The sequence below is a fragment of the Leptosomus discolor genome, chromosome 2 (genome assembly GCF_034619465.1).
Source record: "Leptosomus discolor isolate bLepDis1 chromosome 2, bLepDis1.hap2, whole genome shotgun sequence".
NCBI classification, from domain to species: domain Eukaryota; kingdom Metazoa; phylum Chordata; class Aves; order Leptosomiformes; family Leptosomidae; genus Leptosomus; species Leptosomus discolor.
In genome coordinates, this window is record NC_141392.1 from 83,355,238 (window position 1) to 83,427,326 (window position 72,089).

The 72,089-nt window shown below is 38.8% G+C and overlaps 2 protein-coding genes across 2 annotated transcripts; both read right to left on the reverse strand.

Moving 5' to 3' along the window:
- Positions 1-4,174: 4,174 nt before the first annotated feature.
- On the reverse strand, positions 4,175-12,822 carry FHL5 (four and a half LIM domains 5). The gene is made up of 5 exons (XM_009947588.2): positions 12,664-12,822; positions 10,237-10,411; positions 7,803-7,972; positions 5,517-5,703; positions 4,175-4,326 (listed from the first exon to the last, which is right to left on the reverse strand). The coding sequence occupies exons 1-5, from the start codon at positions 12,820-12,822 to the stop codon at positions 4,175-4,177; spliced, it is 843 nt and encodes a 280-aa protein (XP_009945890.2).
- A 23,255-nt stretch (positions 12,823-36,077) lies between these two features.
- On the reverse strand, positions 36,078-58,078 carry UFL1 (UFM1 specific ligase 1). Its single transcript, XM_086461365.1, has 19 exons — positions 58,002-58,078; positions 57,046-57,191; positions 55,945-55,973; positions 55,083-55,180; positions 54,156-54,270; positions 52,829-52,959; positions 52,125-52,183; positions 48,685-48,831; positions 47,286-47,461; positions 46,381-46,560; positions 45,673-45,793; positions 42,900-43,022; positions 41,084-41,204; positions 39,962-40,125; positions 38,627-38,757; positions 38,404-38,484; positions 37,583-37,668; positions 36,973-37,153; positions 36,078-36,290 (listed from the first exon to the last, which is right to left on the reverse strand). Exons 1-19 carry the CDS (start codon positions 58,076-58,078, stop codon positions 36,078-36,080), a joined length of 2,379 nt encoding a protein of 792 aa, XP_086317491.1.
- Positions 58,079-72,089: the final 14,011 nt, after the last annotated feature.

Genomic DNA, 72,089 nt, shown 5'->3' on the forward strand with positions numbered 1-72,089 from the left:
TATAAAACACAAGGCAAGGAAAAAACAAACAACCCACTGGTTTACACTGACAGAGTCAGAAATACAACCTGACACCCTATTAGGGTGGCAGTAGCAGTCCGATAAGATGCTGGCTGCAGTCCTCCTGAAGCGATGGATGTAGCTCTGTGGAAGCAGCGATCAGGTAAAAGAGTCTGGTCTTCCTCCGAAGGTCCAGTGGTAGGTAGGTAGCTCTTGTCCTCTGGAACTCCAGTGGGGGGAAAAGCTCCTCTGGGAATCCAGTGGAAGAAGGCTGCTAGGGTGTTCGAAATCTCAGTTTTTATTCGGCGTGGACTGCTTGGCTCCTTCCCCCCGGGCGGAGCATCTCACAATGGGATGGGGAGTCGAGTCGTGAGGCAGTTCCTTGATGGGCCATTAACAGGAGATAGCCCAGGAGGGAGTTATCGATGGGTCAGGCGACAAGGCATTGCTGTGCCCATCAACAGAAGATAGTCCAGAGGGGGGAGGCAGGGAGCACCGCCCCACCTGGTCTCAACAGCTCCTGAAGATGGTAATAGAATGCTTTTTTTCCTTTTGGCACATTTTACACTGTAACCTAGGACAGGGACTGAAACATCTGAACCCCCAAAACCTTACTCAGTTGTTTCTTGATTTTGCTAGGTAGTTTTCTGCTTGAATTTGTTCCTCAAATGCTTGAGGCCATGCTCCTTTTCTTGCTCTGTAACTGATCTTGTCTGAGTATTTTGGTGGTCACCTTCATATCTGTGCCCAGGCTACAGGCAGGAACCAAGTGTTTCTTTAATGTGATTAGTTCTCAAAGCCTCACACAGACGACACATGAAAGGGACTTGTGGCTCCCGTTTTTCAGCGGTGTTGTGGTAGTGCAGTATGCAGTAACTTAGTAATTCACTCAGTGCTAAAAACAATCTGCAGTGAATCAGGTGAGCAGATACCCACCTGCAGTCCGTAGATGACCCCACGCTGGAGCAGGTGAATGCCTGAAGGAGACTGTGACTCCATGGGAAGCCCATGCTGGAGCAGGGTCCTGGCAGAACCTGTGACCCCGTGGAGGCAGAGAAGCCCACACTGGACCAGGTTTGCTGACAGGACTTGTGACCCTGGAGGGGAACCACACTGGAGCAGTCTCTTCCTGAAGGACTGCACGCCGTGGAAGGGAGCCAAGCTGGAGCAGTTTGTGAAGGACCGCAGCTCATGGGAAGGACTCACGCTGAAGAAGTTCATGGAGGACTGACTCCCATGGGAGGGACCCCACATTAGATCAGGGGAAGAGTGTGAGGAGTCCTCCCCCTGGGGAGGAAGGAGTGGCAGAAACAACATGTGATGAACTGACCACAACCCCCATTCCCCATCCTATTGTGCTGCTCAGTGTTGGGAAGGAGGGAGAGAATTCATGACTGAAGTTAAGCCCAGAAAGAAGTGAGGGGTGGGAAAAAGGTGGTTTAAGATTTAGTTTTTATTTCACACTACCCTACTCTGATTTGATTGGTAGTAAATGAAACTAATTTCCTCAAGTTGAGTCTGTTTTGCCTGTGACAGTAATTGCTGAGTGATCTCCCTGTCCTTATCTCGGCCCATGAGCATGTTGTTATATTTTCTCTCCCCTGTCCAGCTGAGGAGGTGAGTGATAGAGCAGCTTTGGTGGGCACCTGGTGTACAGCCTGGCTCAACCTACCACAAGAGTGTTACTGTATTTATGTTTAGGCACTGACAGCAGGTGATAGAGGCTAGGAAATATCAATCTGACATCTAATACAACTTTTATTCAAACTATTTATAGCAATCACATTTATTTCTTGTTACTCTGAAGTGAAAATGCTCAGTTTCAGATTTGACTGTAGAGTATTTACTACAAGAGAAATAAATAATTCACTTGGTATTTCTAAAAATATAATTAGTTGATGAGTCAGATAAGAATTTCATTTTCCTAAATGTTAAGGCTGGAAGACTGGGATTATCGTGATCAGCGTGTCTGACCTGTGACTCTGTCATGTCTTAGGATTCTGCCTGGTAATTCTTGCGTCAGTTTGTAATTAAGCTGAAAGATTGTTCAGACAAGACTGAATAAAGGGCCCAAACCACATTCTTGCAATTTGCTGAACGTTATTTCACACACTACAAACATAAGGTACACCACACAGACAAGCCTCCATCTGGTGATTCATCATTTTAATTTAAAAATTTAAGACAATTAACATTTATTAATGGAATAATTTCTGATAACTCAGTGCATATTTTTAGAAAATCCTACATAACTATGAACCACTATATGTGTGTATATGTATATATTTTTAAGGCACTGAAACTTATTTCTATTTATGTGAATCCAAGTCTTACCAAGAACCTGTATCAGCTATGTGAAATGTGAAAATAGAACAGGAAGCAGCTGTGATAAAATGAAAAGACATAAACTAATCAAACTCTAGATTGCAGTAAAAGCTGCCATGAAAGAAGAAACAGAAAAACAAAAATTAACACCATGTAGAGCTAAAGATCAATATTTTATTGACTGGAAAACAGACCGTTATGTACTTGTTGGTCAGTCATTATCTATATAGATTTTATGCCACGGCAGTTCAGCTCTGGCTTAGCTATGCACACATATTCTTTTTTTTTTTTTTTTTTTTTTTTTTCTTTATTTTCACTTTTCTACTTTAAGTAATGTCTGTCTTCAGTATGAATAAAACCCACTCAAGTCAGCCAAATAACCCTATGCACTTAGAGTCAGAATCTAAAGGACTATGTATGACCTAAAGACGTGTGAGATGAGGACTAAAACAGTGCTGAGCAATGCAGAATCTGTCATTCCTAATATCACTGCACCGTTCACAACAGGCCAACGCAGGCACTGTAACATGAATCAGGCCACTGTGACACACAGTATGCAAGAAGGAAGAAGAGACCTGCTTGTAACTCAGCTCTATATGACCTTTAATAATAGACATTTGAGTGCTGAAGCTCAGCAAGCAGATATAACCTTCTCAAAGACCGATACCTTGAAGCTAATACCTTGTACTACAAGCAAGGACTGCCTAGCTTGCAATGACACATTACCAATTCTTGACATAATATTGGCAAATGTATGTGGCACATGGCAAAATGGATACGTATTGGTTCTGAAGAGCTTATAGCCTGCTGTAGACAAGCAGGCATTTACAAGAAAAGGGGTAGACTGTGAATCAAAGACCTAGCAGAGTAGAAATTGTAAGGCCATTAACAGCGATTTGATCGCTGGCAAATGGGTTTTAAGGGGAGGAAAAGTACAAGGTTAAAGGGACAAACATGGGTTAACTATTGTGTCTACTAATAAAATATATATATTATGTGTGTATTTGAAGGTCTAGTGAAAACAATGGTGGCAGAGTCTTAAGGCATGTTAGCTATTGGGAAGTTTAGATCAGCATTATCCAATCTCGGACAACCCTCACATCTTGCAGTAGCTCAAAATATGGGTTTATTTATGTTCTAAAGCAGTTATGCCTGAAAAATTAAGTACAGTGAACCAATTTTGGGAAAGGACCTGTCACTCACCTTTTTGGATGACTAAAGACTGTGTTTCTGAGGAGCCATCTCAGTAAGGAGAGGAAAATGACCTTTTTTTCCCTTTATCTGGCCCTGGGATGGGCCTCTCCAAGTCTGTGGCCCTCTGTGTAAAAATATCCCCTCCTCCCACTTTCTGCCTCCATTGTCAGCAGCTTTTTTGCCTGAAGTATGGAGTAAGTTGATATTTACAAGTTTTTCTCATCAATGTTATGATCCAATAGAAAAATGTACAGGCTGAACTTTCCACACCCAGGTCTGCATCTGTGAAGCAGTGCTAATGCCTATGATTAGTCATATGCCATACAGGCTTTTCATAATCCTCCTTGGTTCATGGGAGATGAAATGTAAATTTTTAAGCTTCTAACAGCAGAGTGCAGTGTGTTATAAGGAGAAACATACTGTAGTTAGATTGAAATTATGCACATATCATTTCTGCATTATTTTCTTAACCAGTATGGGGCTGTTTAAATTTTTTTATAAGCAGTTGAGAACTATGATAGAATTAAATTGCTGTTGGAAAGTTACTTGAATGACTAAATAACTGTTATACCTTTTATATGGTTTTCTTACTGCAGAGTAATGAAGTACATCATTACAGAGTGAGAATAATACAGCTGTACAGCTCTCCACAGAACTATGAAGCAGAGCCGCATTCATGACAAAGGACATCATTCTGCCGAGTGAGGAATCCCTGGCCCACCAGCGAGACAGAGCATTTTGCACAGTTAAAGCATTCTCCATGCCACTGGCGCTCTTCAAATGAGATAAATTTGGCACCTCCAAGAGCTGAAAGAGATTATGAGAAAGAAGATGTGAATCCAGTATTTCTGGACATGCTTCAGAAATGCAACAGATTTTAGATTGTTTTCTGATGTGTGATCTGGTTGTCACTCATATAGCAAAGAAACATATGAACAAAAATCCGTAGTCTGAAATATCCTTTGTTGGCTGAATTGAAAAAAACTTTAGAATTAAAAACAGTGAGAAGTATTTTAAGCAAAGCTGCAAGTCACTTGCTTGTTTTCATATCCCATTATGAACTCTGAGCAGAATGGGTTTATCAGAATATTCATTCAGATTTGCTGATCTTCCCAACACACTCCCATGAAAATTATTTGCAATGTGTTGATATATATAGTTTCTGTACAACACCAAGTGAATTTTATTTATTTCTACCCAAGTTTCTTCAAGATGGAGTCCTTCGGAAATTACCAGATCATGGAGTTCCTAGCAGGAGTATCTGAAATAAAATATTGGGGGTTTGGGGGCTTTGGAGGGTTTCAGGTTTGGGGATTTTTTTTTGGTAAAATCATGCCCATTTGATCGGGTATTCATCATTTTCTTTGTCCACTTACACATGCAGCATACACCTGTAACAATCAGGCAGTATTTTTCAACAGCTGAGTCTACACACAATAGAATTACGATGCAAAACACCAGCAAAGGCTTTCAGAAAACTTCAGCTATCATAGACTAGTGACATATATGTCTAATTATAAATCATCTAAACACACAAATATGCATGCAGTAGAGCTTGGCTGCATTTGGCAAACTTTCTAATTTAACAGGTGTGCCTTCCCAGCAGGCAGTTAATTTGTGTCCAGTTTGATCAAAATTGCATTTAAAAACAAAGTTGAAGAAATTATAGACACAAAGGACTTGTGTTTACTGTCCTGGAAAGAGCCAAAAAGTGCCTTTTCTCATATTCTTATGGACGAATTTTCATGCAGCAGGCTCTGAAACAAACAATTGAGGAACTCCTTTTGGCACATAAAAGAACGGCTCAGCAGTTAGGGAACAGGTGTGATCAGTATGTCCTAGCAAGATACCTTACACTTGATGGAGAGAGTGTCTCTCTAGTAGTTAACTCCTTCAGTCTTTCATTATGACGGGACTATTTTTAACGCTGTTTTCTAAAGTAAAAGTCTGCTTTGAGATTCATCAGTGTCTAGTCCCCTCTAGAAGATGAGACTCACCTGTAATAGGTTTCTTGCAAGCAGCACACTTCTTAGCATACAGTCTGCTGAAACAGTCTACACAGTATGGATACTCATCTTTGGAAATAAACCCTTGTCCAGACAGCTGGGTTTTACATCCAGCACACACAAAGCATTCTTCATGCCAAGGCTGGTCATGGTAGGTCACTCCCCCAGAAGTTATTACCTAATGTATTGACAAACAAGGACAGAGCAATGAAACAAAGGTGTGAATCATGCAGGATTATCCAGTCCTGCATAAACCCTTCCACTTGTTTTCTCTCTTCCCATATGCGCAAGAGAGTGTGGTCACATCAACAGTTATTCATCTGGAATATCAATTTGACTAACTGCAGTTGAGCTGAACATGCCCCTGGTTTGTTATCCTTGATTTTCTATGGGATAACCTTACGGTTTGTAATAAACAGGTTAGCTTCTTATGAAATGTTTCTATTATACATGTGGATAAAGGCACAACCTCAGGTGTGGTCTCAGAAGAGCAATTCTCAGTGATGGACAGTGGATGAGAGGACCGATGCTGAGATTACAGTTAATCTGCAACTGGAACTGGTATTTTGCTATCTCACAACTGAAACAATATTTTAAGTAGGAAGAAAGACAGTAAAGAAGCAGAAGTGAGACAGAAAGGAGGTCTACACTGTCAGAAGAAGAAAAAAAGGTGTTTATTGGTGTCATCAAACTTCTCACGCCCTGCAACTCACTCACAGCTTTCCACTGGTTATTTCTGAAGAGGAAATCTTCCTGTTGCTCTATGGCTTCCATATGCGTGGTAAAGAGCTGGTTTCACAGAAGCTGTGAGAGACTGTACAGAGAAATTTCTGTAGCGATAAAGATGAGCTGTGAGATAGTGTTTCTACTATCAAGTCACATGCACAACAATGAATAGGTGAATGAACGAATATAGTTGGAACAGGAGGAGAAAAAGTTGGAGAAACTAATTAAGTAAAGATAGCGGCACCATCAAATTTCCCTGGGGAACAGAGTTTCAGGGAAACAAAGAATAATACTGGGTGATAGCAGGCAATAAAAAAATTTAAATAGTTCCCGATCCCCTGTAAGTAGCAGTATTGGGCTACTTAGAACTCTCATTTGCTTTTCCATTAAAATCTCAAAATCTCTGGCACAAAATTCAAGACTCCAGTTTGGCAATTTAATCTCTTTGGGCTCAATTCTTGTTTAATGGGAACTGATGCAAGTTTAAGTAGTAAAATTGTTTTAGTTATTATGTAGCAGGACTCTTTGCATTCCTAGAAGCAGTTCCTGACTATTTCATATAAGTGCTGCTAACCTCAATGCCTCTAATAAACATAGAGAGGAATTACTATATTTGCCATGTGATCATTTAATGCAGATTAAAGGCTAGATGTAGAAACATGGCAATATATAAAAGTATTTTCTAAAGTTTAACTACTGAAGAAAAAAAACAGGCAGCAGATTTTTCTTAAATTAAAAGCTTTCGTTAAAGGTAGAGGTTTACAGATAAATGTTAAATAACTATAGAAATATTTTTTTGATGAAGTGAAAATAAAAATATCATTTTTGCTTCCAGAATGATACAGGTACTAAATAATAAGTTAAACACTGTCATAAAAAGCAGCTTAAAATATTTCCCTAGAGAACAATATCACACTAGAATAGTGTGATAGTTTGAATGTTTTCATTAACCAAAGATGATTTTAAAACATGAGAAACTGAGAGAGAGATGAATTGATTTATTTGTATTATTTGGGGGAAAAAACCCAATTCATTTGAAATCCACAGGGGAAGCATCATGTGTTGAAACGGTGGGACTCTTGACCAGTATTATCACAATTTAATATTACTTAATCTGATTATTGTCTGACACATTTCAAGAAAAAAACAGGTGAATGCTTTGCTCAGCTTAGGTGGCTTATTATGCATGTGAATATACCTAAAAAATGTTGGAAAGGAAGGCACGTTTATCAAGGCAAAGTCAGATATTATCAGGAAAGAAGAGTTTTACATAACTTTCAGTGAAAAATTCAACCTTTGTTAAAAATCTCAATTAATTACAAGAATCCCAAAGTACTTGTTTCGGTCAATAAGTCTATTTCAAATATAATCAGGCTTAGATTAATACTGACTAGAGGGGACAGCAAAACACTGTCACAGCTGGCTTTCAGTGTCTGCTGTCAAAAGGAAGACTGTGCTCTTACTCTTAGTTCACCACACATTTTGCATGATCCAGGCCCTTCCCCCATGAGCAATATTGCCTCATTAGGGCAAAGTTTCCATTGTAATTACCTTTTTGCAAGAGTAGCAATGGTGAGCAAATTGCTTCTCAAAACAGGGCACGCAGTAATTCTCATTGTCTTTGGTGATCAACGGTTTTGTTCCCAATGGCTGCCGGCAATACTGGCAAACAAAACAGGATTCATGCCAGGAACTTCCCTTAAATTCCATTTTACGAGAACCTGCAAAAACCCAAAGTGAAAAATCCCTGCAGGTATAGCCTCATAACATAAGTTTTAAATGTTGGGAATATTTTTGTTTTTAATCTTCTATCTCAGTATTGGATTACCCAAGAAAGCTTATCCTCAATTTAATAGAGTTTGTAAGTATGTACTTGAAATTTCAAGAACAAAATCAGTGCCATATGATCACCTGGTAAAAGACGTGCTAAATTGCCTAAGCTGTGCATTTTAGAGTCTGTCCCTATATGAATCATTCAGAGTTACTTCTCTGTGATACGCTTCAGTTGCTCAGTTTCTCTCAGGCCAGCCAACTCAGTGATAATATTCAGGTACACAGATTTTTTATAAATTTAAGATTAATTTGTTGGATGTTTAGTGCATCTATTAATGTCCTGTCTTTTGTCTTCCTTAAACTAAGGCTCCTTCACTTCTAAATGCATTATCTATCTTACTCAGCTTAAGCTGGCATGTTTTTAAAAGTAAATATCTTTTCTGTGATAAAGCACGCTGCATTGCCTCTTCTTATAGCTCATCATTTCCGTCCTGGATCAACAGTTCTTTTTATCATGTTTAAGTAGGTGCTTTTGATACAGTGCAAGGAGAGAAAGTCACTCAGTTAAATGTCTGCCAGAGGAGTTTCAGAGCTCTTAGTTCTGTGTACAGGTGACCTGTACACCTTAATGTAGATATATAAGTGTAATATACACACATATGTCTGAGAACGATTTTTCCAGTGGCTCTCCACCCTAACTTCCTCCCCTGCTGGCAGCATCAGGCTGCACAGAGAGGTGCCAGGTGCTTTACCATCCTTTCCACACGAAGAAGAGAGTTGCTCATATAATGGATTAATCCCACAATATCTGTTTCCCGGACTGTGGGATTAGTGGAGAGAGAAACTACTGGTTTGCAGCTTCCTCCCAGAGATCAGAAGGTTGACTTCACTGTCTTTGCCTACTGAGTCTTTTCAACACAGAGCTAGCAAGCTGATTATGAAGAACTCAATGATTTAGAAACTGGTTGGTATTCCCATGCCATGTCAGTTCTTTGTTTGCACTGTTACTCCTACCCTCAGCACTTGCAAGGTTTTAGTCTCCTAAACTCTGGGGCAAAATCTGCGAGGTGGATATACACCAGAGGATAACAATGCAAACCCAAGTATATTCTGGTTCTATTCTCGTCACATCTAGTAAGGTGTGCCCTATTAGACAACATTTTTTCAAACTATATAAAGTTTAAGCAGTATATCATCCTTAAACTGAACACAACTATATTGCTACAACATTTATTTCCACTAATACAGCATTTATCTGTAATGAAAAGACTGTAATTTTTCACAGCCCAGACCTTATTGTTTGGCATTAAGATCTACTGAAAAGTAAAATTCCTATGTCACTGCCAAATTTAGTGGTGTCTTTGGCCAAAGGTTCCCAAAGTAGTAGTCATGAGGCCACGGAAGATAGTTTGCAGCTGGTATTTGAAGTTATACATGTGATCTGTAAAAAAGTTCAAGCATTGTTAGGGACTTGCTGTCCTAAGCAAGCTGCTTCATTTTGCCACATACGGAGCTGTGGCTTCTCTTAGATGCCTCTGGCGAGGCAGCTTTTAGGCAATTTCTCTGCTGTATGAGCTTTACTGTTGTGGTGGTAACGAAAGGCCTAGAGGATGTCCCGAACAGATACTATCAAATGCTGAGAAGCAGTTTAGTGGAAAGTTCAGAATTTTCAAGGTGGCTAATGGCAGGAAGTAAACCTATTGTAAACACAAATATATTCTTTTTAGAAGAAACGATGCTAGTGATTTGAACACAGAATGTCATGTTTTGACAATATAAACAAAAAATATTTCTGAGTGAAAGAAATGATATAAAGCACATGAGCTCAAGGTCTGGTCAATGTAACAGTCAAAAATGCAGATGTCTTGTCTAGTCTGGCACTTCAGCTAACGATAGCTCTATTTGTCTACCTACAGTCCCAGCAGGATACGTTTCCTAAGAACTGCCACAGAAACAATGACTCAACATGAACATATTTTACCCTATCTTGAACTCTAGAATTCTTTATAAGGATCCATAAGCCCTGTCAGTGCTAGTCCAGAGATATCTGCCTGATCTGTCTTCACTGCCTGGAGGGCACTAAACACAAAGGAGAAGTAGTCACCTAAAAGCTGTTCTGAAAGTCAAGGACCTCATAGCTTGGATATTCAAGGCTGTGGTTATAATTAAAAATGCAATTCCATTTTTCACTGAAGGGTTCCTGTTGTCTTACCAGGCATAATGGTTTTCTGGCAGTGGAAACACTTAGATGAATACTCATCAGAGTAGCATTCAGTACACAGCAACACCTCGTCCTTGGCAGCAAATGGTTTCTCCACCAGCGAGCGACTGCATTTGGCACACTTGAAGCACCTCTCATGCCAGTGGCGGCCTTTGTAAGCCAGATCCTTGGAGAAAGTAAGCCCAGGTTAATGAAGACATTTCTTTACAGTGTTTTTATCCCTCAGCTCCTCCCAGAAATAAAATGAAAAATGGAGAGCATTGCAATGGTGACTTGAAAAGATGACGTGCATCTGGTGGGAGGTGTGCTCAGAGATGATCTGAGTACTCAATGTCACTGTTGGTATATTTTGTAGGTCTCCTGCAGAGGCCATTAGGAGCTGCTTTGGCACAGGCATCTGTCCTTCCTTATGTAACATCAGAGATATGTTTTTATTGGAAGAATTGTTTTATACTTTACAGTTGGCCTTCAAGGGGAAACAAGCGATCAACGTTTTTAATGTGTGTAGGCCACCTGACAAGAAGTGCATACTCTACAGACTTTGAAATGAACCTCATGTATTTTTTAACTTTACTACTTTTTCTTCCAGCTGACACTACATAACACTAAAGAAAGATCATATTATTGCATAAAACAAGCAATTAAAATCTCATTGAGTACATAATGATTCTTAGAAAGATTATTAAAAAATCATTGCTTTTGTTTACACCTAATATAACTCCTCCTAAAAACTTGGCAGGAAAATGTTTGTTTAAGACACAGCAGGCTTAGGGGATGAAAAAGCTAATGGCATATGTATGAGACCTTGACTAAAAATTCAAAAAAAGATCTAACAGCAGATTTTATTTTTCCAAGGTTAAGAAAAAAGGGGAAAAATGAACCTCCAGAAAAAAAACCCCACGAACCTTAAAAAATAAGCCAGACCCTTCCAGGTCTCCTTTATAAGTAAGATGCACAAAAGGGCACAAATCCAATCTAATTTTTCTCCTTCCGATCCCCACCCTTTAAAGTGTAAAAATGAAATAAATACCGTGCCTTATTTCAGGAGGTGCTGAGCTCTTACCACTTTCATTTCCTTTAGTTAGCACTCTGAATCTTGTAGTAAGTAGGGTATTGCCCCAAAGCAGTCTGAGACAAAGGCTGGGTAAGAAGGAGAGGAAGATAAACGAGCTCCAGCACCTTGACAGAGGTAGGACCACCAGCTGTAAATGTCTGTGGGCCGCTTTTCTAGCTGACTCCAGCCTGTTGAACTCCTTTCTTCTTACTCTTGCTTTTTTCTTCCAATTTCTCCTTCCTCTCAGTCCAAAGACATGACTTTTTGTTAATGGTCATTGACATCAGTAGTCTTGCCACTTAATTTTCAATTTTAAAAGTGAAATTAGTAAGCTCAAAGTACATGTTCTCTGGGTGACCCTGACTACGTGTTTGCTGTTGTAAAATGCTGATGAGAGTTTGAGAAGTGTTTTTATCCAAATCAGCATTTTCCTTGGATGATTCCTTTACAGTACTGAGCTGTATTCAGACAATGTGCTTTGAAAACCTTGAAGTGCTTTAGCTGGAGAGGCCTCCCAAGAGGCTTATTTTAATGACTTTCTGACCTTTTGTTTCAAAAGAATGTAGGCAAAGTGAGCATGGGGAGAAGGTGAGCACTACATACTGAACTTGGCAAAACAAAGGCTTCATCTGAACTTAAAATTCAAAGTCAAATGTACAGGCTTTAAATTGAAGTACAGGGTACTGGAAACCCTGTCAAAGACCACAGAAGAACTCGTATTATTAAATAGTATTCTAAAAAAGGGGAGAGGTGAAAGGACAGCCAAGCTCAGAAACACTGCCACTTGCATGCCATCTGTGAGATAAGCAAGGTGAGCATGGAATTAAGTTTAAATTAAAATATACTTCATTTCCAAAAAAGAGAGGGAATAATATACAAATTATAAACATGATTTCCTTTCATCTTGGCATCTGCATGTCAACACCTACAGTAAAAGTAACTTATCCAATACTCAAAATATTTTTTTCCATTGACATCTCTCAGAAATTCCAAAGGTTAATTCAACCTGATCCACTAAATTACACCAGCTCCCTACTGTCTCTCAAACACTGTGCAGTCTCTGCAGACAGTGAGTGACTGGAGGTGAAGGATGGAGTCTAGTTGTGATTCACACATACACCACAACATCAGTGTACGTTTCAGGTACATGTATGTGCAGATTTCCTAATCTTTGGCCCCAGCGTTTTCCTGTTCTGGGAAAATAGCACTGTTTCTCTCTGCTGTGCGTGAATGTACAACGACTATGCTTGGGTCTCTTCACCAGTTCAGGGCTATGCAGAGCGTTGGGTATAGAATCTGCCATTAAAGAAATAGGATTTGTGTAAAATTTAGCAAAGAACAAGAAACGAAAGGTAAATCTTTACCTTGGAATCGCACTCAATAAGCTGCTTGCACTCTTCACAGGAGTTGGCAAACAGGCTGTCATAACATGTAACACAATAAGCATTTTCTTCTCTTAATGCATACTTCCTTCCACGAAGAGACTGTAGGCAGTAGCGACAGTCTGTATGATTGCTAGTCATTCTGGTGGGTTACTCCACGTGATCTGGAAAGATGGAAAAATCATATAATTAAGTGGATGACCATTTGCTTGCTCAAATAATAAGTAACGTGCTTTACATGTGAAAGTCAGGACAGGTGTTTCTTGGTCATTTGCAATGCCCTGGATTTCTAGTGCTGGGCTGTTCTATAATAAAATGTCAGTCTTTAACAACACATACTCTGCATTGTGTTACCTGCATAATGGGGAGCAAGAAGATTGCTTCAGATTAATCTGATGGTACTTACATTGATAGGTCAGATACCTGAAAATGAAGCCATCTTCACATTCTCTATGTACAATTACTGGCATTATGAGCATTATGGATTGGATTGTGAGGCATGGCTTATCCAGAAATCTGGGAATAGCGATAGAAGCAGTAGTTAAAAAATTATACCATCTATGGAGTTAAAAGGCTGAAGAGAAGTGGTAAGCACTTTGTAGTGTGTTCCTGGCTTTCTCTTGCCATTCTTGTCTTTCTGCTTGCCCTTCCTTATCAAAATACCGCTAACTTTACCTGACCAAACAGAAGGAAGACAAGGGACTCCAAGGCTGTCTTTTTTTGCATAATCCCAGCTGTGCTGCTAACATTTAGTAGCAATGTAAGGTGACACAAATACCCCCGGACAGTCAAAGAGCAAAATATAAAGAGAAATAAAATAAAATGTAACTCAAACAAAATCATGACCCAAATAATGTTTCCCTTGTTGTTATTGGAAAAGATTGTCTTTTCTTACATATTTCTTTGTTGCCAGGTTCCATGCTGGCAGTGCCAAAATACTGTGAGATAGATTATGTTTCCATGCCAGACAAGTGCAGGAAATACCACAAATCTAATGAGAGCTGATTGTATGAGTTTCCCATCCTTCGGCTTTCCAGTCTAAAGAGGTTTGGGTAAGCATCCAAACATCAGCTGCTTATAGATCTTCAATGCTGAATGTTTTAAGGATTGTGGAGATGAAGACCTATTTCAGTTTTCTTGTTGCTGGTTGGTTCATCAGCACTTTGCTAAAATTGGGTCTTGATTTCTGGGAATGAAGGAAGAAGAATACAGAAAGTTCCCAGTGAAGCAAACCCAGAAACATCTGCTGCACTCATTGGATTGCACTCTTCATTAAACTCTTTGAGTGTAGCTGCAGCCAGGGCCAGCAATCGTAAATGCTAGAGGACTTGAGAAGAACCATGGAAGGTCTCCTAAAATATTTACATGTCAGCGACTTTGGGCAGCTGAAATCTGTGCACTTTGACTAACAGTGCAAATTGGTTTATCTTAGCCACTTGCAAAGTATGAGAGTAAGGAAGAGAAGCGTATGAAGAACAAGATCTGAAGGAGGGCTTAACCACCACAGAGCTTATATCTAGTCCATTTAGAGCTACTCCCTCATACTTGTTTTTATACACTCACTGTCTGGTGAGTTTTTATACACTCATGGTTCAGTTTTAAAAAGGCATTTCATCTTTTTCTGGGTTTCTGCTTTGTGAGCTCTAATCCAAAATGATTGTTTGAACTATGAGAAAGAACAATTACTGCAGGTGTCCACTGGCACCAATGCACAAGGTCAGGCATTTATTAATTTGTTCCTGGAGGGATAGTAGTAAGACAGTGGAAAGGGGGCAGAGAGAGAGGCTATAGTGTTTATTTCAGACCAAAAGCAATGACCTGGTTGTTTGGCACAAGCTATGGAAAACTTGTTGTTCCTGTAAATTAAAAATCTTTTGAGTTGAATTGATGTGCTGTATTTCTAACTGCCCTAAATCTTTGTGCTAGCCAAGACAGGGTGTAGTAAGGAAATCAAATAATCTGTAATTTAGATCAGTGGGAAACATACTTACTTAAAAATGTTACAGATGTGCTTTATTGATGTCCTAGAAATAATAGTATAACAGGGCTTGAATCTGGACTTCAATTTCTTTAAGATCAAACAGAGATGTGAATGTGAAATGAATGAACTCATGTATATGAGAAAATTACATGCATCAGCTTGTACATTTATACAGCATGACGTGAAAAACAGACAGCGCAGTGCATTTAGTGCACAATCACTACATAGTCATCAACAAAATCAGGGTTAAGTTTTGCTGATTTTCTTATGTGATAGAGAAGCAGTATAAATTGGTGGCTAGGGAGACAATCGAGGAATGTTTGTGGTTAACTGGGCTCCATATTCAAGGTCATAGGACAGGCTTGAAACTGGGTTTCAGAGGAATTTTCATTCCTTTTTTTTTTTTTTTTGGTGGGAATTAGAGTTAAGAACTACCTTTGAGGATAACCCTGAGTGAACCACCCTTCTGGTCTCCTCCCTGCTGAATTAGTATCCAGGTTCCTAATACAGTTTCATCTCAGCCTAAAAGTGGCAACAGCAAAGTTGTCCTAACAGGGCAGACATGAAGAACTTATCTTACTTATAGTGTTTTTTTGCTGCACAAATCTCACCAACAAATAGCTTCAGATATCTGCAGATACATCTCTGTTTTTTCATTCTAAGGAATAGTGATAGGTTTTTAAGTTAACAAAAACTCTGCATACCCAACAATTTTCTTTAAAAAGTGGTTGTATTGAGTGTTACTTTTGTTTTTCCTCAGGAAGCCAATCTGTTCCAGGAAGCCCAGGTTATGTGCACAACCAAGATCTGCTACTGTGATACCTCAGAATTTCTGAATTTGTAATGTAATTTTCTTCCTAAAAATCTATGTGGATATGGGAGCAAAGTGCTGTTATTCCTGTTTTACAGATGACAGTTGTTGTTTGAGAATGTTAAAAGAGTACCCACAAGCCCAAAGTCAAAACCTGAGGATGTCCTTGAGCTCCTCCTCTAGTAAAATGCTCAAGTCATGCAAGGCTTTGCTTCAGAGAAACTATTCAGACATTGACCATGATGATATAAGACCATATTTGGGAATGAAGCTGCGATGGTATGAAAAAGAATGATGAGTTTTGCAAATCTCTTGGCAAAGGTCTGGGTAACCTTTGTGAACTAGTTTTGCTGTTAGAAGATGCAACAAAAAAAAGTGAATCTCGTCTCCCCCAGCACCACTTACCCTTGGTCCAATAAATAAGTAATGGTACGAGCGCCACGTAGTTAAGTAGAATGTTTTCCTTGTGCTTTGATCCTAATCTCTAGGGAAATATGTTTACTTTAAGTTTGCTGGAAGCTAGACTTTGTGTTTTGAAGGTCAGTTAAGAAATCTCTGGAGGTCTGATGCTATTCACTCTCATGGAATGAAACGCTGACTCCAGCATTCCAGCTGCTAACTTGTGTCCTAGGCACAGGGAAAGACTGTGATGTCTTCATTCCTTGGGAAAAGAGGCTTTTGCTATTTAAATTGGAACAAAGCTAAATACTGTTGATTTTTATGTATCTAGTAGGCATGGATATGTGATACCATTTGTAGTGTTAGAATATTCCAAGGGGGCACAGAGAGATGTTGCCAAGGACGTGAGGATGTTGCAACTGGAGTCCCTGGGGTCAGATTCGAGAATGCAGCAGTCTCATGGTATCAATTATAAAGCAGATGAAAATAAAACAACAGAGCTGGCTAGTTTGCCTGCTGTTCCAGCGGATTAGGATAGAATTTAGCTACAGCAAATTAGGAGAGGGACTTTCTGTAGAGTCAAATGACTTCTTATAAAATGCAGAGCACTAGAAGACTTCCAGTGAAGAAAGCCATAATAAAATGGTTGTGAAGCTGTGAAACCTGATAAATGTGGAACAAACAGGAAAAGAATGCTTGTTTTCTCACTGGAGCCAGAAAGCACAGCCACAATGTTAATATATTGCTTAGTAATTTATCTTGATATTTTCTATAAATGTATGTTAATCCCCTTGCGTTATTTGAGTATAAAAAGCCCAGAAATATTAATACTACTTAGATGGGAAAGAATATACCTATGCATGTAGGTATATACATGCACGTAAAAATATATCTTTTGCTTTATGGCAATTCTAATGGACTATTTCTCGATCTAAATAAGCTTGCCGTTGAACTACATCATCTTTTTCTTTAAGAACATACAACAATTGGAGTAAGGCTCTCTATTAGAGATGTATAAAGAAAGAAAAATTATGGCAAAAGAAATCATTGCAACACTGAAGGATAAGAAAAACAAATTGATCTATTATGAGGGGGACATCTCTGCAAGCCATCCCAGGCACTTGTTTCTTTTCAGGTAAGTACATGTTTTTATCTTGGAACACGTTTTTGCTTATTTTCATGAATTCGCTGAGTTCATTCACCCTATTTTGTTTTTTTCTTTTGGTGAGAGCTGCTGAACAATTCGTCACATACATTTGCAAAATACATTAGTGACTCGAGGTTACAACTGCATTATAAAGCTAACAATATCTTTATAAGGAAAAGTTTCTAACAGTATCATTATTTTATAAATAAAAGTTTCTAACAATGTTCTGCAAAGAAATTTTTCCTGATTTCAGAGATCACAGTTTCTTGATTTCTCTGTGTGCCTGCTACCCTCTGGAAATTTGTTATTTTATTGTGGCCAGACCTAATAAAAGTCCTGACCCCTCAAAAAAACCCTAACTCATGAGTTAAATGTAAAATGTATTTTCAAAACACTGTCAATACCCTGGCTTTGCCTGTTCCCTCCCTCAGAGTAACTGCAAATTTCCCAGTTGATACCTTTAAGTTACACTTGAACGTTCAAGGATACTAGAATTTATACTTTTCTAAAAATGCCTAGAGAAGCAATAGGAACCAGGGGCATATATTACAGATCAAGTCAAAACAAGTACCTACAGGAAAGCAGAGATGCAGGTACTAATTTTGAACAAGCTGTTTTATCTTTGCGGTGCAGCACAGTAATACAAAGTCAGGTCCTGGAAGCATTTGAGTGGGTGCAAAGCTCTCACTGATGAAGTTCTGCTTTAAGCAGCCAGGATGTAAGCCAACCAGGACAGCGTTGTAACAATCTGACTATACTGTTCAAGGTCCACAAGTGACAGTTTTGGTGGACTGTCTAGGCAAAGCAGCTCATTTAGAAGATGATGTAGTAATGGCTCCAAATTGCATTTTACTGTGTATACACACCCCATGACCACAAGAAAAAGGACAAGAGCTCTGGCTTAACTAGGGGATTGAGCATCGCAGGACTTCTGTAACTTTCTCCTTAATTGGTATGCTGACTGCTTTGTTTACACCATGAAAGCTCAAATGTTGGTGTAGTCATCTAAATTCTTCCTTTATTCCAGTGCAACATAATTTACTGCTTACCTAAACTGCAAACTAGGACAAATTAGAGCAGTGAAAGTATCTCAACTAAGTCTTTGCAGTGATGCAGACATACAGAAATGCTGTTGCAGAAAAGAGTTGACCAGCCTATGTGACTCAAACTCTCTTCGCTAGCTACGGAGTAGGCTGGAATAGCCTAGCCCCGTTGCCTAAACAGAAAGCTAGGTATTGTCTTTAATTTATAGAAATCATAGAATAGTTTGGGTTGGAAGGGACCTTTAAAGATAATCTAGCCCAACCCCACCTGCAGCGAGCAGGGACTTCTTTAGCTAGATCAGGTTGCTCAGAGCCCCATCCAACCTGGCCTTGAATGTTTCCAGGGATGGGGCTTCCACCACCTCTCTGGGCAGAACCATAGCCCCTCTTCCTATCACTACACTCCCTGGTTAAAGAGTCCCTCCCCACTTTTCCTATAGGCCCCCTTTAAGAACTGGAAGGCCACTATAAGGTCTCCCTGGTGCCTTCTCTTCTCCAGGCTGAACAGCCCCAACTCTCTCAGCCTGTCCTCATAGCAGAGATGCTCCAGCCCCCTGATCATCTTCGTGGCCCTCCTCTGGACTTGCTCCAACAGGTCCATGTCTTTCTTATGCTGGGGACCCCAGAGCTGGATGCACCGCTTCAGGTGGGGTCTCACCAGAGCAGAGTAGAGGGGCAGAATAACCTCCCTCAACCTGCTGGCCACGCTTCTTTTCATGCAGCCCAGGATACGGTTGGTTTTCTGGGCTGCAAGTCCAGCTTTTCATCCACCAGAACCCCCAAGTCCTTCTCCTCAGGGCTGCTCTCAATCCCTTCATCCCCCAGCCTGTATTGATACCAGGGGTTGCCCTGACCCGGGACCTTGCACTTGGCCTTGTTCCACCTCATGAGGTTCACATGGGCCCAAGCTTGTTCAGGTCCCTCTGGATGGCATCCCATCCCTCAGGCGTGTTAACTGCACCACTCAGCTTGGTATCATCTGCAAACTTGCTGAGAGTGCACTTGATCCCATTGTCTATATCATTGATGAAGACATTAAACAGCGCTGGTCCCAATATGGACACCTCTCATCACTGATTAATCCACAGAACTTTCACCAGCATCATCCAGCTTGTCTAATACAACTTGTACTTGCTATTGAGATCAGTCTGAGTGATTTAGTTGGCAAAATTCAAATTACTGGCCCCGTATGCAGCTCTCCTAATGGATATTCTTCCTCTATTGAGAGACTTGCTAGTGAAGCTCAAGAATTACTATCACAGTAAACCCACCATGCAGAGAAATTAGAGGTCAGAAATAAGCATGTCTAATGCAGAGGCTGAAAGCTTGTTTTGTTACGTTTTTTTTTTTTTTTCAGAAGGGTACAGAAAAGTTGCTAACTGGCTACAGAATTAAACCTAGATTATTTGCTGAACTTCTTTTTAAATTTATTTATTTAACTAATCAACTCATGAGAGCGAGGGAGTGCAATTCATCATTTAATACAAGTGCTACATCAGTACCTAGAGATTCCAGTCCAGAATAACTGGCCCTGTTATTCTGAACCCAACAAGCTTGGCTGACCAGCAGTATTGCTGGTCAGTAATGCGTCTCAGTGTTTAAGTAGAGATAAACTCTCCCAAGCTATTACTTAGGAACACAAAACCTTTTCACCTGCTTGGATTCCTGGGTGCTGCAAATATATTCACCAGCAGGAGTACATGAAAAACAGTAGGGTTAACACAATAGCTTAGATAATTTCTTTTATTTTTTCTGAAATAATTCTCACCTATATTTTTCACAGGTTTTCACATAGTCTGGTAAAGCCAGAATTTTCTCCTGTGTTCATTATGCAGCTCATTCTTTTCTCACTACTGTCAGATTTATAGAATCAAATGAAGCCATGAAATATTTGAGCTGTGCATTGGTGTACCTTTTCATGTAAAATCCTGTGGCAGTATTCTCAGTCATACTCTCTATATTCAACCACAAAACAGGTTTGAGGATTGCATCCGGTACAAAAGGACCACGTGATTAAGTATACCCAAATCAGCTGGCAAGTTATATACTTAGAAAACATTTAGTCAGTTTTAAAACAATTAGCTTCAGCTGTCCGAGTTCCAACAGCAAAGCAGCCATGAGCCTAAGACAAGGACGAGAAGTCATTAGTGAATCCTGGGTACAATGTTAAAGGAGACAATTTAATGTCATTAGTGGTGTACCCCAGGGGTTGACACTGGGACCAATACTGTTCAACAGCTTTGTTAGTGACCTGGAGATGGGATAGAGTACACCCACAGCAAATTGGCAGATGACACAAAACTGGAGGGAGCGGCTGATATAGTAGATGGGTGTGCTGTTATCCAGAGGGACCTCGCCAGGCTGGAGAAGCAGGGTAAGAAGTTCAGCAAGGGGAGATGCAAACCTCTGCCTCTGGGGAGGAATAAATGCAGGTACCAGCACACACTGGGGGACAACCAGATGGAAAGCAGCTTTGCAGAGAAGGACCTGATGAACACCAAGTCAAACATGAGCCAACAATGTGCCCTTGCAGGTAAGAAGGCCAACAGCAACCTGCGGGGTATTAGGAAGAGCATCGCCAGCAGGGAAGTGATCCTTCTTTGTTCAGCACTGGTGAGACACATCAGGAGTGCTGGGTCCGGTTCTGGGCTCCCAGTACAAGAGAGATATGGAACTACTGGAAAGAGTCCAGTAAAGGGCCACAAAGGTGACTAAGGGACTGGAGCATCTCTCCTATGCAGAAAGGCTGAATGAGCTGAGACTGTTCAGTCTGGAGGAGAGAAGGCTCAGAGAGGTTCTCATGAATGTATACAAATACCTGAAGAGAGGGAACGAAGAAGAGGGAGCCATGCTCTTCTCAGTGGTGTCCACTGACAGAAGAAAATGCAATGGGCACAAACTGAAATACAAGGGATTCTGTTTAAACAGAAAAAACCCTTTCACTGTGAGAGTGGTTGAACACTGGCACAGGTTGCCCGGAGAGGTTGTGTAGTCTCCATCCTTGGAGATATTCAAAACCCGACTGGACATAGCCCTGGGCAATCAGCTTTAGGTGATCCTGCTCAAGCAGGGGGTCGAACAGGATATTCTCCACAGGTCCCATGCCACCTCAACTATTCTCTAACGGACCACAGAAAGGTTTATCACTGTTGAATGATAAAAGAGGGAGGGTGAAAGAGTCCACAAAACCTCAGTACTCCCTTATGGGCATTTGAGCAGGAATGAGGTCATTCCTGTAACAACAAAAGAGGTCTCCTGTAGATGACTTATTGTGAGTCCCCACCTAAGCTAGACATGCATGCAGTCTAAACACGTGAGAAATTATACTGCTTTCAGCTGTAATATTTACATGCTTGAAGCTGAATGCACACTTTAGAGCCTTGCTGCCTGTATCCTTGGAGCATAGATTTTGAAAGATATTTTCAAAGATAATAAAAAAGTGTGATTCAAAAAAAGGAGGTAAGCAATGAGGTTCTTCATTACAATTAATTTCAGTGTTTGCTGATATTTCAAATCTGGTAAACATAGTCTCTAAATCCTTCTCAATTGAAATACTTTCATTGGAATTGCACAAATTTGGTTACAGAGGAAAGCAAAGGAAAAGTAGTGATTCTAGATAATTTGTGTTAAAGAAAAAAACAGTTTCAGTAGATTCAGCATTTCCACAGGGAAAAATCACTTCCAACATTCTCAAGTCCCAGCCACGTGTGAAATTAAGAGACACATATTACTTTCTGTGTTGTCACTGAGTGTGAAATATGATCAATGTGTCCTTAGTTAACCATTCTGATACTTAGACATGAGTACTGCCCAAAACCTAGGCCTTTTTTGATGGAGAGGAGTTATCAGCTTGTCTGCCACGGTTTACCATGGTACAGATGATCTTGTTATTTTTGTTGTTGCAGGCTGGTGCACGTCAAAATGCCTTTTCCTCACTGGTCATTTTAAATTTTAAGCTGGTGTTAATTGTCACAGAAGAGATGCAAATGTCTGGATGCCTTCAGTGATCTTGGCTATTTCCATGACTTGGCTCAGAAGGAAACGTAGGCAGTGCTCCCGCTCTGCCACTCAGACACTGTCCTGTACAGAACAATGAGCAGTGAAGGAGAATTTGCGGCACTGGCATCCACACTAAATATACTGCTTGCCAGGAGTCAGCACGGAATGTAGATCTGAAAATTATTTTGTGATGACTTAAAGACTGGGTGAAGGAAAATAGCTATAAATAGCTATAACTGTACCTATCTTTTTTTTTTTTTTTTTTTTCATTTCAGCAGGAAAAATCATCCTAAGCCCTGTAAGAGATGGCTAGGCAATAATGTGCTCACAAGGAAAGTTTCCTAATCCCTTTTAGCAGATTAAATTCATGCTCTGAAACTTGAACATTTATAAGACTCCAAAACTAATATAAATTAAAAGAAACGTTATTGCATCAGGGTAATTTTGGAAGGAAAAAAAAAAAGAGTTTTACTCTAAGCTTGATCCAAAATGCTCTAACAATTTTATTTTTAGAATTTTGATGTATTTTAATAGAAAATAATTGTGAATTAAAAAAAAAAATCGAGGAAAATGCCAGTTTGTTTTATAAAACTAGGAATCAAAAAACTGAAATTTGACTAAAAACAGTCTAAAAATGGATCTTAATTTCTCAACAGAAAAAATTCTAGTAAAATCTTAAGTTTCATTTTTGATATAGAGTTAAAAATTTCATTTGAAGAAGCAATTTTATGGCTAACTGTGTTTTATTCTAAGAAAAAAGATGTGAACCTGAGTTAGAGTGATCTCATTCTGAGAGAAGAGATTTGATAGCAAAAAGACGTTTATACTGGGTTACAGTTTCTTCAGTTAAAATGGTGGGAATGTAGAGAATAACATATTGTACTTGCATGGAAATATTAACGCATTTTCCTTCTATCAGCCTACAACCCAGCAAGTACATAATGTCTTTGAAATAGAAAAAGAAACATTAAATATGTGGGGCTGAACTGGTCAAGATGAGAACTGATCACTGAGGTCACAGCTGATCTCTGGCAATGAATACAAAGTCTTCCCCACTACCCTTTCTGCCTGTTCTTTCCAGTCTTTTTTTCCTGCCTTCACCCTCACCTACAATCCCCTAGTCATGGAAAATACTTCAAAAAGCGCTTAAATAAAAAGAAAGGGAAAGTCACAAATGAAGACACGTGCTGAAGTCCTGAGCTGAGACTTGACCAGTGAGTTCTGCATCCCCAGTGCACAAATCAGAGCAGCACCTCTGAGTGATCTCTGTGAGAACAGCATCTGCACATCAAACATGCCTGCAGAGCTGAACAGAAGTCCACCAAGGAAACAGCAGCATCTTAGCAAGACGCTAACACCACCGGGCGAGAACACACCTACCCGAAAATGACACAAGCCTGCCTTTGGGCCTGAAAGCTTTACTGGGGAAAACAATAGCAATAGGAATTGATGCCTGTGATACAGCAGGGAGTGAAGTGCTCACAGACCGTGAAATGAAACAGCCTTGCCACTAACAAGAGGTAACAGAGCTTCAACGGGCAACACTAATGCTGACTGCAGTCTTTAAGATCTTAATAAAATATAGGCCATTTCTTGTCTTTGCAGATGCATCAACTGCAGAGACTGGATTTCCCTCACCCTTACATTTTATTTCAGGGACAGAAAGGCAGATGGAGTACTGTGCCTTGTGAGAACCCGTATATCACATGAATTAAAATCCTTTAAAAAAAAGAAGCTACAATTGACTACGCAGTACAACTTTTTCTAGCTGGGTTCTTTAAAAGCCTGTGACCTACTTTAGAACTGCTCTACGAAATAAAATGAGCAATAAGAAAAAGAAGAGCAGCAGCAGCAGCAATGTTAGCAAGCTAAAATTGGAAAGTATTTTCATTGCCCTACTTTAAAAAAAAAGACCTCCTTCCCCCAAAACCAAACATAAAACCCCCAAGTGATAATAAAGCGTCTGCTGCAGCAGCGCAGCCTTTTCCTCTTTTCTCCCAACTGCACTGTGCCAACCTGACCTAGTTTTCCGAGGAAAAAAATAAACGGAGCTGCAGCACTTTTGTAATAAATATATGACACCTTATAAAAATGAACCAAATCTAAAGATTTTTGATCTCAGCCTTGTTAAAAGACTGTCATGAGCTAGGTGGCATTACAGCTTAGGAAAAGCAAAGGATACTGTACGGCATATTGGTATGTGAGATCCCTACTTCGATTATCATTGTTCCCGGGTATTGAGATTTGTAGGCCCAATGAACAGCCAGAGCTTGTTGCTTGCAGAGTTCCATCAGTCTTGGCTGCCACCTTCTTACCAAACTTTCCACTGAAAGCGGAGATGATATGGATCTGCAGACAAACCCTGGACTGCTTATTAACGCCCACAGGAATCATAGTTTGTGAACCGACTGCTGTATACAGTTTAAGAAATGTTGGCAACTGCAAATGTTGCACATATACCCTCTCTTCACATTATACACGAGCTGTTTAGGGTGACCATTGCTGTGGCAGTCTCCTCTTCATGGAGAGGAACTCCATGGTGCGGCTCCATAGACCTTCCCAAAGGAAAACAGGCTTCAAGATGGGCAGTCCGAAGGGGCAGGATCAAGGAGAGAAGGAATGGGCAGAAACATTGACTAGAGCTAGTAACAACCTGATCTCAAAGCAAGGATTACCTATGTACTCTGGATTTTTGCTGACAATTAACACAGCAGGTATTGCTGTGATACCTAGCAGTAGTGATCCTTTGCTATTTCACTGTCTTTGGAATACAGGGATCCAATAATAACACAGCCTTGTTAAAATGCATACGGATATATTGCATCTGCTAGATGGAGAGACCCTGAAAGGTCTAATCTGGTGAAGTAAACCTGAAAGATGTGGCACTCATTGTATTCCACCGCTTTTACAGTGACGAACTGGTATACAACATAACCGAGACAGAGGGTGAGAAAGGTTTCCAGGAAAGTAGGTGCACAACAACCAACCAACACGAAAATACACCACGGGTGCTCTTAAGCAGGCTTATTTAACTATTCCTTCTCCTTCCCCCTACGTGTTACATGAACACCTGCTCTGCCTTCTCTTAGAACAGGACCCCAGGAACACTTGCATATTTATGTATATTTGCATATTAGCATCGCTGAATAATTTCACTCAATTCCTGGATGTCAAATTAGGTGATTTAATATTTTCTGGATTAAGTTTTTAACTCTGCATGTTAGTGTTGGTGCCTTCATATCTACTGGGAAGTGCTAGGCATGATTCACTTATGAAGTCGTAACATCTGCACCAAGTTTGCAGTAACAAGCTAGTATAATTCGACTGCATGTGCATTTCACCAAAGATGTGGAATTATAGCAGGGTGAATTTTTCCTTTTATCCTCTGCCCTGTATTTGTTTTAAGCTTGCTGGAAAACCTTATTAGTTTAACCATGCAGGTGCACCAAGGGCAAGCTGCTGGTTTTTGGGCTGGGGGGGGAAAAAGATAAAATATTCAGATATAATCATTGTTTCACGACATGTCCTATATTCACTGTTGACAGTAAACCAGCACATTTCATTCCAACACAGCAAAAGAATATATGACTCACAACATAAAAACTCAAGTCTAGAAGAGAGCTGACAACAAGACTTTTGAAGGCAGTGAACCCCTTTAGGAGTGGGACTGATGGGAGAAAGGGCAGCAAGTGGCTTCTTGTTCGTCCTCTGCCGGGGAGGAAAAATAATGGGGTGTCACTAGGACAAGTATAGAAAAAAACACTGGGTTTGGTTTTTTGATTTTTTTGGATTGTTTATTTTCTTTTCTTTAAATATGTGGCTTTGTGCATCATCCATTAACCAGAAAAAAATGTTAATTGAAGACCTCTTGAGTTTTGAGTAGATAATGTCCTGTCAAACAAGATAGAGTGTATCATGGCATCGACTCTGTTTTAACTTCAATCCTCACGTCCTGTGAGCAGCAACGTTGACTGTTTCTTAGAGAGACTCAGTCCTGGGTTCTGTCCATGTCCTGCCAGTGACCTTTGCCATGTACTTGAAATCTTTGTGCCTCTTACCTTACCTGTTCTGCCTACTTAGGAGATAAGGTCTGCTGAACAATTATGTGACTGGGTATCCTAACATTTCCCTTAAGCCTTAAAATCTCTGTGCCAGACATCAAACATATTTCTTTCTGTTTTATGTAGTCTAGATTCTTAAAAGTGGCTATGATTTAAAATTAGACCCTGCACTGAGTAGACCATGGTATTCTGTCTTTCTTTATTATGATGTGAGGTTACTGACCCTTCATTACTGCCCTGCTGGGATTTTTGTAATGTCCTGGCATGTGAAAAGGTCCTTTTCTTGGTTTTGGCACTGTGACTTTCAGAGTGAATTTCTTTCGATGATTATAAATACACGCTATCTAAAAGCTGGTTCCAGTGTAGGATTGCCTTATTCTGATTGAAGGAAAATTAAGGCTAAAGTTTATCTGAACACCCAAGGCAGTTAACAGTTGACTCAGACAAACAAAACCCATCAGTAAATCTTAGAATTCTGGAAGAAACTTTGCAAAAATGAAGAAGTTAATTTCTAAGGTTTAGGAACATTTTAAGAACATGCTAGTTAAATAGTCAAGGGTATTGAGGAACAATGAATTCACTGAAATCAGTAAAGTCTGTTCAAGCGACGATGTGAAGCCTGACACGTAGCAACCATCTTTGCAAACCTAGAATGGAATTGACCAGTTTCAGTGTGGGACAATGCTCAGAGGCCATAACTCTGACCAGCTGGGGGGGATAAGGTCAGTCTGAGGAGGAGGAGAGTAGTAAGCAGCAGCAGAAATTGCATTGAGGAACAAATACAATTCCAGTCTACTTTTTGCTAATTTATGTTAATTGTTTTCAGCAAAAAGTCTAAGCAAGTGATTAAACAAATTAAGAATCCTGCTATTGTATTCAAAAAAACCAAACAAAATGTTTTGAACTTTATATTTGAAATGCTTCTCAATGCTCTTCAATTTTCAAGCACCAAAGTAAACAAAGACTGACAATTAGAAGATCAGCATGAAACAGTTTTCCCTCTAATATTTTCCTTTTTTTTTTTTCCCATGCAAATAGAATCCCAGTCTCACAGAATCCTAATTATGCCTCAATTTTGCATGTTATAATATATAAATGATTCATGATGTGGCTGAATCTGAAACCCAAAGAGCTCACTTGAGGAAGACTGGGCTCCTGACAAATAAGATTTACAGCCTGATACTGTTCTGGGCTTCTGATAAATAGAATTATAACCTAATATTCTGAAGTATTTTACAACCTTCCTTTCAAAGGTTTCAGACTGCTTTTCTAACAACAATAATAAAGCAATCCTAAAACACAGTTGTGAGATACTTGGCTAAAGCAAAGGTTAATACTTGTCAAAGCAAAGTAATTGACTTGCTTAAGGTCAGATAGCAAACCTGGAGGAGTGGGAAGAAAAGAAGCCCGTTGTAACGCCTTTGCCATTAGATGGGTCTGCTCATCAGGCTGTACCCATGGCACTGGTCCAGGATAGTTAAAAGCACTGTACGAAGGTTGCTGGGGGGTCAACTTCCAGTGCTAGAGGTAGAAAGCACTTCCTAAACTAATTGAAGCAATAAAATGTTCCAGTTGTGAACTCTGCCATTGTCCTTAATGACTCTGAGGTTATGATTAATATTCTTATGCAAAATGTTCTGGGTGGAATTTTTCCAGTTTTGTCAAACCTCTTAGGGCCACAGTGGTTGAGAGAGTTCCTAATTGTGAAAGGATTTCCCAGTGAATTCTTGTTGTTTCCAGACAGTCTCAGATAACACTGTTTTGAACTCATTTTTTTCTCCCCAGTGTAACAGAATTGGTTTACAGGCAGGGAACAGAGGTACAGAACAACAGGTCACTTTGGACTGAATTCTGGCCTCCTGTGTGTGTGCGCTCTGTCAACAACTACACCAAGCTCTGTCACTTGGTCATTCGTTCTGCCAATTCTGCCATCCATGCACACAGACACGTTACAGGAAGATGAATATTTTCCTGAGTTATAAAGCCTCTAAGTGTGAGACCAGCAACTAACTAGGGCAGCCTGTTCAGATCCATTATCCATAATAAGTTGAGATGTGCAAGAATTTACTAGTCCTTATGGATGGACTTAGAACAAATTCAAACTCAAAGGCAATCGTGGCTGAGAAGAAAAGTAACATACTAGCATGAATGCAGTAGAATTAAAGAAAACTCTTAGTGTAAGAAAGGGGAAGGAGAAAGGATGGTAGCTGATGTATACTGTACCACATCAAAGAAGAATGTGGATATTCAGAAAAGCTAACCTAAATCTACTGAGGCTAACGAACAAGGCACTTTTTATAGTTAAAGGAGAGAGAGATAAATTCCTCTCCAGGGTGAGTCCTCACAGAAACTTAATTTAACCATCATTGTAAAGGCAACCATGGAGATTAGTTAGCCTTTGTAACAGCCCTGTCCCTCACTGTATCTCTGCCACAGAATTTTATGTCATGGGGTTTTATTAACTTGTTTTTAAGACACCAGTTCAGTGGTTTTGGAGTAATGTTTGCATATTTCTATAAAACTGTCCTTGTTTCACCTCTCTGACATTTTACAGGAAAATACAAATGTATGAAGCAAGGAGTTCACAGCCTCCTCACACTAGAGCTGCGTGCCCCGTTCCCAGAAGAATGAATTCCACTGCAGGAGCCCAAGTGGAGCATCAGCAGCATTTCACCACGCAAACTTGGGGCTCTAGAGATTTTAATAGAGCAGTGGAAATGAAAATCATTAAATTAGAAGCATCCTAGAATTAGACATAAGACATCATCTTACCCTTAACTGGCAGGGAAGCGTGTAGAAAAACTCAGGTCAGTTTTATTCCCCAGATGATCTAAAAGCCTGAACAGCATCTAAAGCTTGTTTAGTCAACAGGAGGGCTGCTCATTTGAACAGGGTCAGACTTTCACCCTCTGATTTTGGGCTTGACATGTGGAAGCATGCTGGTTAAGATTTTCACATTTCTTTCTGTCTGTCCATCGTTAGGCAATACTAAAAGTTTTTAACTTTTTTTTTTTTTTTGAGAGATAAAACTCAGGGAAAAAAAAATGAAGGAAGCCGGGCTTATTGGTGTAGAGCCCACAGAACATACGTCTCACCAAGTCAAACAAAAATACACGCTTTGTAAAAAATGACTGCCTGCAAATAACCTGGAGATACCATAGGTCACAACTGATTAGAATCTCTTTCAAGCAGCTTTTGATTTCATTTTGCTCTAATCCTCCAAGAAGGTTAGTGTGTCATCTTAAATTTCTACCAATTACACGACTTTGAATCAAAGTGACTTTTGTGACAATGCAATAAAATTGCATGGGAAGACCATCAGCAATCTGTTACAACGTTAATATATTAAATATATTAAAGCCTGTTCTGTTAAAATACTCTAGAAATGTCAACTCATCACACAACCAGAAGAAAAAAATGGGTGAAAATATTAACCACAAAAAAAAGGCATCCAAGACTTCTTTTCTAAATGTAAGAGTTTGTCCCCAGCTCCAGATACAAAACCAGATCTTTTAAAAACAGGAACAATTAAAGAAATACATTTTCAAACATTTATATTACTGAAATGGAAATTACATTTGATAGTTTTGTCCAAGTTTAACTGTAACCTTATTATCCAAAAGACTGCCATTATCAAACCAGGTAGCAGTATAATTAATAGATACAGAATTTAATTTAGGGACTATTGCCACTATTACCCCTACTTTTTTAATTCTGCAATATAGGCATACATTTCCAGCACCATTTCAGTAAAAAGTGGTAATAGCTGAAAGATAAAGCATCTTAAGAAGTGAGAATTTAGAAATGATACTTGATTTTTATAACAAGTCAAAATATTGCTATAAACACCAGCTTGGAAACTGATTTTACTTTAAAAAAACCCAAGAAAAATCTATGTTAGGCATTAAAATTAGTTATGCTAGAAATAAGTGACTTACCTTATCAGAAAAGACACTATCTAGAAAGTTTTCTTGCAATGAAAGCTTTCTAGCTATGAAAGCTTATTAAGAGACAAAAATGGTTATTCAAATGTTACAGGAAACAGGACAGACTTTTGTTGTCAGCTTGTTCTATGGAGTAAACAAAATTAATCCTCAACTCATTACAAAGGAAACGCCAAACAACCTTCCCGTAAATTAATGAGTGAGCCAATTAATAAAATGAAAGTAACGGCATCCAAAAAATTGTGGTATTTCTTTCGGTACACAAAATAATTTTTTAAAATGCACGTGTAGAACTCTGGGTGTAATTTAATTAGAAGTTTTGTGTCTGAAGAAAAAAGTTCCTGCTTACTTGCTGAAAATACTAAATTAGGCGCATTGTATACTACCACATTTGAACATTATCAAATAAAGGAATAATAGAAAAGAGCCTCAATACTCACATTTGGTTTTAAGTTGCTTCTCTTGGTAACTTGTGCAGCAAAATAAAGGAAGAAATAATTACATGCCTTCACAGAAACAAGCACTCATCAAGTCCAAAAGAAACAGAATACTTTGCCAGAGCTATTTGAGGGTCCCACCAGAATTTGGCTGGATGGAGGAAGGCTGAGGGTCAGTTTGTTTCCCTTAGACCTCATGACATGCAAATAGCTGGCTGCCTCACCACTGAATCAAATCATTCTTTGACATACTGTGTTTACAAATTGCAAATACATACCATGCAGGAGGTTCTTAAAGGAACATATTTCAGACAGTAATCAAAAGGGAAAAAGGCACTTCTGTTAAAAAACCAAAGAATCAACACTGACACCCCCCAAAGCCCCAAACTGTTTTGTATACAGAAAAAAAAAAGGGGGGGGGGGGGGGCGGGGCGGGGAGATGGATCATGATTCATTCCCAGACACACTCTGGTCCATGCATAATGAATCCAAAAGACCTCACGTGGGCTTGCAAATCAGAAAAGAAATAGAAAAGTCGTGATTACTAAAGTCTGACTGTTGTGTACAGGAAATGGGGGGGGGTGGTGGTGCAGGGAGAAACACTTTTCCAATTTCAGAAAAGACTTTTTGGGACCCAGCAGAACTGCTCTGACACTACTAAAGCAATTTCTGGGCTGGAAAGAGTTTGCTGGTCTCCCAGAAGGCAGGAAGGTGTTCATAAGGCATTATCACCAGAGTGGCAGCAATGGCCTCCTCTGGGTTCTCTCTCAGTTCAGGCCTTCTTTGAATTACGTTCGTCTCTTTTGCTTTTTGCTTGGGCAGAGCAGGGGCCAGCCAACCTTCACGGGCAGTCTACCGCGCGCATGGAGCGTACAGAAGTGCTTATACATTGCATGAGACTCTATGCAGACCTTTAATCAACTGCAGCTGGAAGTAAGGGTATTGTGTCCATTTAAAAATGCAGGATGAAGTTAAGCAGAACAAAAACAAGGATGGCTGTTTGTGGTAAGAATCACGACTGACCTCCAGGCAGATTTTTCCACAACCAAGAGCCAATAGATCTGAATCATTTAGTCTATAACATCAAGTGGGTGGGAGCTGTTTCCTATCACAGATAGAAGAAAGATGGAAACATTTAAATCGTTTAAAGATGTATTATGTTACCTGAAGACTTTGGTAAAATCGCCAAATCAGGACAACGTGCTGCAGAGCTCATCCGTGTCTAGGTAGTATCTTGCAAGATACTACATCAGACTGATCATTTGATTATTATTGTCAAGAATTCATCATCTCTATTTGGAGATGACTGTTTATCAAACCTCTGCAGACACTTATTTTGCCATACACTCAAACTAGACTGAATTCTTTCCTCCTACTGTTGTATGAACTATAAGCTATTTACACCAAGTACTTCCACACTGATTTTTCAAGCTTGTGATTTTTTGCAGATTGAGAAGAGAAAGGACAAGTTAGGTCTGAATTTGAGTCCAGAATGAGAATCATGAATAGCTTCCTCTTGCCTTTACTTCCAAAAGGAAAAAAATGAAAGTACAATTCTTGACTAAGTACATCTTGAAGATGAAAAGACAGAGCAAGACAAAAGTATTATCCAAACGGATCTGTCAAAGGAGCTAATGACACTTATAAATACTTCTAACACAATAGATTCTTTCCAGAAAGGCTGAGAAGTACAGACACCTCCTCTAGCATATCGCCTTCCTTAGACTTCAAAGACTACCCTTAAATTTGTCTGACTGTAGAGGGAGATCATAACGATGTTAATAGAAGACATACCCAGAGAAGTACTTAAAACAGTCAGTTTTTGCCAACAGGTGCAAACTGAGTACAACAAAACCTCTGCTGCTTCTTCAGAGTATCAGTGAGATGACATCTCATACAGCTCCCACATCTCTTCCCAAGATACAAAGCAGCTTATTCCATCTGTCCCCAGACATGCCCTGCCTTGACTTAGCTTCCTCTTCACATTGAGGACTTGGGAAATTCATCAACCAAAGGGTGTTTCTCTTTAAACTTCTCAAGTTGCTCTTCCCACTTCAGAATTTTATTTTTTTGTTAATTTAAACCAAAAAAAAAAAAAAAAAAAAAAAATGTCATTCCTAAAAAATAAACAAATAAATAAATAAATAATTTTTTGTTTTCCTGAGAAAACATCTTTGGCATTTACTGAATATGTTATTTGGGTCAGCAGAGAAAGGAATTCTGCTCTCACAAGTATCCTGTTTACCCAAAAGCTTCAGATACTTACCATTTTCCATGTTTAAAGTACAATCATCGTTCAAAAAGTTTTGAGTAGCACATATTTGGAGGCTCAAAAAGCACTCAAGGGAAAAACCACTACATGCCTTGTTCTTGTAGCTCTCCCTAGGCATCCACTTTTGGTCCCTGCTGGAGACACAATACGGAGCAACACAGACCTTCGATCTGACCCAGTACATTCTTGTGTCTTCTGCAAGAGTACTAAACTTCCTATTAAAACCCCACAAAACCTATGCAGTTTTATAGAAATTTCCATTTTCCTGTTCTAAGAAAAATGTAACTGTTACTTACTAAAAAATTTCAAAGAGCCACCACTGCATGAGTAGCCTAAGCATGAGCCCACACAGAGAACAGACGTACTGTAGTTCTATCTGAACAATCTGTAAGACGGAGTCATGCAGACAACAGACCCCAACGCTATCACTTAGACACTTGTGCCAATTTCTTTTTGTTTTTTTTTTTAAGAAGCTGCGAAACAAGAATTGGAAGGAAGGCTGCAAGTTCTAACAGAGCAACAGTTTCCTTATTTCCAGTAGACCTGCAAATAATCAGCTACAGAAGTCACATTTTGCCACTTAAAAACAGGGAAAGGCTCTTGCAGAGAAAGGTATTATATTGCATCTGGATAATGCACCTATTTCAACTTGCTGAGATTAGAAGCAAAGGAGGCTACGAGATGCATGTTTATAAATATTTGTAAATAACGCATAATTTGGAAAAACATGCATAATACACAGGTTAGCTTTTTGAGTCTATAAAAATGCAATGGTGGTGTTTAAATACCATAGTAGGTGAAGGGCATGAGAGGCTGACTCTACATACTTAGAACCAACGTAGAAGCGTTAATTTGTATACTTCGTATTGCCTTTCGTTTTCCAAAGGGCAGTTTTGTTTTGTGAACTGAACCTCTGATTTCTAAGACAGGATTATTCTTCCCCTGCACACATTCCTCCTAGCGACATGAAAAACCCCCGTGAATCAGCAAAACATTCACAAAATTGTGATTATTCCTTTTCTTTCTCTTTCAAACTACTTCTATATCATAAACTAAAGACTGGTTTTCCATGTTTAAGAGACGACAAAAATATCTGGGAAGGTTTTCCAGTCTAGGTCTCCTTGAATTCTGTTAGTAGCCAGAAGATACCTGAATTCTTATGCTTCCCTCATATCTACTTCAAAGGATATGGTTTTTTTTATCATTCTTATAACATTGGCTACAATATAGCAAGTCTAACACCTGACATAGTAAATTTTATAGTAAGTTCATTATTATTCCAGCATAAAACAGTACCAAACAAAAATACAGAGACACTCGGAATGGCATATTAAATCCAATGGTGTGATTCACCTATTGCTGTTTGAAAACTGCAAGTTGCAAGATGATCAACCGTTGGTTAAGTCAACAGAATGCATTTTAAATACTTAATCATTTAATGTTATTAAAATAATTTCATATTTGCATACAGAATGTCACATGGCATATTATTTACAAAATAGCTCAATGTCATACAAAATTGTTTACATTCGGTACAGGAACTTAATAATTTTTCTGGATAAGTAACAAGAAATCAAACTTATTCCCTGTATGCAAACGCTCCAAGTTAAACAGCCTGAATATTTTTCATCTCTTATTCCTCACGGTCTTTCATTGTCAACTACAATAGCCTCCAACCAAGGAAAGAGAAACAACTACCTTTGCTTCTGCCTTACCACTGACAAACTGTTTTGCTTACATTTGGTAAAAGATCAGTATTGATCTGAACGTCGTTAAACATTACTGCCTTTTATATATGTAAAAACTTCAATTTTTTTACTTTACCAAAATTAACTTAATCTTGGTTAATCTACTACTGAGCTTCCATACTTGGCCTCTTCAGTTTTCACGTGGTGCAATTTCAGGCTTGGGTCTATTTATAAGCTTATAGAATACGTGAACTGTTAGAAAACAGAAATAGCTGAACAGAGTAGGGCCTGCACAGAACTGGCTTTACTTCAGCATCAAAGAATTTTGGCAAGAATGGGTGAATGACAGTTTTAGTGAAAAGAACTCTGGTTCTCGTCTTACTACTCAAACTTGATTTTATGCAAAACCATGAAATTATACACATGAAACCAATGGGCATTATTGAAGTAATACAACTAAGATATTTCTGGTTTGAAAATTATCTTCTCTTCAAAATAAGTTAGAAGTCTATTTGACACACAAGAATTATGTCACTAATAGTGGCAGAGCTCTATTTTACACATTTTTCTACTTTCCTGAAGACATACAAGTACTGCTCAAGTAAAAACAAGTCTGGTAAAAAACGTGAGGGAAACACTTTAGCCAATTATTTTGGTCTATAAGTTTTATGGAGAAAGATCATAAAAGTAAATTACTTTCAAGAAACTCAGGATAAACAGAATCCCACAAGTTCTCTCAAGGAGCTGACAGAATGCAAGCAAGTGCTTCTAACTGCTATGGGAACTGGACTAAGAACTCTGTAGGTTCGCTGGATGAACATACAGCACGTAAATACAGCAGGCGTTAACAGTATTTATCCACTCACAAAATACAACGCAAACAGGTACCACCTCCTCTGTCCGAATCAAGAGTTTTAACTAAAACAGCTGCTGCAGACATCAACAGAACACATTAATGGCATGAGTGTGCTGGTTTTCAAAAGCTTTCAGCACATTTAGAAACTCGCGTTAGTACTGGGTGAATTCTCTCAAGTTTAGCCACATACACCTGTACTCAGTGGTTTTACTGTTGTGGTCCAGCTATCAGAAGCCGAAAACATCCACCAATGATATCAAAAGGTAAAGATGGCCTTTCCTTGGTATACGATTAGGTATCAGGCTATGTTTCAAAACTAGTATTTGAAATTTAGGTATAGGGGCTTATATATACTTATATGCAGTCTTTAGATCACTACAAATCCAAATCAGAAAAGTAACACTGTCAGGCTGTGTGTGTATGGAACAGAATACACTACTACTTGAAGAATAACTATTTCTTGAGGCCTCACATGAAGATGTCAATTAAAACCCACTAATTTCATACCCCAAGTGTCCACAACTGCGCTCTGTCACATCTACATTTAATGTGTGTTCCATGAACACCGTTGTAGTACGCAACAGAACTCCATTTGCCACATCACCCAACAGCTGCGTTCCCTGGCTGTGATTTGCAATTGTTAGAAGCCAAATTTTAAAGTTTGTCAAGCACTTTTCTGCTATCCTTCCCTTCAGCATTAAAAAAAAAAAAAAAAAAATCTGACTATATCATGGATGTGGATGCACTAAATAATAATTTTATTCCTCTGTTACAGAAGATTTCCTAGGTCTGAGAACAAGATCTTTGATAGAGGTAGTGATTTCCTGGAGCTCTTTTCGAATGGTATCGGCTCCATCCTGCTCTTTCAGGTTATCTGTTGTGTCACCATCTCCATGTTCGGTTTTCTTAGTCTGGCTGATCAATTGTTTCACTACTAATCCCTGGTATTTGACTAACAGAGAATGCTGATCCTGAGGGGAAAAAGAACAAAACAAAGCAATGTCAATGTTATGGAGAAGGTACACAGACCCTTAATTGAAGATTAAATTTTTAAAAAAGCATTCTCCACTTCTTGCCTGAAGAGGGTCAGCAATACATAAGTCTATTTCCATCAAGGTATTTTGCAACCTAAATTCTGAGAGAAACTCAAAGAGGCAGAAAAATGAAAGTGCAGCCATGCTGCAAGAACAGGACAACAAACCACTGAAGCAGGAAAGCAATGCAGTTAGTAAACATCACAAGTTTTGGCAGTTTAGAATATAGAATTTCAATAATTTTACTTTTGAAGAGGTATATCTTTCTTTAAAACTGAATTAGCAAAGTTTAAAAAGCAACGATGCTCGAGTTGGGAGTAAAGAGGGTGTAAAAATTTTCAGTTGTAAGAATTAGAACATCCCCCAATACACAGCTGTCTCTATGGATAAGGGCAAAAGCTACAGTATTAATAACAGATTGACTTTTAATTTTATTTAAAAAAATTGAAGACAGATCCCTGAAATGATCAGAAAAATTGTATATTCTGTACATAAAGTAACGATTAGACACGAAACACAAAGCAGCCAGCCTTACGCAGCAGTAGTAGTATAAGGCGCAACTTTTATGTTCTGTCATAGAAAAAAGGTGCTTTCCCCTTAAAAAGCTAGAAAGGAATACCTCTGGGATCTTGCCACTTAGGAAATTAATGATCTGTGGTACTGATCTTCCTGGTGCATGAAGCATACAGTGGGTTGAAAACTGAAATAACAGCACTGATGTCAGGTGCAGAACAAGAGCTGGATCTTCTGTGACTTTTAGCTGTTCAATCAGAGCTTGTCTGTGCTGAAACAGGACTTGCCTAAGGAACAGGAACACATTATATAAAAATATGTTTCTCATTCCATCTTATAGTAGTTGATAATAGACTCTAAAACATATCTAAGCATTTAATTTTGTCCTCTCACTGACCACTTCTTTACATGAAACTACACATTAAAAAAGGAAAAAGCTAGCCCGGGTGTAGCTCAGACTTTGAAAGCCACCTAGAGAACTTATAAACTATGTTGTAGCAAGCAGTGAGTAAGCAAATTAGCTAAATAAGAACTCTCGCCTCCTTCTCTCATGGAATTAGGACTACTTGACTTGTGTTTTTCAGTTAAACTGTTTGGAAAGAAAGACTGCCTCTTGCACATTCTGTGTGACTGCTACCAAACTAACCATCTAACATTTGTGCAGCAACAAAGCTACATTTCACATACTGTGCACAGAATAAATAAAATGAAGGTACCTTTCCTTCTTTTTGTCTCCTTTTTTCACCATAATACCACAAATATCCACTGCAGAATCAAGGCACGAAAGAAAATCTTCTACACTCTATTAAAAACCAATATAAATATTTAATCTGTTAGCAGATTATAAAAAAAGATTTAACTTCTGTTCACAATTTATCACACAAACAGACGACTGTGAATACATTTGGAATAAACTATGGAAGAAAAGAAGAAGCAGAAAGTATTTAGTAGAAATTAACTTTATTCATCTTCCAATAGCGAATATGCTTAAATACTAAACCAAACTATAATCCATTAGTCTTAAAAATGGAACTAAAAAAGGAATACATGTTCTACAACTATTTACAAATATATTTTTTCTTAAGAAACATATTGGGATGGCCTTTTACTTTCCTTTGTACTTACACTGTCATAATCTGAAGGGTTTTTTTTTTTAATATGCAGGATTTCACTAGTTAACAAATACAAGGCAGAACAATCAGGATCTTCAGGAGCAAAATACAAGAAACATCAACCACTTTAAACTGCAGATTCTCTCTCAGCTTTTCCTTTTCTCACCTGCACATAAAAGATACACTAGATTCCATCTGGAAGCAAAGAGCTGGGTGACTATCAGTGCCAAAATGTTGGATCACCTCTTAAAACTCACAGACACGAAAATGTACTTACTCTCACTGACTTTCACAAGTTCAAAAGATTATTTTGCCATCATCCTTCACGGCAGCTGCAGTTATGTACTACACTGTGTACATCAGCTGTTTGTTAGCACTGTGTCAGCTGAACAGAACATCTGAACTCAGACTCTGGATCACTTTACCTTGCCATTCAGAGAAGTATGCAGTTTAGTTAAAGGACCTTTGGTGTCTTCTGGCAATTTACCTAAAATCTTGGTCCGGACCTGTATGAGACAAGAATAGAAATAATCTTTAATGCTAATTACCATTTTAGGTGTAGGCATATTTAAACAGAAGATAATTAAATATTAGATAAACATCACTGATCTACTTGAGACTGCTAAAAAGGAACTGTTATCTGTGTACCTCATTTGTGATTGTAGAATAATTTTCTGTTGTCATCATTGAATCAGATGCTAGGAAGTTGAAAATAAGATTTGTAATGTCTGTACAGACAGTCTTCAACAGGTGTTTGGCAAGGTTAGTCTGAGTATCATCTGTTAAAAGAAATAAGTGACTAAAAGTAACTTATTATAGTTATCTGATTCCTATGACAGTTATCACAGCACTTCCTAAAACGTGGACTCGATCAACCACGAGTAGTATCAGAAAGTTATCTGGGTACATGAAGGTAACATCCCTCACTTGCAGTTGCTTATGGAACATTCTTCAGTGAAAAATGTGAGCGTTCAGGTCTGTAAGCACATTTTAATGCATTGTTAGTATTTCAAAGCTGTATCTGTATAAGCAGTAAGCTAGTCCCTGTACAGTCCTGCTGAACCCCTAAGGAACAACCACTGCTATCCATCGACAAGTAAAAAGTCCTGAGCGAAAAGTGTACAGGACAAGCAGTTAAACAGAAGAGCAGGCACATGATGTTAACACTGAAACAGTAAAATTTTAGAAAAAAAAGAGGCTACAGAACACATGTACAAGAACAGAGGCTAACGGGAAATAATTCCATTTATTCTGAAACATAGGAATACTGGGGTTTTTCGCTAGTGTTTCCTTTTGTTCTAAGTTTTCTGCAGGAAAAGTTCTCGAAGAAAGCTGAACACAGCAGAGAAACTTGGAAATGTCTACAATATTTTCCTAATGTTACTTTTCTGCCACAAAATACAGGTAGCTACAGAATCACATTACCACAGAATCACAGACTGTTAGGGGTTGGAAGGGACCTCAAAAGATCATCTAGTCCAACCCCCCCTGCTAAAGGAAGACACCTCCCAAATTAACCCACTGCAAAATAAATCCACACCCTCAAGAAGCAGCTACTTTCTGTATCAAACCTAAAAGAGGTTTTAACATGGGCTTCTTAGAATCAGATAGTATTCAATTCTTTCATTAGCAGCACAGGTGACAGATTAGTAAGCTTACTGATTTTTTTTTTTTATTATTATTATTATTTTCCCCCCAGACAATAAAAACTGGGAAGGGATGCAAACACCTTGGAAGGAAGCACAAGAACCCACAATTATCTTGACAGAATATATAACAGACTACGGATATGAAATAAAGAGAATGTATGTCAGCAAGTATGCAAAGCAATGCACTCCAGCATTAGATCAGTGTTAGTGAGTGTAAACACATCTCTAAGCTTTTCCTTTTTAAACTACTGCTCTTCCTTGAACGTAGATTCTGGAACAAATTCAACACCCTTGAAGGAGCATATCCATTTTTTGAAGCATGTATTTATTGTACCTGTGAAATGCTTTGTTCCCTTTTCAAATAACCGAATGTTGTTGTACAAGTTTGAGAATTCCTCCTGCAAGTCCTTCATCGTTTGTCTTCTGCTAGCTCCAGAGGAAGATGTTGAAGATGTAAAAACAGAACGCACAACCTCCTGGTAAGTTTTTGTTAACGGTCTTAGAACAGGGAAGAGGAAAGGAGAAAAAGGGAACATTAAGCAAAGTGTAAAACTGTAGAAGGTTTTTCCAAACATATCAGCAATAGAGAAAGCTACCTCATTCCACAGTAAATGAATGGGACATGAATGCCACAGAATGGTGAGATAAATAAAAAGCAAATAATTGAAATCAGAAAAAAAGCACTAGGAAATTAAAATGTACTTTTGTAATCGCAGAAGCATTATTGGTTACAGTATGTATGGTATGTAAATGCTTGCCAAGGTTTTAATTCATAACAACTCCTAAATGGGAACAAGATGAAAGAGAGAAAGGATTTCCAGAAGCAACACTATTCCCAAACTCTTTCAGGGGTCTGTGAGAGCTGTAGGAGGGAAAGACTTAAGCTGCACTAAAATAGCACAGGACCTTCTACAGTTGCAGTTACCATTGCACTCCAAGTTTATGCAAGCTTGGGCTGTTACAGTCCTGTCGCGTCCTTTTTGCCCTGACCACACATATTCACATCCTCTCTTTTGCATGAAACACCTTTTACAAGAAGTTACCCATCTTTGCTCAGATCAGTTCACTGACCGAGCTTACTACCCAGTTCACACAGGTACCAGTGGACAGGAAACATGAACATACACCGAGGGCTGTAGAGAAGATGGGACTGGTGAAAGCCCAACGTGGAACAGTGTAAGCAGGTGGAAATACACCCATGAGCCTGAAAATATGTTCGCTGACAAAGGATGCAGAACCACCTACTGCTAAGCAGAAGCATTGCTGCTCATTACTGTGTCAACACGGCTTTCTAACACAGAAGCAAGTATGTAACATGGAGCTGTACAGAAAAAGAATGTTGTGGTTCACTTCCATCAGCAAAACATTTTGTTCTAAGCAAGAAAACAGACTGAGGAGAAGATTCATTTGAAGTGAATCACAGACTTTCTAACTCCAGTTGAATTACTGAAATTACCTTATTAGATGTTCAGCAAGTTCTGTAATAAGCTCTTCAGGGCAATCCTGCATGTGGGTCTTTAGAACGTCCTGAATTTCCTCTTCAGACATAAAAGGGAACTCCGGCTGCTTATTCCTACCTGTAGCAGCAATGAGCAACATTCACTGAGAAAACATCGTATTTAGTCTTGCTGCAGTTACTCTGTGTCATGAGACATTGAACTGCCTCAAAGTCCAAACCTCCACAGAAGAAATGTGTTACTAACAATGCAAAAAAAGGGATGACTACACATGACAGTTAACTTTTACACCTATGAAAAACTGACAAAATTTCTCTTTTGATCACTCAGAAGTTATTTTCTCTAATGGACAACTTAAATAGTATATAAGGACATGTATTTTTGGTGAGACATTTCAAACTGCCTGGCTCATCCATTAGTTTAGAAATCATGATGTCACCAAGACCAAATAATTTTTTAAAATGCCAAAACTGAATAGAACGTTCCTATTTGAAGGATTTCACAAGGCTGGTTGTTTTTTTTTTAAACCCTATTTAGTAACATACACAGTCATGTAACAGACAGTATCCTAAACTTGAGGTTACAGTATAAAATTTAAGACACGATAAAGCAAGAAGTTCCAGTAATAAAACCAACTTACATGCTGCTTGTAAATGCATACAAATCAATGCATCTGTATTCTGGTTTTGGACAAAATACGTTTGTCTGCATGCTGCAGAATTTAATTTTTACACATAAGAATGAGATCGGGATGACGACAGGGAAACAGAAAAGGACAGGCATCCCATGTTCTAGGTGCAGCATAAAACAGGCTTATTCTGCACATAAGGTAACTGAATGGAAATCGGTGATGTTCCTGGTTGAGCCACAGCAACAATGAACAACGTACAAGGCTATGTAAATGGGTAGAAAGGGAACTTAAAGCAGGTTTTGGAAGGGTCATATTTATATTTGAACGGTTACAGGTGCATTTATCTTGGCATTTTGGTCGAATCTATTTATTACAATCCAGCAATACAAGCAGCACCAATTGCAACACGTAAGAGGCTATACCAAAGAAAAGGTGATTCAACACTGTTTTACTCAGTAACTGATCAGTCTTGAAAAATAACTTCATTAAGTGAATTACAGTAATCTATGAGAGCAGTATCATACAAAATTAAGATGCTGTACTTCACCACTTCAAATATCATGTTTAAGAGTATTTTTCAGTCAGGATTGAAAGTCTAGATACTATACATAAAATGGAAGTGCACATTTCTGGTACTCCACTGAATAAAAGAAGTAACACATAATTATGATTGTTTCATTTGCAACCCCTGTTCGCTAAAAGTCTAAAAATGTAGGCGTTTACTCCCGAGGAAGCCATCCACGCTCCTTGTCCTAACAGTAAAGGTAGAGAAATAGGTACCAACAGGGAGCGATTCAAACTCAACTGTAGTAGACGTCTACAACAAGTCAGACAGACTAGGCCTTCAAAGAACCTACTTTCCTCCATTACAAAGTCAGTAGTTATAAAGGTAGCTAGCTGAGATGTAGAAGTCTCAGATAAACAAGATGAATCTTATTTAAAATATTAAAACTTTATTTTGACTGTACATTTTATCCCTACGAGGAAAAACATCTAAGTACTGTTTCATTGCTATGATTTGTTAATTTAAGCTAATTAAGCTTTGGAACTAGATGAGAACTTTTTCATTTATCATACACAATTCAGCAGGTGTTAAGAAACCGAGTATAATGTTCATCTGTGGAAAAGCAAGTGATAAAAACATGTCAGTAGGAATAGACAGCGCACAAAATAAAATGCCAAACCTGTGCTAGTTGCTTGCAACTCTTCATCGCTGTCAGCATCCTTTCTTCCTTTCTTCTTGGTTTTCTTAATCTTGATCTCTCTGGCATTACCACCTCCTCCTCCTCTCACGCTTCCACTGCCCTCTGGTGGAGAATTATTTGCGTAGTACACAGTAAAGTTGTGGCACTTAAATTACGGTAACTTAGCTGTGTCACTTGCTAATGCTGAATTAAAAAAGCATGACCTTATTCTAAACGTAACCTACCATACATATTCCAGAACCTTAGGGACATAAGTTTCATTCTTAAGAAAGAAAAGCAACTGAGTCAAAGCTTTGTTTAAGCTAGTGTAATTAATAAACACAAATACTAATCATTTCAAATGTACATATCATTAAAAAAAAAAAGAAAAAAAAAAAAAAGAAAAAGAGGAGTATCTTTTTTCCAGCTGAAAACAGGTAAGATACCAGTGTCCCTAATGTAACGGGAGATTTTCTGTTGGCTGAAAATAGCACCTTCGTAAGCATTTAGCATTTTTATTCAGTGATGCTGAATAACTGAGTTACTCAAAAATATTCCAGATAACATAACTTTCTTAACTTTCAGGGAAAGACTCCTACATGGCAAGCATTTATCCAAAATATTCTTGGAAGTGTGCATTCAATTAACTAGAACACTAATTATTTTTTGACTATTTCTAGATGACTATAAAGCAACGAGATGTCCCAGTTTAATTAGTTCTATATATGTACTAAGTCTTGAGAAAGTAGTTATTTTTCCATTTTAAAGTAAGGTCCAAGATTTCAAGTAACTCCATTATGTAACAGCATGATCATTTAAGAAAAGGAAACACAAGGAAAGCTGTACTACTCACAATGCCAATGGCATCTGTTACCTGCCACAGATGGATTTTTAAGCATTACTTTGCAGGAACAGCAAACTTGCAGCTAGCACTTGCAGCTAGCAGCGGATGGTGTACTGGTGAGACCTTCTGAGTTTGTGATCTCTCTTTTCACGAGCTTATTTGAAATGTGACTGCATTCAGCTGAGCAGATAGAAACTGTTTGTCAACTGTGCAATACACTAGCTTTTTGGAAACAAACTCCCTGTATTCTGTGTTCCACTTTAATAGCCATACAGAAAAAGCTGCAATCTGCAGTCAAGATCTTATCCACAGAGAGATGAAGCAAGAGAGACTACTGCCAGAAAAGCTGTATTTTATGACAACAGAATACATGGACTGTAACCTACAGAGAAGATTTCAAGAGTACATGCTTCTACAGATATTTGTGACAAATTGTTGCAAATGGTACTATAAACAGACAACAGAGAATTTATCTCAAAAATTTTCATTAATCCAATACGTGGCAGAATCTGTATTTGCATGAACTGCATTAAGACTGAGCACATCAGGTTACACTCAAACAAGATGATCTATAAGTCCCCTTCCAACCCAAACCATTCTATGATTCTATGATATAGTCACGTGTAGACCTTAAGATAGGCAATGGGACACTCGCCACGTTCTGCCAATACGCAATAACAACATCTAACCCTGAAACCGTGACATTCATTGGTTTAAGGTAATACACCTAAGAGTCCATAAAAAACCCCACACTTCAGGGTAGTGCTTGCTAATGGTGCAGCCTAAGTTACCTGTGGATATGAATGAGTCTAAACCTGTAGTACGTGCTCAGTGGAGTCTCACTCCTCAGAGTGCTGGAAACTGAAGTAATTCTGTTTATGACAGTTCAATTAAGTTCAAGCTTCGGTGCCTCAGCTATGGCCTAGAAAAATCTGCAGTCTCTTGTGGCAAGAATAAGTTTAGTTTCCATGCCAACTAAGTCACGGCCTTTTTAAGAGCAGAATATAATGTTTTGTTTTGCAGATGAGTGTATTCAATTAAGCTTGATGCACCAGTGCTCTGTTACTTTCAGTAGCACATAAAACTCTGCATGCGAGTTCAACACAGATTGCTCAGTGTGCAGTAGCAACACGAGAGCCACAAAAGTTTTTAATCTGAATAATGTTTTAAAAACCAGAAAGATTTGAAAGGGTTAAAACACATTTTTCTTCTTCCTCAGATTAAAATCTCTTCCAAATAGCCACCACACAAATGGAGTAAGGCTTGGGATTAATTTAACCCAGAATATACCTTAAAGTAAACTGTGTGAATCTCCAAATAACTGTTACTGTGCAAACAACAGAAAATCGTCTGGCATGGGATTCTCAGAAAAGATGTACAATATTCTTCAAAAACCCCTACCTTAATACCTCATTTCTTAATTTAGACAGAATGATTTTGGAATTAACTTCTCAAGACTAAGAAATGTTTTCATTTTCCTGGATTCCTAAAAAAGTGTATCTACTCTGTGCAATAAAAAATGGTACAGATGTCCCTGAGTTAATAATGCTGGTTTGGTCAGTCCTCACTGCACAGCTCAGTCTTATGGGATCATACTGTGCACACTAATAAATGAACATGGCTTCCTTCCTTCTAAAGGCAGCTGCCTTATGCTGGACCAACTCAGGGTTTCTTTACAGTACTTCCTCTGCACTTCTAAATTGGGAATTAGTTTTCACGGACATATCTCTGATGTATCTACACCTACAGTATAACGATGAGAAGCGATTGGATTATTTCTTAAATATTTTCAGTAACAGACTGGAGGCAACTAATGGACTACAAAATACAGTAACTTTATATTTGAAAATTTCCACAGCTAAACAAGCCTCTTTTTTTTTTTTTTTTTTTTTTTTTTTTTTTGGCCCAAGGTAAATATTGATGCCTTACCTGTTGCTTTCTTTCTTCGTTCATCCTTTTTGTCTTTTTTATTAGCATATGAATTCTCTAATCCAGAAGCTTGTTTTAAATCTTCTTCAGTGATTAAATTAACAGGGTTATTTTTCATTTCCTAAAATGAAGAACATGCACTAAATAGCAAAAAGATACATACAAACATTTAAGCCATTTGTCACTTTTACGTATACGAACCGAACACCATGTTTTCCAAGTGCAACACATAAAGAGACATATATTCTTCTCTTCAAAACTCAGCATCTGATCATACCATTAGTGTGATGGTGTTCTCTGCATGCAACTCAATATATATTAAATTACACTGGTTACACATACAAACCCTTTCTTCATTTTTGCTCTTCTTCTCAAGCTGTATTTCAGATGAGATGTAAAGAGATGGTAACAGCAAACAGAAAGTCACATAAACTATACTCCAACACTCGACATATATTGCATCTTGACCAATAAGATACACTACGAAAAATTTTTTCACCGAAAGGGTTGTCAGGCATTGGAATGGGCTTCCCAGGGAGGTGGTTGAGTCACCATCCCTTAATGTGTTTAAAGGTCGTTTAGATGTGGTGCTTGGAGATACGGTTTAGGGGTGTACTTGGTAGAGTGGGGTTGATGGTTGGACTTGATGATCTCAAAATGAATGATTCTATGATTCTACATCTTTGATATCAGTAAGATATACCGTACCTTTTCAGCTTTCTGTTGCATCATATCAGAAAACAGATCAGTACAGCTGCTTAGAAATTTCTCACTGACCACAATAGTGTCACAGAAGACTAAACCTGAAGAATTTTTGTTTAAAGTCCTCATCACTTGCTGAAGCAAAATCCCAACATCTTCCACTGACAATGAGCTAGGCAGAAGAGTCTAGGGTAAAGGAAATCAAAATTATTTACATACAATAATCTGTTCTAGAACAGACAGACATACTTGCATGTGGATAAATAGAACCCACAGACACTCCCCTAGACATCTGTTAACTATTTAGAATATACTCCACTTTTTAAATTAAAGTAGTAATCTGAGTTTTAAATCTTCTAACATCCCAAATGAACATTGCTCTAGAATATGTGTTACCTCTGGGAAAATGCATGGCAACTTCTTCAAAACGCAGCTCAACAGATACCGAGTAACACCAAACACAAAACAACAGCAGACCTCCTTACAAGCAGCAAAGTAGCACTGTAAGGCCTGAAATTAGGATTTAGCCAGGACAAAATGGCTAATATCCCTCTTCTTACTGAAAATGTCATAAGAGGTCAGTTTCAACATTTTAATAAAAAACTCACGAAAACAAAACCACAGAGAAAGATATTGCTCTCTAGTGGAAAACACTAGTGCTAATTTTGAAGTGAAAGTTAGGCTTAGGTATCTATCAACTCGATACCAATACGTCCTTCCCCCATTTCTGTTCAGACCAACTTAAAGGCAAATATTGTATTTTTACTTCCTATTTTACTTAAAATTAATATTCTTCTTTGACAACATGGATTTTTCATTATACATATGTGTAGTTTCAATAAAGCATCATTTGACACAAAAATAAGAGATAAGAAATGAATCCAGCAACAACCACCAGGAGGATTGCTTACTGCTACATCTATCCAGTTTCCAGAGCTGATGGCTTCCTCTACAGAGGCTTCAACTTGATCCACAATTTCTTGACCGACACAAGCTGCTCTCAGAAACAGGAGTTGTGTGGATTTGTATCTTTTTTTAATGTAGCCTGCTGGGTCAGGGATGCCAAGTCTGTACAACGCATCAAATTCTATAAAACAGTGAGATGTCTGTTACATTTAATACCTTCATATATGTACAGGATCTTATGTGGCAATTTTTTTGCAAGCAAAAACCAAAGAATTACATATAGGTTTTTATACAAGTAAATGCAGCCTCAAGCTGATGCTTAGTTCAGTACAAGCTACACCTAAACACAGTAAACAGAAATATGAAGAGTAAATCATGGACGTGACTTTGGTCTGAGTTTTGGAAAAAAAAACCACTTTTTTTCAGATTCTTACACCAATAAATTTATCTTTGCAACTACATCTTTCCAAAGTATTCTAATATAACATGAACAATATTTACCATATATACAATGTCAAAATGTTTTCTTTTCAAAAGTTACTCCAATATACTCATAGAATTGTGCAATGCCTCACAAGCAAAACATTTCAACTATTTGGCAGTTTATACTTAGGCGTTCTGAAAACACAGACTTTGACAGATACTCTATTAGTCAAGCAATATTACAGAAATACTTAATACTGCTACAGTAAATTATGCCAAACCTTTTCCAACTGCAAGACTTAACTGTTACTTAGGGACCGGTCCTTTGGGACCACAAGGGTACATTCCTCTGTTTATTCAGGTCCACATTATCCCAAAGCTCCTTTTTAAAACACCATCATCCAGCATCACTCAGCTTTAAGTCAGACTTGTTTGAATTCAAATCAGGGCACCAGTGCTATCCACTCCAGTTCTACAAGTCTTATTTTGGAAAAGTTGTTCTACAAATCTTATTTTGGAAAAGTTGTTCTACAAATCTTATTTTGGAAAAGATTCTTCCTGTGCACCACACACCGGGCTGTCTGGATCGTTAACAACCAAAGTTTAATGGCTGTAATCTGGACACCTGGACTGAAACTCCAACCACGTGGGTCAAACACGATCATCTGAAAAGTCTACAACGAGCAGTCTAAGAAATGTTTTCAGAACAGTAATAAAAGTAGCATTTGTAACCCTGTTTGTGAGAAATGAAGTTAGTGATTAGCGATATGGTTCTCTCTGCTGAAATGTGGTTCTTCGTGATAAAGTAACACACATCATTATAAGCAAGATGGTCTTTTAGCAAAGGAGTATCAACCACTGTATTGATTTCCACTTATTCTTGTGAGGCTTCACTCTAGACACTAGCTACATTAGGGTAAGACAAATTACTCAAAATAGCTTTAGAAAGATATTTTATCTGTAAGAATACAGATTAATTACCTAAGTAACCATTCTGCTTGAAAAAGGAATCCACCCAGTTGCTCTGTGTCCTGGCATAGATGTCTGGAATAAACACAGCCTTATCCTGTCTCCCACCAACTACGGTGCCTTTTAGACGACCAGTGTTAACAAGTTCTTCTAGCACAGCTACAAGAAGAAAATAAATGAAACGACATTTTCCACTTCGATATAGCCATTAATCAAAACATAGCGACTATTTTCCCAGTTTTGTTTCTTCTTTTTTCCCCACCCATTAGTTGTTTGTCCTTCTTCTAGTGAAACATTTCTGAGTTCTATTAATTATTTTTAACACTTAGGAGAATGTCTCCATAAAAGCTCTGGAAATCATACAATGCTTCAAAAGAGTGAGCTGCAATGGCAGGATCAAAACGCTTTGTATTGAACATATACCTAGACAGTTTGAGCTTTTAATTTAGAAAATATAAAAAAGAATCTTTCTCTGGTCAGACAATAAAATATATAAGCATTTTATTAATAATGTTCTCTTCGATTTCACTGCTTGAATGTTAACCAAGACGGGAAATAAAGCACACACTAAAATGACACGAAGTATCACTATCTAAACTGCATCAGTGTGAGCACCTCCAACTGGTGACCATGTTCATGGTTTACAATGTTCACACTGTTGCCAATAACAACCTCCCGATAATGCACAAGTACTGTTGACAAAGAACGAACTGGTAACTGGTAGTACCAACGTACTGAGCCTTTCTTGATGCTAAATAAGGTATTTTTAATCAGTTAAAAGAATATCTGATTTGCCTCCCATGTTCTGCTTTTCCTTTTCATAAGTCACTATTAAAAAAAAAATCAGTGACATCAACTGCCAAGCTCTGCTGATTTCCAGAGCTTTGCTAGATGGCTTTTTTATCCTCAGTTTGTGTCGATTTCTCTTTCACTAAAAGACAAATTTCACCCTGGAACAGAACATGAAATGGTATCACATGGTACAGCTTCTTCCTCATTAAATACGAGTAGCAGTCAACATTATAACATTCTCAGCACAGCACATGGAGCTCTAGCTCACCTACACAGGAAAATTTACCTGAAAGCCTCATTCCAAAAGAAATACTGCATATTAAATCATGATTTTTTTTGTCAGATATGCCCACAGTGTAGACAGGCCCCCATAAATTAGCAGCTATCGAGCGCAAGTGCCACTAACAAAGCCGATGAGTACTTAACACTAAAAAAATGTAGAAGAGAAACTGATTCAAACAAGATCTAGCTTTACATAATCTAAGACAAGAGCTAGAAATCATGTTCAGCCATGTATAAAATAGACAAGATTCTGAAAATAACATTAGATTTTTATACTTACTAATAGTTTAGTTAGCCTAGCAAATAGTCATCATGTCCATTCTACTTCAGCAATTGTCACACAATACAGTTTGGTTGTCTGTTTGCAATCTCAACTTGTTTTCAAAGTTTTTGGGAAAAAGAGCAAAACTTTAATAGCTTTTCTAACAATTTTGTGGAGCACTAGCAATGAATTGAAGTCTTTAAAGAAAGGAAGAGAAATGAAGATGCCAATTACAAGCGCCAGTTCTAAAATTCCAGGGCAGAGTAGGTGCTTTCATAAGAGATTTATAGACCCTACTACAATTATGCCTAGATAGTCTTTTGTTTTAAAGCAAAACAACAGGATCTTGGCAGAACTACTGGGATGTCACACTTATTTTTAAAGATGATTGAGTAATTCGTAGTGTCCTATTAGGTTTCTGTCAAAGTTTGGCAAAGACAATAAGCATCCCTCCATGCCTGTCCTACATCAACAATGAAGAACACCTGTGTTTTCATTATGCTTTGTAATTAATATTTTAACTTACAGTTTCTTATTTCTAAAATTATTTTCTATCATTACTTCATGCCAGCTTAGCACGAATAGCAGCACAGCTGTGTAACAGAAACAGACTATTGTTTATCTTGTCTAACACTAAGTGTCAGATTAACTGTAAATTTTACAAACAATACACTGAATTCACTTTTTTTTTCTGTAAGAGACATAAAAATGACAAAAGACCACTTTAAAACACATTGCTAATAATGACAAACATAAAACCCAAAGAGTATAACATCATTAAAAGATATTTTTCAAGTTTCCAGCATTCATGAAATTGAAACGGTATCTCCACAAATGGACAGAATAAAATCAAATGTACTCTGGCAGTGAGTAAAAAGCTCTTTGAAACTTATGAAACTGAAGAGGAAATGAAATACAGTTAAGAAAAACTAAATAAAAAGATGAACAAAGTCACTAAAAAAAAAACCCACAAGAAAAAGAAAGTACTAGAAATACACTTAGCCATTGTGATGATTACTGGTGCTAGGAAACACTGGCACTTCAATTCACATTAACACTGTACATGAGCAAAACATGATCATGTACTTGCAGGACCTGTTTGAAAAAGACTGTAACCACATAATGAAATCTGTTGGGTACTGCAACATTACTGTAATGCAGTTTAACAGATTTTCCTTTTAATCTATGAATATCTGGATGGCACATTCAAAAAAAAATAAAACCGGAAACTTTAAATTGATTATGTGTTTATATGATTTTATTTAAATGCTAAGATTTTAATTTTTAATGAATAAGCTTGTCGCAAAGAACAAGAAGGTAAGCAGAGAGATATTATATTGGAGTTAAAACATGCAATGCCCTGAAGGCAGGATGACCCAATCAAACAAAAAAGAAATATTAACTTTCATGAGAAGAGACAGAAAACCATTAAAGGATTCCAAAGACCAGAAGTACTTGGTCAGCCAGCATACAAAACTAACGATGCTTGAAGCAGCATTTTGGACAAATGGGAGGGGGTAGTCAAAGAAAAGCTGCAACATTAGAAGTGAGAAACAATTAAGTACTGCCTAAAAGTTTCAGCAGTTGGATAGGAAATCTTTATGCATTTCTACTTAAAAAAGAAACTGTGGAAAATAAAAGCAAACAGTTTGAAGATATGCTTTATCTCTCAGCATATAAACACATTTAACTAAGAGCATAACAAAAGCTCTGCCTTCACTATCACAGAGAAAAGTCAATAAATAAAATCCAGAGCAGTTAATGCCATTTGGCTACATATAATCTGTCCCCTTTTGTGTGCTTCACTGATAAAACTGCCAGTAGCTAAGGGCAAATAACGAAACAGATGACAAAATGAGTGCTGTAGTTCTTGCATCACTCTGCCCCCAGGGGCATTTCTTCAACGTATGCTTTCATTGCCTTAGATACAGAGATCATCTCTTCAGCTATGGACAGCACAAGAGGTTTAACACTTTTTACACTAAAGAGAAACATATTGCTCTTTATTCCAGAATTAAGGCGATATACTAAAATGCTTCTTTGAGAGCATACTTCTAGTAACGAAGAAACTATGAATTAACTAACAAAAATACAAAACAGCCTGAATGAAACTCACAGTAAAGTAAATGTTCTTGAAATCCATACCGAGTGATCAAGTTACTTACAGGTGTAGGCCTTGGAAAACAGAAAACCAAAACAGTATAAGTTAGTGACGTGAAATTGATGCGGAGAATCTAGAAATAAGAGAGGTTACTCCATATAGACAGAACTACATAACGTCTTAGCCCCAGGGTGCCACACTGATGTTTAACAGTTTACAAAGCTTTAATTTTGAATTACTATGAAGCTGTATCTTATAACAAAGCCACAATAATTACTGTAAGGAAACTCTTGCTGTCCCAAGTTTTTCCGTCATACAAATTGACACAGAAGGTTATTGATTTATTAAGAAAAAATTACCTATCAATACAAAGACGTCAATATGTAATTGACTGGCAAGCAGTGGAATGACAATGAGGATAGATACGCTCCAAACAAATGAAAGAACTACTGATTAACATTTTCTTCAGCCAAAAAACTTGAAGTAGGTTGTATATTGAATATTGTTATACTTCCCTTGCTCTCCTTTCAAAAGGAGATCCCCATTTCAAAAAGTGAGTCTAATATAACTAAGTATTTCACCCCAGAAACTGAACTACACTTAAAGAAATCTATGCATAGGTCTTTGTTTTATTTTCTTTTTCAATTGCAAGTCAATTTGGTCCCTAAAGAGCTATGGTAAAAATATTTTAGTATGTGATTGCAGGTGTCACAATTTACCGAGTAATCGCAGTGAAGAGACCACGAATGCGTGCTCGATGCCGGGACACAAAGGCTTCTGTAAAAATCACCCCACGGTTTTCCTGGTCTAGTTGTCCATGAATAATTCTGCCCAAACGTCTGGATAATGCCTGTAAATAGAAGCTGGGATGACTGCTAAAATTGTGTACTAATGATGTTGAACAAAAATTAATCAAAAAATCTGTATTAACAGATCAGCAAGTTAGTTTTGCTAAGACAGAAAAAATATTCAGAAATGAGGACTAAAGTGGAAATTATTATTTAGGTATATTGAGAACGTGTCTTACTACATATAAGTTGATGCCATTATGGCTCACACTCCGGAATTCAGCTTTCCTAACAATTTCCTCTTCTACCAGATATATGTGTATCTAATGATGAAAGAAAACTTCGCAAAAAGAAAGAAGTATGGTTTGGAGATGCAAATGAAAACTAAGATTTAACCTTTGTACCAATTTTGTATGCACCAGTGGCAGATGCATTCACTATCCATTTTTTTCAAACAGTCAAGATAAAAATTAGCAACAATAAACACAAAAGAAAGAGGCACAACCAGTTTATAAATGTGCATCCTTGCAAAGTGAGCTAAACCCAGGAAATATTGCTCAGGAAACAAAAAGAAACCATGTAACAATTTTTGTGCCTTAGAAATGTTTTTGTAGAAGTTGATCACACGAGAAATATTAGTGGAAATCTGCTCATAGATCGTCTGCGGCACCTAATGACTGTTCATGTAACACATGCCACAGGATTACCCTTTGAAAAAAGTATCTTCCAAACAAAATCCAACCTTGAGTCAAAGTCCACAATGGCAAAAGAATTCTCCCTAATCCTTTTAAACCCTACAATAGCCACTAACAAAGGTAAATAGTTCTTTGTTTCTACTCTGAATATTTGGCTTCTGCTTCTAGAAATTAATGTTTATTTTACATTTTCTGAATAAACTGAAAGGTCTCTACCATTTTATTTCTGCTTCCTGGGTAGCTAATGAGGCCGATGAAATTACCCCTACATCTTTAATATTTCAAACAAGTAAATTCGCAGATCTTACACTAATCTAACCTCTTCCTAACACTGCTAATCCTAACCTGTTCCTACCAGTCATAAAGATTCTGAAGAAATTTTGCCCAGTAGTGAAAAAAAAAATCTGTGAACAGCTGTTACACTGAAACCTTTATGTATCTAATACTTTTCTGCTTAGAGTGACAAGTAGCTCACGACGATTAACGCCACGGATATTGCAAGGATAACAAAAGAAGGCGAATGCAACCAAAGCTACACTTGCTGGGTTGGTGGCTTGCATCACCTGTATCAGGAAGTCTCCTGGAAGGTCGTACGCCTTGCAGAGTTCCGATATTGTCACCTGGCCTGTTTCCTGTAGTTTATCATTTATTTCTTCTGCCAATTGATCCAGGTAACTCCTTATTTAAAAACATGAAAAAAAACCCAACACATTAAGTGTGAAATTCAAGATAGTCAAATGCTGAATTGTTAATTGACCTGGCACTATACCTCCTTACAAAAATAAACTGAAAGTTGTTTTAAATGAATAAAGGAGAACGCTGTCAGTGAAAATGTGGGGTTTTTTTAAAAGCCTGCTAGCCATGTCGCTAGTATTAAAACTGGACATTTATCTGCTTGCATGAAACTGTGAAAAAACCCCCCACATGTCAATGAGGCTTAGAAAAGGGCTTTAGTGAGCAAGATAGGTCTTAATTATTTCAAGAGAGCCAGCAACTTCATATTCCTTGCTGAGAATAAATCCTGCAGCACAATCAATAATAGAGATAACCCCATCAGAGTATTACTTCAGTGGTTGTTAAGAGTGCTGAATGCCATGAAACAACTTGCTCTACATTTTAGGCTTGCGAAATAAAGCAAGAGGTGGGAAAGAATGAGAGGGTTTGTCTGAGGCAGATAGCAAAGCCACAGAGCAAATGAGATCTGGCTGCTGTTCACAAAGACACTGGGTAAGAAATGAAGCCTCTTAAGTGCAGGATACTGGGCAGGGATATCCAGTAAGGCCTTCGCTCCACAGATTCGCTGGATGCTTTGCTGAGATAGGTCTCACTTGCCGTTTGGAAAAGAAGCACCGATCACTACCAAGCAGCCTAGTAGCAGTCAAGAAAAATGCATTTCACTTCAGAGGCAACAAAGGCTGGCCAACACTAGGTCTGCATTTTAAAAAATAAAATATGTATGAATTATACATATTGCTCCTGAAAGTACTCACTCATTTATAAGCTGTCCCAGGATAAGCTGAATAGTTTTTTCAGATTTAACGATGTCGTTAGCTCTGTTTTCAATGTGCAGAAGGTCCACGTTTATTACCTAAAAAAAAAAAACCCCAATGAAACCTTTTATCAGAACTTTAAATTGAAATTAATTCTTGAACACTGAGATATTATACTTGCACATTCCTGTCTTGAGGAAAGCTGCTTTTATTTTCTTCTACTATTGCATACATATGCAGTTAATCTGTGATTTGGAATAAAGCAGCAATGCTTTAGGGGGAAAAAGGTCTCTTTGCAACTGTGACAAGGTTAAAAGAAACCTATATAATCAAAAATTCCAGAAAGCTATGAAGGGAAAATACTAAATTGTCTTTCAGAAAGGTTTTCTGATTCCTAGTAATTTTACTCAAGCCAGAAGGGAAAATTAGTCACAGAGGAAGACTACTGGAGGATAAAGATTAGTGGAGGCAAGAGATTAATGAAGGAAGAGGGAAGATCCAAAGAGGCATGCAAAGTTAATTATGCATGCTCCTGCAGCTTTGAATTTAAATGGGAAACACATTTCTCTTCTGGTTGCCCCCTTAGTTTACAAAGGAACAGTTCATAAAGAAAATCTGTATATTTAATGCTGATTTCAGAGCTCCTAGATTATCATTAAGGAGAGCGGAGCTTTCAATGAAGCAGTAAATGGATGGAGTAGGTAACCTGCAGTACGCTGACATGAGCCACTAGCTCTTCATAAAGTTTGTTCTCTTTTTAAAAAATAACTTAGCTGGAGTATAACTGATGAACTCCATATTTACAATATACATGGTGAAGAAAAGAAAGAAGTATATAGTTTTTTTATTATTAAAAAGTTACCTGTTGCAAGTCAACAATGTTTACTCGACCTTCAAAAAAAAGTACAAATATATTTTTAGTACATAAAACATGTCTGAACAGATTTAGAATATAGCATAGTCCATTGTGCACAAAATACTTCTTCATTACGTTTTTGTAGACCAATTAAACCAACTTCAGTTTTCTACATTGTCAAGTCAGAGAAACCACAGGTGGTCAATGAAAAAGGTCCCACATGGTTTTACCCTATGGCTTGGCAATCCAATACAGAAATTCCAGAAGTAAAAAAATAACTGTTCAAACTCCCTCCCAATTAGTTTTTGTCTTGATGCTGATCTGGATTTGACCACTAGTCCATGGGTATCAAAACAGAGGTTGCTAAAACCTTCCACCTTTGCATGATGCTATTAACAAACACCAGCAACTTGAAATTCAATTCAAGCTATCATACTGATATGATACACAATGGCAAACACAAACTGAGGATACTTGTGGTAATCGTAACAAAATGACTAATCTGTATGAACATAATACGGAAGTTAATTTTCCAAACGTATGATGCTGTGAAGTTCACCCTTAAATATAACTAAAAAGTACAATAAATACACTGTCTTCTCATTGAAACCATTGAAAAAAAGCAGTTTGAAGTGCATTTGCTTCCTTACATATCTAAGTCAGACCTTACAAAGCAGATGGCTCTTCATACTGGTAAAATAAAAGACCTGTCAATGTCAATTTAAAAATATTATTATTACTAATGACATGAAAGGAGAATGATTTTGAAATTCTGAGTCAAGGTCAAACATCTGGGCCAGATACTTAACCACACTAAAATGCCAAATTTCTTTCAAAACAGTTCTTAGCCCATTTCTACCTCAGAAATTCTGCATGGGTGAAAATGAATCTACTATCAAATCTTGATATGCTTACCTAAAAGCTGAACACGGATGTGAAGTGAAAATTAAATAACAGTAGGTGAATTAATGTGTAGATGAAGCAATAGGAAGCAAGCTCCTTTTTTTTTTGCAAGATTAAGGGTACTGAAGAAAACTTTCAAATTCTTTCTGTAGTCTTCAAAATTAACTTCCAAATCCAAAGGAAGAAAGCAAATGCCACACTTACCACCACAAACATGAAGCTCATCACGGATCTCCCTACTAATCTGTGCTGGAGTGACATACTCTTTTCCATCAAGTGTGTGCACTACTTCCAACTGCTTTTCCGCAATCAGTTTAGTGACAATTTCTATACAGTTCCGTTCTGACAATCTATCAACAGCATAAAGAATAAAGTTATTCTAAGTAACTACCTGCTGAAATTGTCTTTAAATTGATGTTTCAAAATTACTATACACAGGTAGCACAATGAAGATTAGTTGCTGTTCTGCGTAAACACTTTGTAAAAAAAAGGATCAATAATAGGATCCTACTTATAACAGGATCCTACTTAATTCAGAATCCTACTTACCACTCTCCCCCCAAATCACTTTGATGGGTCATCTCTCTAAAATAACTTTTACTCTCCTCCTGAACAGCTGTCAGCCCCTTTTGCTGTGAGAATGCACCTGTCCCGAACTTAGGAGCAGTTGTGCTTACACCATGCCTGTCTTTGAACCTTCTGGCCTTTTTTTATTGTAGAGGGTTTTTTTTGCTTGTTTGGGTTTTTGTTGGGTTTTGTTTGTTTGTTTGTTTAATAAAAACAAGTTCTGAGCAAGAACTTCAACTGCTCAACAACACGTAAGGACGAAACGCACCCCTGGAGCCGTGCCGATGTTTAGCAGCTTGTACTCAACGGCCATTACACACCCGTGCGCTTTCCTGGACCGGCACAGACTCCCTGGGGGGCCCTAACGCCCCTTCGGGACTCACAAGCACGGCCAGCCAGGTCAGCGCTAACTACAGGGGCGCTGCAGAGGGGCAGGGCCCGGCTGAACCCCCCGGGACCCCGCTGTGTGTCAGGACCGGGGGCCGCTGCACGCCGCTCGCCGGGGCCGTGTGGGGCAGGGGAGGGCCGCTGGCGGGCGGTCCGCAGCGGCGGGCTCCAGAGGCCGCAGCCGGTACCGGCGCTGCCCTGCTCACCTGTGGGCCACCTCGGCAAACTGCGCCCGCTGGAAATCGGCCGCCAGGCGCCGAATCTCTTCCCAGGCGCCCGCCATCGCTGCCTCGCCGCGACACGTCAGCCCCGCCGGGCGGGCTACGGGCGGCCAGCGGGGACAAACCTCCGCGCCGCGCCCGCCGCCCGCAGCGCCACCTGTCGGGCGGGAGCCGCCCTGCGCAGCATCGTCATTTAAAAAAAAAAAAAAAAAAAAAAATTTTTAAAAAAAAAGAGCTGGAGTCCGATGGACTGAGCCAAGCCGTGCTGGCAGCAGCGAGCACCGGGCGGTGCCGTCAGGGCTGGCAGGGACGCGGGCGCCCCGGGCTGGGGCCTGGGCCGCCGGTCAGCCTGAGGGCGACCTCGGCGGCAGGGGCAGGCTAAAACCTGGGCTGAAATGTAGGCCCAGCTTTCAGCGTGGTTGTGGAAATATGAGCAATATTAGAAGCTGACATTACTAAAAGATGAAATGGGATTTAGACTAGAAGTGGGGTATGAGGTCAACAGTGTCGCCATTTAATGGCGCTGCTATTACGCAGTGAAGCGTGAGCTGAATTTATTTAGCTGTTAGGTCAGAGGTGACAGCCACACAGTTTTAAAGGCCTTTTGGGCTGTTAGGTGAGATTGACTTGCCTGTGGTGATGCTTGAGAATACTGCAGAGGGGATGCTCCCACCCCAAGGCGAGTGGGGGGGGGGGGCTCCATCATCAGAGCCTGCCAGCTCCCCCGCGAAATGGCAGCAGGAGACTGTGAGATGCCCGACACCAGGGAAGTAGTCCACGCTGCTGAGGCTGTCCTTGTCCTGACATGTTTCTTGCTGGCAACATTCTCCCTGTGGATATGGATCTTGCATAGCCACTATTTTCACTGACAGTGTTTCTCTGCCCTCCAAAAGTTATGAGGAAATGTCTCTGGCATAGCTCGTGTCATGCTGTGTGCAGTTTAAATAGTGTGAACAAATACTCTGCAAGATACTGGCATAATAAATTGTAACAGCATATTTATAGTGGGATAAGTATGTGTTTCACTGGTCATTTTCTTTGTGATGAGAAACTAAGGGCAGGTTTCATTTAACTTAGACATTGGACGTTAAGTCTTGTGGTCTAGTATCGGAGCCCTTCACAAACAGTGAGACAGGATGCTCAAACCATTGTTCAGCTCTTCCCAAAACATACATCTAAGACAAGTTAACTAATTACTCACTGGAGGTGCGTGTTCTTCTTCATTTGCAAAGACAGCAGGGAAGATTCCTTAGCCAGATCCTTGATTAAGACACCAGTATTTAGGTGGAATGAGTAGTGTATTGGAAGGATAGCAAAAGAATGTGATAGCAATTGTGGGGTCAACTTCTATGAAGATTAGATAGAAACAGGCTATCATAGGGAACCTGAAGGAAAAAAAATGGGAACTTAGAACTGAATTCCTCCTACCTAACCTGAAATGTATCTGAAGTGCTTCAATTATAGCAGTATAGTCTACGGGCTACGGGGAATACCACCTAAAATCTGAATCTCTCTCTGGGCTGGCCAAATTGAGCATTGTAATTAAGATCCAAAAGTGAAGTATCACAGAATATCATAGAAGAGTTTAGGTTGGAAGGGACCTTCAAAGACCATCTAGTCCAACCCCCCTGCAGTAAGCAGGGACATGTTTAGCTGGATAGGGTTGCTCAGAGCCCCGTCCAACCTGACCTTGAATGTTTCCTGGGATGGGGCTTCCACCACCTCTCTGGGCAGCCTGTTCCAGTGTTTCACCACCCTCATTGTAAAAAATGGCTCCCTTATATATAGTCTAAATCTACCCTCTTTTAGTTTAAAACCATTACCCCTTGTCCCATTGCAAGAAACCCTGCTAAAAAGATTGCTCCCATCTTTCTTATAGGCCCCCTTTAGGTACTGGAAGGCCACTATAAGGTCTCCTTGGAGCCTTCTCCAGGCTGAACAACCCCAACTCTCTCAGCCTGTCCTCACAGGGGAGGTGCTCCAGCCCACTGATCATCTTCACAGCCCTGCTTTGGACCTGCTTGAGCAGGTCAATGTCTTTCCTGTGCTGAGGACTCCAGAGCTGGACACAGCACTCGAGGTGGGATCTCGTGAGAGTGGAGCAGAAGAGGAGGATCACCTCCCTCGACATGCTGGTCACTCTTCTTTTGATGCAGCCCAGGATATGGTTGGCCTTCTGGGCTGCGAGTGCTCATTGCCAGCTCATGTCCAGCTTTTCATTCACCAGTATCCCCAGGTCTTTCTCCTCAGGGCTGCTCTCAATCCCTTCATCTCCCAGCCTGGATTGATACTGGGCATTGCCCCAACCCAGGCGTGGGACCTTGCACTTGGCCTTGTTGAACCTCATGAGGTTCGCATGGGCCCACTTCTCAAGCTTGTCCAGGTCCCTCTGAATGGCACTCCATCCCTCAGGCGTGTCAACTGTACCACTCAGCTTGATGTCATCGGCAAACTTGCTGAGGGTGCACTTGATCCCACCGTCTATGTCATTGATGAAGATATTAAACAGAACTGATCCCAGCACAGACCCCTGAGGGACACCACTCGTCACCGATCTCCATCTGGACATCGAGCTGTTGACCACTACCCACCCATCCAACCGATTCCTCAGCCACCAAACAGTCCACCCATCAAATCCATATCTTTCCAACTGAGAGATAAGGATGTTGTGGGGGACCATGTCAAAGGCGTTATGGAAGTCCTCATTGATGACATCCATAGCTCTTCCCTTGTCCACCGATGTGGTTGTGCTGTCATAGAAGGCCACTAGGTTGGTCGGGCTGGACTTGCCCTTGGTGAAGCCATGCTGGCTGTCTCAAGTCACATCCCTGTTCTCCGTGTGCCTTAGCACAGCTTCTAGGGGGATCTGTTCCATGATCTTCCCAGGCAGAGAGGGGAGGCTGACAGGTCGGTAGTTCTCAGAGTCCTCCTTTCTGCCCTTTTTAAAAAATGGATGCAATGTTTCCCTTTTTCCAGTCACCAGGGACTTCACCTCACTGCCATGACTTTTCAAATATCATGGAGAGTGGCTTGGCAACTACATTGGCCAGTTCCCTCAGGACTTTGGGATACATTATAGTCTTATGTATTTTCAGGTTCCTCAGGTGGTCACAAACCTGATCTTCTCTTATGGTGGGAGGAATTTTGCTCGCCCAGTCCCCATCTTGCAGCCCATTCTCCCAAGAGATGTGGGAAGAAATGTTGACAGTGAAGACTGAGGCAAAAAAGTTGTTGAGTACCTCAGCCTTCTCCTTGTTCATTGCTACCATCTTGCCAGTCTTGCTCATGGCAGGATGCACTTTCTCTAACCCTCCTTTTCTGGTTGACATACCTGTAGAAGCCCTTCTTAATTATTCTTTACGTCCCTCGTCAAGTTCAGCTCCAGCCATGCCTTGGCCTTCCTGACCCCATCCCTATACAACCGGGTAGTTCTGTAGAGCATCCCTATACTCTTCCCAGGATACCTGTCCCTGCTTCCACCGCCTGTGCAATTCCTTCTTGCCCTTTAGTTTGCCCAACAGGTCTCAACTCAGCCATGCTTCTCTCATGAGTCTCTCTTGCCTTGCTTTCCTGAGTTCTTACACCTGGGGATTGAGAGCTCTTGTGGAAAGTGTCCTTAAAGTTCTGCCAGCTCTGTTCTGCTCCCTTGTCCCTGAGGGCAGTTTCCCAGGGGTCAACTCCTTGAAGAGCTGGAAGTTTGCTTTCCTAAAATTCAGGGTCCTGACTTCACTCTTTGCTTGACCCATATCCCTCAGGACGGTGAACTCCACCAGTGCATGATCACTACAGCCCAGGCTGCCTCCAGTCTTGATGTCACCAATTAGCTCACTTGCATTGGTCACCATCAGGTGCGGTATGGCATCACCTCTGATAGGGCTGTCTGTTACCTGGCTTAAGAATTTGTCCTCCGTGCACTCGAGGAGTCTCCTGGATTGCCTACAGCTCATCGTGCTACTTTTCCAGCAGATGTCGGAGTGGTTGAAGTCCCCCAGCAAGAGAGAGCCTATGAGCACAGAACCTCCTGTAGCTGGAGTAAGAAGACTTCGTCCGTAGGCTTTAATGGTTTTGACCTTCGCTTCTGTATGACTTGAATTCAGGCCACAGTTGCAAGATCTGTGGAAGCTGTCATCTCTAAATAGAGCTGGGTTGGTGTTTTTTTTTTAAAGTTTAGAGTTGTATTTTGCCAGGGTGCAAAGAAGAGGCAGATGAATCATATAAACACAAAACAGTTATAAATATATTGATATTTTTAAATTGCAGGTTCTGTTTTTAAGTCAACAACCAAAGAGATTTTATAAGGACCCTTTTCTTTTGAGATGTGTGTACATGTGCACAACATGTGCATTAATATTTTCTATACCTAATTGTTATTGAGGTAACAATTCAGATTTTTTTTCTTTTGAAATCAGTTTAGACAGTTTATAAATTGAGTTCAATCTTCTGTTAAAAATATAGTAACTGACTCATTTTACTATACATGCACAAAGCTCTTGCAGTTAACTGAACTCTAATGTTATTAGCATCTATTTTATGCAGTAAGTATGTTGCTTAAAAATAAAGTTGATGCACTGTATTTTACTACAGTACTCCAAAGTTTCCTGATTCCAGAGCCACTATGGTAACAGAAGTGTTTTGTTTCGTTATTGCGGGTATATAAACCAAGAGGGAAGGTTTTAATAGCTTTAATGATAACAAAGGTTTAAATAAACATTTACATAACTATTATAATGTGGATTGATGGCCATATTTCATTGACAGGAAACAAAGCAAATAATTTTTATGAAGGCCATGCACAATATTGCATTGATTCACTCTGGGAGTATCAATTACCCTGTCTTAATTTGGAACAATAAAAGCAAATAGTGAGGTTATTAATTCTGTCAAAATAAATCAGTGCTCCCCGTATGACAAAAAGTATGTTATAAAAGTTTGTATAGTAATGTTCATGTATGTTCATACGCACAATTCTGAACTCTCTCCTCGGGGAACTTGGAATTTCTACCAGTCTGACGAAGGAGTGTGAGTTAAAGGAACAGGTTTTCAGTTCTGCGGTTGTTCCTACTTGCTGATGCAATGCATTAACCACCAGAGGAGCAAAACTTGAAAAACTGCGGTGACTCATGGCTGGCTGCCAAGTGTCACAGAAAGTTATAACTAATGTTTCCCCATTCTAGTCAGCTGAAGGTATTGTCTTCTAGCTAAAAGACTAGTAAAGGTCGGTACAGTCATAGAATCATAGAATCATTCAGGTTGGAATATACCTTTGAGATCATCGAGTCCAGCCATGATCATTGAGTCCAACCATATCATCACAACATTTAGAGCAGGACACAAACACGACACTCAAGTAGACAGACTTCTGTTATTATTTGTGTGGAAACACCTAGCTCTGTTACAGAATTGTGTCCAAAAACTCCAGGCACATATATTTACATACTCTGGAACACTGACTTCTAAGGCCGAGTAGGAGTGACCGTTAATTTTTTGAGAACTCACTGTTCAACTCTAGAAGCCTTCCTGGAAGAAGGCAAGAGCTCTGAAAAATCTCTGATTTTCTGTTTTCCACTGTGATCTCTGTGTATGCACATACTTGGGTTGCGCATTTTATGGTATCTGTCTGTTGCTTTATAGCAATTATCCTGAAAAAGAGGTTAGTTAATAAAAAGTAATTGAAATAAGGCATTGATACAATGCCTGTTTGAAGTAATTAGTTATCCAGCAAAAATGCCCCAGGTGCATCTTCCTTTACTGCAGAGCAGACTCTTCAAACACGGACGATCTTGTCTGAAATTGTTGGTATTTATTTAGGAAAGAAGAGAATGTAAAGGTGTAGTCAGGCCTCCCATATTAAACCTGTCACGAATAAGTATTGTTATTTATGTCTTTGATACCTGAATAGCTAGGGATAATATTGTAAATGACTTCTGTGTCACTCGATGTAGCTCCTGTTCATCTCAAGATAGGTTAGGAAATGAATCTATTGATAAAGGAAAATCCATAGGATGAGAGGACAAAGCTACAGTGTTCAATTACCATGCAAAAGATATGATAAATGCAATGTATATGCACATTAAAGTGATAATATAGTAGATGGGGTTTTTTGACCACAAGAAGTATTTTTAGGAGTGTATAGAAAATGCATAGAAAGAATAAGCAGTGTGAAATAAAGAACAAAGTTCCTATCAGAAAACTCTTGTCATAAAAAATGAATTAGAGGAATTTTGATATGCATAGTGTATTTGCCTTTCAGTCAGAGCAGTGCCACACCTTGTTCCTGTGGGAATGGAATTGATCTGGTATTAACAGGGGAATAAAACATAAAGATGTGGTTATTTGGTAGACTGGACTGTGTGCAGACTGTATGTTTTGTATATGGGGCATTTTGTTAAGATACCTGCAAAGACAGGAAATAGCTGTGTAACCGCTGTACTGATGAAAAGGTGCAAGTGGAAATGAGTAAATAATTGTCCAACAGGATGTCTGAAAATAGTTTGTAAATGGGATGAAATCAAGAATAAGTTAGAATTTTATTAAATGGTTCTTTCATTCCGCATATGTAATGATATTACTCATCTTCACTTGCTGGTCATCTTTTCCTACCAAACAGCTGAATTTGTGAATTTAACAGGTTTAGCTATCAGGTTTTGCTCATTAATGCGCTTTGATTTTAGCAATCGAAAAGGTTACCTCAAGCCTCGTTTGGTTTTCGTTGTGCTAGTATACAAAATTTAAGTAAGAATTTTGAGGTGGCGATTCAGAGGGATTACTCTGGTGGAGGAACAGGTGCATAACAAGCTCTTCCTTTGTCAGAGAGAGATAGCAAGACAAAGCACAAGCTTTTATAAAATGATGACTGGATATTGGATGTATATTAGGGTTTTCATCCTGGCTATGTGTGTCATGGGCAGCTTTGGCTTTTTTCCTTTTCACAGTCCCTCTTTAATGCATAGTTATAAATAACAAAATGTTTTGCTTTTCACCATACGCTTCCCTCTTTTCCTGTCCTGTTGCACAGTGGCTGTGCTGTGTGCTAATGGGAGGGTGCTTAGTTCAACCTCAGGCAGCCTTTTCTACGTAATTGGTTTAGTTATGAAACCAAATACTTTCAATTAATTAGTGTAATTACCTACCTAACTGTGGATAGGAGAAATTTGGTATTCCTTTGGTTCCTCCTTTGCAGTGAATGTTCATATCAATACTAAAGCCTTCCCTGAGTAAAATATTTATAGATGTACAGGGCATGAAACAGCAAATGCATGTGGAAAATCTCACGAGTAATACTGAATACTAAATGCATCAGCAGCTGCCTTGTTGATTCATTTTATGCATGTGGTTTGGACATATTCAGAAAGTTATATTCTTATAGATACCAGGGTTTTTTTTCCATTTTAACTAACTCTTTTCGTTAGTATATGTATGGAGCTAATGAAATTTTCTCGTCTTCAAAATATTAAGTCCAGTTTATATCCTTGTTTGGCAAGGTTGTTTTCTCTATTTAGATTGTAAGACTTAATGTACTGAAGTGTTTAGATGAGCAAATTCCTACATTTGACAAAACCCCCTTTGATCTTTTTTGAGGAATGATTAAACATAATAAACAGAATTTAGACTAACCATTTGTTTCACCTGATCTTTGAACGTAATACAGAATATTTATGAGAATGACATATTTCTGCAGGTTTTCAGTCTTATGCCCAGTTAAAAATCAAATGTACCTCTGTATTTGTAGACCAAATTAAAAAGAACAAAAGCCACTGTAAACATCCATATTTTGCCATTCAACTGAATATTTTGATTAATGCTAAATGGAAGAGCAATTCATCAGTAATAGCATAGCATGTCATAGTGAGATACTGCCGACATCAAGTATATCTCACTCTGGTATACTGGGCTGTTAGGGAACAGAGCATTGAAGCAGTATATAAAATCTTTATTTGTGGTAAACCAGAAGCACTTTTAAAATATTGCAAACAGTATAAAATATATGCTGTTGCATAAACAAGCATTTATACTATTAAAGGCAACTTTTAAAGGGGTCTGTCAACAGAAATTCTCAAAATCCAGTGCCAAAGGCTTGAGTAGCAATTAAGACCAGAGAAATGAAAGATAGAAGGGAAGTGCAGATTTATTTTTAATATAAATTAAAAATGCAATGTTAGCAGACATGCAAATAAAAAGAAAATCAGATATTTTTATCCCCAGAATACTTTTTTCACAGTAATATGTTTTCAAATAGCTTTTTGTGAATCTTCCTCTGTATTAGGCTTGTGGTGCCATTCAGATGTCATCGATCCCATCCTAAAGCAGCAGCGGTGTGAGGTTTTGCATATTCTTGGCAGGCACTGGAACACCAGCAGAGGTGTCAGCTCAGGCTGCAGTGTGGGTTCAGGTATTAAGGGTGCTGGAAGTCCTTTGCTGTAAAATAGCAAGAGTACTTCATACAAGAATAGCCTTCTGTATTTCATATAGTCGGGGGAATTTGAATGGGAGGGAAGGAGCAAGGCTTCAAGCCTGCCTGCCTCTCTGTCACCTCTAGACCTCTGAAATTGCCCATTTGAACTATGTGGTTTCCATCACTTTACAAGGGAGCAGGTTTTTGAGTGCAGTTCCTCTTTCTCTCCCACCCTCCTTGGGCTGCTTTCAGCCTGAATCAGAATAAGGACTTTGGATCACCAGTTTGCCTTCTCACATATCACGTCACGGGTGACCACATTGTGTTTCTCATTTCAAAGTATGAATAGTGATTGGGTTGTTCCCTCATGCTCCCCTCTGTCTGGAAAGCTGTTTTGGAGTCAGTCTATCTAGATCATTAGAAATCATCTAATTTCCAAACTAAATTAATTCATGAGCATTAGTGTTTGTGACACCACAGAGCTTTAGTTGAATTAGTCAATCACAGAATCAGTGTGGCCTAAAAAGATGTAATATTTGTGAAAAGGATCAGTATGATGCAAGGGTGCTTGGGGTAGGATATTTCTGGTAAAGATGCGAGTGTTGTTAATGTTACAGTGAAAGACACTGGTTATCAGAATCATATACAATTCTAGGTGTCCGAGCTAAAAAGAAAAAAACCCTCTACAATCTGTAGGTACAATTTATGAGGACAGGGCAATGGAGGGTCTGTTTTACAAGAAGGATCTGTCTTGTCTGATGTTAAAAGGCTGAAATATGATTGAGCCTTTAATCAGAAGGTAAACAACTGATATATAGGGAAAAGCTATAATTAAGTTAGAGACAAAATTGGTGAAAAAACCCAGAACAGTGAGGTTCTGGAACTACCTCAAGATGTGAGCTATGAGAAAAAAACCTGACCTGGTTTTCAATTGGAATTTTCTAAGGAAGAATTATGAGACTCAGTTGTCTAAAATAGCCAGGGTCTGGATCGCTATAGATCTCTTTCTTATATGTGATCTTATGTGTGGTTACGTGGTTTTGTAGGAAAAATGAGTCACAAATGAATGATTCAGAGCTCATATGATTCAGAGATCTGATAATTTTGTAAATGTGAGTAAAGGAAATTGAAGTTGCTAATGCATTTCAAGGTCTGATCTAATATGATTATTGGAAATGTATTGTGACTCTGAATTCCCTAGTAAATCAATCTAATGATATTAGTAAGTTACATCGCTGCATGCTGTATTTGAATCAGGTTCTGTGAGTGGAGACACAGTCAAAAAGCATGGTGTCATCTGTGGATGAATGTGCTCCGACCCTCTCCAACTGAAAGAAAGTAAACTCAGGGTTGGAACACCTGTATTTTATGTTACAACTGGGACAGGCTTGGAGCTTGCAGTGGTCAGTCATCACATACCACACATGTCAGCTAATGTGTGGTAACTTGCCAAGTCGCAGTAGCCCAAATGCTTCTGATCGTGTTCTTGCATACTACTTGCTAATCCATTTTGTGGCTGCTCTTACCAAAATTCATTTACATTTCTAAGTAAGTTAAGTGAACAAGCCTATACTTTGGCTTTTCTTTTATGAACTGAACAATAAAATTCTTTGGAAAAGTTAATTTTAACATCTTTCTAGAAAACTAATGGACTCAAAGAAGTAAAAGTGTTTGTGAAGAAAGCATTCAAAGGGTTGATGTGAATTCTGTATGTTTTTTTTTTTTTTCGACTCAGTCCTGCACCAAGCCTCTGAAATTATAGGCATGCTCAAGCAGAACAACTGTGTTCTATTTTAGTTCAACATATTAATCCATTCCATTCTGTGTCATTTTGTTAGAGGGTGCCTTCATGTTGCACACACTGCAGATAGCACAGATGTGCTAGGATAAAAAACCTCTAGTGTCTTTCAGATGAATCTTTATGAAATGCCAATATATGCTGAGAAGCAAATTCATCCTTCTATTAGAAACAAACACAGAAAAAAAAAAAAAAGATAAAAATAAATCTAAACCTTCTTCTGCTAAATTTGCATCTGCAAATATTAGATTAGAGGAAAAAAGTCTTCCTAAGGGCTCAAATGATAAACCCCTGAAGCTAGAGTCAGATATTTAGGTAGGAAAAATATCCCTTAAATTTTGGTCTTCTGCAAAATATATTTATTATCACACTGCTTTTTTTTTAGGACTGATGTAAATTTTAAATCTCAGAAAATTAATTTGTAGAGATTTTCCTCTTCTGTTTTCTGCACATGCCACATCCTCTCAGTATTTTGCGTATTACATAATTAACTCTTTCCTTACAGAAGTCACCTTCTTTTAATATAGTGTCAGTCTAATGAAAGAGGAAACTGCTGCTGGAGGGTGATAGGAGGATTAAAACCTAAAAAAATAACAAGGAAAAAAATCTCAGAATTCATTGATTCATCTTACCTATACCTTTATTCTGGAGTGGAAAAGAGTCAAGAGTGGTGGTACAATCTAGATACAGTCTACAGTTAAAAAAAAATAATCTTTTTAACTCTGTCTTTGTTTCTGAGGGAAGTATTTTTAAATTCACTTTAAAAATTGTAGGTCAGTTTAGGAACTCAGAACTTCTCATAGAAATTACGTTTTCTTACAGAACTTAACAGTTAGGTTACTGGTATGCAGAAAGCACTTGACATAGTAAAGCTATGTTGTGGTTTCACTGTGCTTCCTCTGTGTGCCAACCAGTCTCTATCTGCTATCTCCTGTCTTACTATTAGATTGCAAGTTCCTAGGGCAGAGGTTGATCCTTTTGTTAGCTATATATATCCCATAATAAAATGGAGGCTCAGTTTGGGAAAAGAGTACCTAATAGCTGTGATTGATAGTGCAAAGTAGCAAAACAAGGTTACTCAGTTTTTAGAAATGGAGGTATGCACTGTTGTCTAAGGAAGAGACAACAATTACAGTGCTATGCAACTCAAGCTCTGTGCATAACATTGGCTCATGTATCACAAGTACAAACTTTACTCTTAGTAGTAACAGGACAGCATTCTTGAGTAATACCCTCAACTGAAAGTCCCTGAACACTTCATGCTTTATTTTTCTCTTCTAACAACATTTGAGTTAGTTAATTTTAAGTATTAGATAAGGAACCCTGCATGGGATTCAGTCTGAGATTAATGTACTTACATTTTTGTGTAGGTACCTGTAGGTATACTAGATGTCTAAGATACCTCTATAGTCAATGGAGAGCTAGGGCTTGATTCAACTACCCAAATAAGGGAAAGAAGCGTTTGAGATGCTATAAAGCATCAAGAATATCTGCATGGATCTGATAAGTATAACAAAAGGCTTAAGGGAGGCCTTAGCGTTTCTGGAAGACACATGGAAGACCTTTAGACATCTCAAAATGCTTAGGCAACTAAAATGAGCATCTAGTCAATACAGTCAGTGGATCCCAGAGCAAGCTTCAGGTAACCAGCTATGAGGGGTGGTTGCATAGATATTTAGTACTATTTGAGATACTAAAGAGCTGCCCTGCTGGCTTCCAGCCACCACTCCAGAAGGACACTGGTTTCCTCAAGTCCTGTATCGTGTTTGGCAGCCATGAGTCTTAAATACCTTATGACATTTGAAATATCTGCAGATGGGCAACTAAATCAAGCTGTCAACATCTACTCAGTGAGATGATGCTTGCTAGGCTTCTTTGATTACACTGATTGGTTCTTTATTGGTTGTAATGAGAGCTTAAGGAAGCAGCATCCTTGTAGGCACCTACCTTTTGGAAGGATTCAGTTGCATATATGTAGATCCTTAGTGTCATAAGGATGGGATATTTCCTCTGCTCTCTCGCTGTCACTGTAGAAGCATGTGTCTTCCTCAAGCTTTGTGTCATATTTACCAGCCCTGTGCAGATGTTTTGAATAGCTGAAAGAATTATATGTGTACTAGATGTCTGCACTTGAGCAACTGAATTACTTTCCAGCTTTCTTAACCTCAAGCTGAATCCCAGCCATTGTCTCCTTTTTATATGCAGGGACAAGAAGAAAAATATTTCCTAAAATGTCCCCAAAGTGTTGCGATCAGAAGTAAAATTTCCAGTTCCTGTCAGTGTGCAGTAACAAAAAGACAGGGGGGATGGGCAACCTTTTAACAGAAAGGGTAACACCAGTTAGTTTAACATGAGAAGTTATCAACTTCAGTCTGAGGTATTGGTGAGCCATCTCCCTTACTATTTCCACATTTGTTTTGTTACATGCTCATTCCCTCTCATGACACATACCTATGGTGTCAGTACTTTTGGCATTTGCCATACAAGAAAACAGGAGAATTACCTTGTCTTTTCTAGTATATGCAGAATTACAAGCATGATGATACTAAGATGAATGTATTTTAAATAGTAAAACCCCAAATAGATTGAGCAATTTAAATTTAGAGTTTATGCTTTGTTTAGTTTTTCTGGCTGCTGCAGCCTCGTCACCATCTCCTCTCCTTGGAAATTTATGTTTGCAAATTTTGTGGTGTTTGAGACAGGATATTTGAAAAGCCCATTAGCAGAATTATGCAAAATGGTGCTTTTTTTTTTACTGAAGGCTTATATGTATTATATAGCACTATATAATGTCTTCAGATACTAGTAACTATTGGCTATGTAATAACTGTGCTGGATTCTGAAAGATTTTAACCCAGAACCTGCCTGTTTTTATGGAACCTGCTTTTCTAGGTGTTTCTGGACATATATTCCCAATGAAAATGCCTATGTAGGTGTCTGATAACAGACTTCAGATAATACATGTTTTATGCAACCTTTGTACTACCTGACTTATAATCTTGGAAGGTGAGTTTAAACTCTGAGTTTTGCAGTCAGCGAAATGAATCAAGTGTCTGGAGGGAGAGATTTGTCTTGTCTAAACCACCAGATTTAGGACAAGATGAATTACCCTCTGGAGGTGCCTCATTCGTTCCCTTGATACATATAGGACTTAAGGTTACTTGTTTTGAAGTACTCAACTAACTTTCAGGTGACTGAATTTGATGATATTAATCTTCCCTTTTCTAACTGGAATGTGCACAGCTGAGAATGTGCTAACAAGCTCTTGGGCTCTTCATCAAAGCTGCACTGATACTGAACGCTCAGGTTTAGCTTACAGATGGTGGATGCGTCTACTGGTCTTTTCATATGGCCTCCAAAGAGGTATCACAGGAAATTATTCAAGTTTGTCCATTACTCAGCCATGAGAATCCATAACAAAGCTGCTTAGAACAGCTTAAATGCATTCTGGAAAAAGAAAATTTGGTTTTACAAGAAGGAACCTGCTGAGGGAAGGTCTTGGCACACAAGAGTGGGAGATGCCTGTGCCTGGGTTCTGTTTGCTCTTTAACTGGCACCTGGAGTGCTGCAAATAGGAGTCACAGTCGGCAGTCAACTTCCTTGGGGATTTGGCGAGAAATAGTAGTCCCTAATGTTCAGCAAAACCTGAGCTTAGCCCCCAGATTATGAGTTTTAACTTTCTATCTGTATTTTTAATGATTGCTTTTTAAAGACAGCTTTCTCCATCTCAGTGGCAGGCGTCTTCACAGAATCACAGAATGGTTGAGGTTGGAAGAGACCTGTTGAGATCATCTAGTTCAACGACTCTCAGAGTAAAAATATTTTTTTCTGTTTAAATGGAATCTCTTATGTTTGAGTTTATCCTGTTGGCGGGTACCACTGA

Bases quoted from the DNA above. Each gene is read 5' to 3' on its own strand.
- UFL1 (XM_086461365.1), bottom strand. From the start codon at position 58,078: ATGGCGGGCGCCTGGGAAGAGATTCGGCGCCTGGCGGCCGATTTCCAG. The intron at 54,271-55,082 runs GTGAGTACTTTC...TTTTTAAATAAG, and splicing joins CTGGGACAGCTTATAAATGA to GAGTTACCTGGATCAATTGG. The intron at 41,205-42,899 runs GTTTGGCATTTT...TTGCTGCTACAG, and splicing joins GTTGCAAGCAACTAGCACAG to GTAGGAATAAGCAGCCGGAG.
- FHL5 (XM_009947588.2), bottom strand. From the start codon at position 12,822: ATGACTAGCAATCATACAGACTGTCGCTACTGCCTACAGTCTCTTCGT. The intron at 7,973-10,236 runs GTAAGACAACAG...GGGTTTTTGCAG, and splicing joins CCAGAAAACCATTATGCCTG to GTTCTCGTAAAATGGAATTT. The intron at 4,327-5,516 runs GTGAGTCTCATC...AATCTCTTTCAG, and splicing joins TTGCAAGAAACCTATTACAG to CTCTTGGAGGTGCCAAATTT.